The 72,089-nt window shown below is 44.6% G+C and overlaps 1 protein-coding gene, 1 long non-coding RNA gene and 1 pseudogene across 3 annotated transcripts; 1 reads left to right on the top strand and 2 right to left on the bottom strand.

The window, feature by feature from the left end:
* The first annotated feature begins 12,269 nt into the window (after positions 1-12,269).
* LOC307066411 lies at positions 12,270-35,066 on the top strand. Its single transcript, XR_013811374.1, has 3 exons — positions 12,270-12,355; positions 14,979-15,098; positions 34,817-35,066. It is a non-coding gene; the product is annotated as an uncharacterized lncRNA (long non-coding RNA).
* Positions 20,963-21,208, bottom strand: LOC307066524 (mitochondrial import inner membrane translocase subunit Tim8 A-like; the record flags this gene model as incomplete). Its single annotated transcript, XM_079723703.1, has 1 exon — positions 20,963-21,208. One exon carries the CDS (start codon positions 21,206-21,208, stop codon positions 20,963-20,965), a length of 246 nt encoding a protein of 81 aa, XP_079579829.1.
* Positions 35,067-67,946: 32,880 nt separating the features above from the next.
* Positions 67,947-69,152, bottom strand: LOC307066523 (atlastin-2-like; annotated as a pseudogene). The gene has a single exon. The product of its transcript is annotated as an atlastin-2-like (transcript).
* Between the last annotated feature and the right edge of the window lie 2,937 nt (positions 69,153-72,089).

The following is a 72,089-nucleotide window of genomic DNA, read 5'->3' as shown; positions in this document are numbered from 1 at the left end:
TCAGGATAGATAGGTCTGGATTTGGATTCCTGTCTTGTGTCACTAGTTCTACAGAAACACATTGTTCAGAAGCAGCCTCCTCAGTACCTACTGCACAGCAACACCCTGAAAGCACAAAAATGTTGATAAATGGTATGGAGACTTTGGTGGTACAGGAGTCCACTAGAAATCTGTGCATGACACATGTAGGTATAAGCCTACATGGGTTTGTTATTAAAACAAGGGAGAAAGGGTCAAGTGGTAGAAGGGGATACTGTGCAATACTAGGCCTCTGATGGTCACAGAACAAGACATGTCTCAAACCAGCAAGAACACAGGATACCAGGATGTCACGCCGTGCTGGGAGGAGAGGCTAGAACAACCCACTGCTCAGCCAATGGCTTTCAGCAGGATTTTCTGGTGGTGACAAGTGTCAGCTCTGTAGAATGTGTTTCTCAATCCAGGAAAATGCAATTACACCTGACTATCAGTGTTCAAAGACAATATAAGTAAACATGTACCTCTCATGATACATTAAGGATATGCATATACAATATACAAAATACATAAAATTGGACAACAGTGCAGAGAGGGGGAAAGGAGAGGTGTGGAGGACACTAAGGTAGAAAACAGGGGTCAGAAATCACAGTAGAAATGAAAAGTGGGCAAAGTGTCAAAATGGGAGGAAGTGGAAGGAAGAAATGAAGTATGAGCATGATGAGTCTTGACGTTGAAAGAGGAGAGAGCAAAGGACATTTCCCTGTAGGATTAGAACTCATCAATGATACCCTGCCTTCCTACAGCTCCTACTCACCAGGCTTAGGATGCAATTAACCCTCCTCCTATGACTAGAGAGGGGCCTACCTCGTCAGGGACCCAGGGTTGCCTCCACCCCTCAGCTCAGGCTGGGTGACTATGAACCCTACCAGATCAAACTCCTCAGAGGAAAGTAGGCCATTAGGAGAAAGACACTGGCCCAGAGGGAACCAAACAATGACAGACTTCAGGAAAAAAATGTATCACTAGAAGAACCTTAAGGAGTCTCGCAAAAATAATCTAGGGTTGACCACAAATGCTGACCATGTAAGTGTCTGTAATTCCTGACACAGGCAGTGCAAAAAAAAGGGTTAGAATATGTGACACGGATCTTGCACACATCTGAACAGTCAACACACCAAGCAGTGGCAAAGCTAAGTGGCATCAGTTGGGCAGGCTTCAAGCCTCTGAGACCAAAGGCTTCTGTGAAAGGCTTCAGGGCCTATGGTACAGGGCTGAACACACACAGGGTGGGGGAACACAGCTCAAGTGCCAGGAAATCGGGGAAGTAAGCAGTGTCCAAGGTCCAGGCTGGGAAGGATGGAGTGAGCCATGCAAAAAGAAGGGCAGAGTCCCGTACAGGGCAATGGTGTGGGAACAGGGGTCCTTACCCAGGGAGGCTATAAGTGACAGGTTCTCCAGCATCACGTCACAGTACAGGAGTCTCTGAGCATGGTTAAGGAGACCCCACTCCTCCTGGGAGAAGGACACAGCCACATCCTCAAAGATCACATGGCCCTGTCATGAAGGGGACAAGTGAGTTCACAGCAGCCTCTGCAATCAGGACCCCCAGTTCATGGTCGTCCACCCCAGTGACCTAGCTCAGAGGACACACCAGGTCCTGATGCCACAGGAACCTGCTAGTGTTACGTCATTCAGTTAAAACACAAGAGGGAGACAAGCAGTCTCACAAGACGCTCTGGGGCTGCCACACAGACCCCCAGCCACTCTCTTCAGAGTCGACTCTCCTGAGATCACACAGATCACGTCACATACAATGACACTTGTGCTCAGCCCCCTGGAGTAAAGCCTGGGGACAAGGGCCCTGAGTCCATGCTCACACTCCCTCCCTCTCCACTGCCCAGCCCTGCAGGGTCACAGCTCCCTCACGTGCCCGACCGTGACCCCCACGCCACCTCGGCCCCAGGCTTTCGGCAGCTCATCGTGTTCCCCATGTGCCACCCAGCACGCAGAGTTCCCCCAGGCCTCTGCGGGACCTGCTGCTACAGGCAGTCCCAGCACTGCTTTCCGTACCCCCACCTGGCCCTGATCCCTGTTCCCACGTCAGCACCCAGACATCGTGAGGGGTCAGATGCCTGGAGCCCTCGTCCTCCACAGTTTCCCACGTGCTGACCCCACACCACTCACCCCTTCCTCTCTCTGCTCCTCTCATTCCAAGCCCAGCCCCCCAGCCCCCAGCCCAGCCCAAGACCCTGTCCCAGCTGCGCTCATCTGTCCTCAGCTGGTCTGTCATCCAGTCTCACATTCTTCAGGCTCCAACCGCAGTCATCACAAGACTCTGAGCCTGTGGAGGGGAAACAATGCCCCAGGCCTTACCTCCCTGTCATCTGACCTCCATTCCTGCTTTGCCTCTCAATCTATACCTTATCCACCCCTTCAAATCCTGTGCCACGACCAGGACCTCCCCCAAGGCCACTCCCACCCCCCACACACTCATGGTCACTGCACTGCCTCATCCATCTTAGTGATGACAGCCACCCCTGTCCCCATGCCCAGGGAGGTGAGTCAGTCCACGGAGAACACCCTCCCCACCCTACAACTTTCATGGCACCCAAACATGACCTGAGGGCCTGGAATCTGACCTGGTCCACATGCCATCCACCTGCTCAGGGGTATCTTCAATCCTGAACCCCACCTTCCCTGAACTCCAGGTGTGTTTCCAGTGGCCCACCTGACACCTCCTGTGAGACACCCCGGCAATATCTCAGACTCAGCCTGGGGACACGGAACTCTGGACAGTCCTTCTGTCCATTACTCCTACTTCTGACTTCCCGTCTCAGACATGGTGTCCCCACCGTCACCTAGAGGCAAACATCCTGGGGTCATGTCAGACTACTCTCTCTCATCCTGTACAGCAGAAAATCAGCTCTACCACAAACGAGATTCAGAGACTCACCTCCTCTCCTGCTAGAGCCATTGCCAGGATCCAGTCACAGTCGACATTCACCAGGACTGTGCCTTCCACTGGGCCCCCGGCTCCACCCTCACCCCACCCCCCCACCGTCTTCCTCCTCTGGGCAGGCAGAGCAGCCTCTTCAGACCCAGCGTCAGATCACTTCCCTCCTCTGTGGCCAACGTGGCATGGACCCGCCCCTCAGGAGAGGCCCAGCTCCTCAGGCTGCCATCCCAGAAATGACTCATGCCCCGAGTCTTTATCAGCCCACATCATGGGTCCTGCAGTTCCCTGAACACTCCCCTCTCAGTCTCATCTCCAGGCTGTGCCCAAGGACATGTCACCACTTGACCTTCTCCACTGGACACATGGGAACACGTCCGTACAACTGCTGGCTTTGATAAATGATCCTGTGCCTGAGATAATGCCAGGGCCCATACCTAAGGACCCATAATCCCAGGACAACACTGTCTCCTATATCTGTGTGTCAGGACCAGGGGTAGGGATGACGTCTGGGTAGGTACTGGGGCTTCTTCCACTTACCTGTCCAGGGACCATAAATGCTCCTGCCACCATGGGAACCTGGGAAAAGAGGGAGGATCTGAGGTAAAGGTGATTATGGTGAGGATGTAAAGGCTGAGCTGTTTCTTCCCTTCCTTTTCCTGGGCATGAGTCATCTGAGGCTGACCTCTGACCTCAGATCCTCACTCTTCAGAGCTATATCTTGACAACTCGATAGCCTTAGAGAAAGACTCAACGTCCTTGGGACTTCCCTGGCAGTCAAGTGGTTAAGACTTCAAGCTTCCAGTGCAGGGAGACCAGGTGCCATCCCTGGTTGGGGAACTAAGATCCCACATGCCGCGGGGCTTGGCAAAAAAAAAAAAAAAAGACTCACCCTCTTTGATTCTCAGTGTCTTCATGTAAACGGCAACACTTAGGATGTCTATCTCATAATGTGTATATACCAAATGCATTATTACCTCTCCCATGCTAAGATTCAGCTATTACAGAACACAGGATTAATATTTCTATAAATGTTTTTGAAAATCAGGTTTTTCTTACATGTCTTTCAAGGCTTTCTGAGACAAAGTATATCTTTTTTCAGCCACCAGTTATCTAATTTTATGACACCACCCTGGTGCCCTACAATTCATTCCTATTATTACACTACCTGAACTTAGTGACAGAATCCACAGGTTTAAGGCATCAGGCCCATAAACTGCCCTCTCTTGAGAAGCCAGTTCCGATCCCTGGTCCCCAGCCTACCAGGACTTCTGTCCCCCTTGGCTACAAATTCAGGGTTTCCCATGAACCCCTTCTCAGTTTTGATAATTTGCTTAAATGACCCATGAAGTTAGGAAAACACTTTTCTTACTTTTTCTGGTTTACTATAATGTATACAACTTAGGAACAGTCAAATGGAAGTGACATCTAGGTCAGGGTGGGGGGATAGAGGGCAGCAGGGGGTTTCCAGGCCCTTTCAGTACAGGCCACCCTCCCAGCACTTCCACTATTTTAATGTGTTCACCAATCTGAAGGAACGTTGAACTTCATTGTTCAGCAGTTTTTATACCTAATCTCCAGCTCCCCCCCGATCCTTGGGAGGTCCCATGTGGGGATGAAAGTTTAACCTTCTATTCACCTTATTTTCCTGGTGACTAGTCCAATCCTGAGGTTATCTAGGGGACCCATGCTAAGTCAAACTCCTGTGTGATTAAAGAGGCTATTTGTGAATAACAAAAAACAATCCTCAATCCAGGAAATTCAAGGGGTTCAGAGCTCTAGGTGAAGAGCCCAAAGCAAAACCTAAACATATGTATATTATTATAGCACAGATATATATTCTCATTTTAAGCAGTTATTACCTGTTTACACAAGATTAACTTGCTAAATCTATACATTTTTAACCTTGTAGCTTCCTGTGAGAGCTGAGGCACGTGTGCCCTTCGCTGGGCGTGAGCTGCTCCACCACCCTGGCTGACCGTTTTCTGGCTCCACAAGGAATAGACAGTCGGCTGCGTGTTCAGAGCACTGAAGCTACACGCCACACCTTCTTCTCCATCTCCATCCCAGGCAAGGCTCCTTACTCCTTATACCCTTGCTTCCCCAGAAAGCCCTGGAACCACAGGACCCTCCCATCTTCAGGCAGCCTCAGAAAGCCCCACCCACTCTGCCCTGCCCTCCAGCCCCAGGTCTGTCTACTTTCATCTGAGGTCCCCTTGCACAGAAAAGTGACAAGACTTTCCCTCCTAAATTTGAGTCCAGACATGGCCAGAGTCCAGGACTTAGGCTGTCACCACATGGACATTGCTGAGCCAGCGACCTCCTCCTCCAATTCCAGATTAGGGATTCCAGCAGCCCCTATGTCACCAATTGGCCCCGACTGTTAACTCCTTCCTTTTTTTTTTTTTTTGCTGCCCCATACGACTTGCAGGATCTTACTTAGTTCCCCCACCAGGGGTTGAACCCAGGGACACAGCAGTGAAAGAGCCAAGCGCTAACCACTGGACCACCAGGGAACTCCCTCCAAAATCCAATTTTAATCTCTCCCTGACATGTCTTCCAGATGCTCAGCCAAAAGAAAAACTTTATTGTCCTTTACTCTGTCCTTTTGCTTAGAACAACATTCATTGCCAATTATCTTGCAGGTTTATTATGAACCTTATTATTTGTATTCCTTTGTAAAAAAGTAAAACAGAAACCTCAGTTAGAGTTGGCACACCAGAAGGGGGAGCCCTCACTGACCTGAGACAATAACTGTATCCAAAAGGAAGAAGACGACTCCCTTCTCTCCTGGAAAGGACTCAGGCAGTGAAAAGCCATGGACTCTTTGGTGACTATAGCCCTTCTAACTTCCCTCTTCAATCTCTATAAAAGTGTTAGTTCATCATGGCCGCACATCTTAATTGCAATTCCCTGATGATCCCGAAAGAAACCTCATCTTTGCAGAAGAAATAGCCGGGAGGCTATTTGTTTCAGGTCAACAACTTCCATAGGCACCTCTCTGGTCCAGAAGCCACCTTACTCTCTGGAGTGGAATGCACTGGGCTCTCCCAGGTCTCCCTGCCTCCACCCTCAGCTCCCCCTTCCCAGTCTGTTCTCCCCTGGGCAGCCTCTGAAATACTTTAAAACTCTAACTCAGAGTGTCTTCCTGATTTATTCACAACCCTCCATGACTTCCACAATGCCCAGACTGTTGACTCCTCCATAATGCCACGTCTCTGCAGAAGGGACTCCAACCCCAGGTTTCCAGAATGTTCCCTGCTCTTGTGACTCTCCAAGGATTTGCACGTGCCAAGCCCCCAGCCTTTAACACTCTCCACACGGCCTGTCAGAAATAGGGCCACCACACACGCACACCTAAAGTTCTGGAGACAGGGGCCTGAACCGCAGTGCCCTGAACAAGAGACCCTCATTGGAGGCTTGAGGATTCGGGTCACGATCTTGGCGGGGGGGGGGCAACAGTCACCTGGGGCGGGTCCTGTAGCGCGCTGGTTGCCATAGGACCCGTTGAGTGCGGCGGGATAATGGTGGTAACGTGGCCCGAATATTCCGGAAGCAGGTTCCGCATCCCGCTCACTCCCGCGGAGTGTGGACGGCGTCCCCTCGAGCTTTTTCCAGTTTCCATTACCTGGACTGCAGCCAGTGATCTAGAGCTTTGGGTCCTGCAAACGCAGCAAAGGCCCCCAAACCGCCGCCAACAGGAAAGACACCGGAAGTCCGCCCCCTCGTATTTCAAAATCCCGGAAGAACCTCTGTTTGGGGCCTTCATTGGTGCGGAGAACAAGCCGATCCGCGCACAGTCTTCTAGGTAATGTAGTTCCCCTCACGCCACCGAGTGCGGTGCGGACGAGACCCACCCCCAACCTGTTTGGGCACTAATGGGCCAAGTCGGTGCGGGAAGGACAAATTAAAAACGCGTCAAGGGATTTCCCTGGCGGTACAGTGGGTAAGACTCCGGGCTTCCACTGTAGGGGAGGCGGGTTCGATCCTTAGTCGGGGAAATAAGATCCCCCAAGGCGCATGGCGCGGCCAGGAAAAAAAATGTATTTACAGCACCTGAAACTAAGGGAACCTTGTAAATCAACTATATTTCAAATTAAAAAAAAATTAAATAAAAACATATAAAATTAGAACCAGCAAAGCCTGTATCCATAACCTTTATAAAATTCTGCTTTAGCTCGTATTTCTCAGCATAAAACTTGATATAGGATTAGAAAAATTGCATTCCAGTTGTGAAAAGACTGAGACAAGCTACAGTCCTTATTTGTTGTTTTTGCTACTTTATGAAAATCTTGGAAGAGTTTTCAAGTAAGAAAAATCAATTCAATAAGATTTTGGAATGAAAAAGGGAATTATATGCAACAAAAAATCTCGGTGTGCTTCATTATTGGCTAAAATAATAACTACATAAAGTTAGATAACATTAGTCTATCGTTGATACTGTCCACCTCAGTAAACCTGAGAGGCAGTAATCAAGCACAACACATTTACTTGGGATCACAGAATTGCAATTCAGGACACGCATTCAAGTAGCAACCCAAAAGGTATTCTGCTAGGGAGTAAAATTCAGGGGATTTTAAATGCAAAGAGAGTTTTGTATTACAGAATTTTAATTAGAATTGGAGGCAGAAGCTAGTCTTGGTTTGAACAGGATTGTGTACTAAGGCTATCCCTAGAGGGAAGTAATAGTCCATTAGTGTGACAAGTTGTAAGTGTTATTGCAGAGTCCTTGGAATATTTGCAGGTTGGCTTGGATCAAAAGTTCATGGTTTCACCAGGTGGGGAGGTGCAGGATGTCCACTAATTAATAGCCTCCCAGCTCCACGTTAAAACCCCTTGACATCAGTGATTCCATTTTATTTCACATTCTACAACACTATTAATTTGGCATGCCTTGCAGGAGTTCTCAAAGCAAATATAAAAATTTTCACAGCATATGCACAAACTATATGATAATAGCAGCCTTCTTTTATTTAAAAAAATTAAAATTGAAACAAGAAAAAACTCTTTAAGAAGATATTGAGCTGCCTATAATTTTTAAAGAGTTAATATATAAATAATAAATTCAATAAGCACTACTATTTTTTTAAGTACTACAAATTAAAAAGAGGAAGATTTAAAACCTGAGAAGGCAATTTTTTTTTTTTTTTTGGCCCCACTGCCCGGCTTGCATGATCTTAGTTCCCCGCATAGGGATTGAACCCAGGCCCACGGCCGAATCCTAACCACTGGACCACCAGGGAGCTACTGAAGGCAACATTGTTTTATTTATTTATTTATTTATTATTTTTGGCTGTTCTGGGTCTTCGTTGCTGTGTGCGGGCTATCTCTAGTTGCAGGGAGCGGGGCCTACTCTTTGTTGCGGTGCGCAGGCTTCTTGTTGCGGTGGCTTCTCTTGTTGCGGAGCACGGGCTCTGGGCACATGGGCTTTAGTAGTTGCATCATGTGGGCTCAGTAGTTGTGGCTCACGGGCTTCAGTAGTTGTGGCTCGTGGGCTCTAGGCATGCGGGGTCAGTAGTTGTGGCTCACGGGCTTAGTTGCGCCGCAGCATGTGGGATGTTCCCAGACCAGGGATTGAACCCGTGTCCCCTGTATTGGCAGGCAGATTCTTAACCACTGTACCACCAGGGAAGTCCCTAAATTTATTTATTTATTTATTTTTATTATTATTATTTTTTTTTTTTTTGCGGTATGCGGGCCTCTTACTGTTGTGGACTCTCCCGTTGCGGAGCACAGGCTCCAGACCCTCAGGCTCAGCAGCCATGGCTCACAGGCCCAGCCGCTCCGCAGCACGTGGGATCTTCCCGGACCGGGGCAAGAACCCGTGTCCTCTGCATCGGCAGGCGGACTCTCAACCACTGCATCACCAGGGAAGCCCCCTAAATTTATTTTTAACATAAGCCCCACCATATGATTTTTCTGGCAAATTTGTTCAATATATTATCCTTTCCCCCTTACATGCCTTTGGCAACTTTACTGGAAATAAATTGACATTATTAGGGACTTGAATGTCTCAAACACACCATGAACTCATCATGAATAACAGAAATTCATTCCCAATTTCAGTGAATAGTTTTGCCATCCAAACAAGTCTGAAATTCAGATTCATCCTTTGGCCATAATACTCCACACACAATGCTAAGAAATTGTGACCGTATCACATAAGCCTGTTCTGATGTCTGGGTGTCTCTCTTTTGTGTTTGGGTTCCAATGTTATTAGCGTTTCTCTCCAGGTACCAAGTTTCCATGCATCTTTTATCTATTGTATCAGCATGCACTGATGATAATTGGGTCATTGATTATTTTATAAGCTGTTGAAACATTTCACCTACTTCTACTTCTATTTCTGCATTTATTAGCTAGAAATCCTCTGTAAAGAAGAGTTTTTCCATAATCTTCCGTTCAGTTACCTCAAAATACAGTTTGTAAAGATCAGGGAGGCAAGAGCTTGATCCCTCAACTCTATTTAGCAATTTTTCAGGATAATTATTTGGGCCACTAACATCATGCTCAAACAGTAATGAAATGTTTATCTCAGGGATAAGGTGCACCTGTTGCACACATGCTACCACTGTGATCGTGGTAGCCACTCTCCTAGTAGGAAAAAACATTTAGTAAGTGGCTCTTCTTTTCAGATAAGTCTCTTTTATTTTATTATTAAAATTATTTATTTATTTATTTATTTATTTAGGCTGTGCCCTGTCTTAGTTGCAGTGCGTGGGGTCCTCGTTGTGGCATGTTTAGTTGTGGCATGTGGGATCTTTTTTAGTTGTGGCATGTGGGCTGTTAGTTGCGGCTTGTGGACTCTTAGTTGTGGCATGGGAACTCTTATTTGTGGCATGCATGGGGGATCTAGTTCCCCGACCAGGGTTCGAACCCAGGCCCCCTGCATTGGGAGCACAGAGTACCCACTGGACCACCAGGGAAGTCCATCTTATTTTATTTTATTATTTATTTATTTATTTGGCTGCGCCATGCAGCAAGCAGGATCTTAGTTTCCCGACCAGGGATCGAACCCATGCCCCCCGCATTGGGAGTGCTGAATCTTAAGCACTCGACTGCCAGGGAAGTCCCAGATAAGTCTTATATTTTAAAATTAATTTTATCTGTTTTAGTCCATTCGAACTGCTGTAAGAAAACATCATATATTGGGTGGCTTATAATCAACAGGCATTTATTTCTCACAGCTCTGGAGGATGGAAGCCCAAACTCAAGTTCCCCATGGATTCAGTGTCTGGTGAGAGCCCACTTCCTGTTTCATAGAAAGCCCCCTTTTTCTTGCCATGTCCTCACACTGTAAAAGCAGTGAACTTTCCGGGCCCTCTTTTATAAGGGCACTAGTTCCTTTCATGAGGGTAGAGCCCTTCTGACCTAACCACCTACCAAGGATCCTATGTCCTAATATCATGACATTAGGCATTAGGTTTTGAACATAAGAATTGAGGGGAAAACAAACATTGAGACCAAAGCAGTATCTATTTCAGGAAATTGAGTTAGAAATATATGGAAAAAATAGTTAGACTTGCTGGGGTTTCAACAGAAACACTGAGATGTACTCATGCAGGAAAGAATTATTTTGTGTGGGACACAAGCAGAATGCCACATCATCTCCTTCCTACTTGGCATCCTGACAGGTATCATCCATTTCCCCCGTCATGATCTTGGCTTAACTCTTCTTTAATTGTTCCTTGATTGAACATACTGAAGCCTACAAAATTACCTCTGAAGCTTTGAGCTACATAAAGTTGAAGAGCAGTGCAATTTATTGGGAATTCCCTGGCGGTCCAGTAGTTAGGACGTGGCACTTTCACTGCCATGGCCCCAGGTTCGATTCCTAGTCGGGGAACTAAGATCCCCGAAATCCATGCAGCCTGACCAGGAAAAAAAAAAAAAAAAGCATGCAGTTTGTGACTGAGTGACATTGCAGTGTGTGCATTCAGGTTTTCCTTTGTGCTCCTGTTTGCTGAATGCAGTCTACAAAACAATATCTCCCTTTAAAGGGAATACATCTTCAAAAAACAGAAGGGACAAAAGAAAGATACTTGGATAATAACATATGCTTAAAATTATAATTTATGTCAAAGCACCCTCATTAAAAAAAAATCTACCCTATATTTTCCCAACTTACTTTTGATGAACTTCATCAATTTATTTAAAACTTTATAGAAAAGGGGCTTTCCTGGTGGCGCAGTGGTTGAGAGTCCGCCTGCCGATGCAGGGGATACGGGTTCGTGCCCCGGTCCGGGAAGATCCCACATGCCGCGGAGCGGCTGGGCCCGTAAGCCATGGCCGCTGAGCCTGCGCGTCAGGAGCCTGTGCTCCGCAACGGGAGAGGCCATAACAGTGAGAGGTCCGTGTACCACAAAAAAAAAATAATAAAATAAAATAAAAAATATTTTATTCATTCATTCATTCATTCATTATGCGTTACGTCTTCGTTGCGGCCCTCGGGCTTCTCTGGTTGTGGCGCGCGTGGTAGCGTAGTTCTTGTTCTACAGCCGGCCGGGAGAGGGTGTCTCTGTTCCTTCTAGGAGCCTGGGGCCCAGAGGCCTGGAGAGGAACTGGCAAAGGAAATGCAGAGGCTCTAATGAAGGAGGCGAGGCATGGGATGTTCCTAAAGGGGACGATCCAGATTTCCCTGTTGTATTTTTTGCGTCTTGTCATTTAAGATGCTCGGAATATAACAAGTGGACATACTGTATTGTAAATTTTTTAATGTTCGTATTCTGCTGCCTCAACATCCCCACAGACTGGCTGTGAGCACATCCCCACTCCCCACCCCGGGTGACTGGGTACACCAGAGTGATGAGGCTGTGGCCCCAACTCAAGTTCCCCTTCTTGTCCTCCCATGACTTAGTGACATTCCAACCCACCAATGAAATCCCCTCATGACTTTTGCCTGGGTACTCCGCCCTGATCCCCAGTAATGGCACTTACCTAGGGGGCCCCACTCTTCTCCGCTCCGCGGCATGTGGGATACTCCCGGACCGGGGCACGAACCCATGTGCCCTGCATCGGCAGGCGGACTCTCAACCATTGCGCCACCAGGGAAGCCCCAATAAAATATTTTTTTAAAAAAGAACTGCACTACCCAGCAGGCTGTGCTTTGCGGGATGGCTGTGAGGGCCGGACTGATGGCGTCACAGAAAAGGGGGCGTTACTGGCTCTCGTTGTCAGGGGCGGGACTTCCTGCGCCGGAGAAGCGGGCTTTTCTTTGTGGTGAGGCTGGTGTGTCCCCACCCACTACAAGCTCTTCCCGGGACTTAGGGACGGAGCGGGGAGGACAGCCAGGAGGGCCCACCTGTGCCTTTGTACGACCTTGGGGAGGGTCAGCTAAGCCCTCTGGACCCGCCGGTCTCCGGCGCCCTCACGTGGCCCTACGCTCCCCGCGGTGCGATGGCGGCGCTGGTGACCCCGGCGCAGGTGAGTGGACGGTGCGCCAGGCCACGCCCGCTCGGACCCCACCCACGTGGCCGAGGCGCGCTGCTGTGCAGGATGGTGGTGTCCTGTGAGTCCTCACCTTGTCCTCCCCAGGGCATTGTTTGTCGGAGCCTCGGGATAAGGTCGCTGTGCTCCGGGTGAGAATCCAGGTTAGGGGCTTCACGCGGAGGGTCCCATTTCTGTCAGTGAGTGGGACGCTGTGTGGTAGGGAGAGATGTGGTTTCTCGAATCCCCCTGACCCCATACCGCTGGCGTGGAAGGACCCGCAGGAAGGAGCGCTGGCCGCACAGTCCGGAGACCTTTCTGTGTGTTGCGGCCCCGCCCCTTCCCGAGTCTCGGACCTTGAGCAGCCTTCCCTGTTGCCCTTGGTTTCTGTTTTCTCGGGCACAAAACAGGAATATTAAAGTTCCTCCAACTGGGTTTGAGGGAACTAGGAAAAGCACATGGGTGACGTGTATCCCCCCGCGTCTAGCATGGTGCAGGGAGCATCATTTTCGCTCTCTTTCCACGGAGGTGCCTCCTGAGCCTTTGTTGATGTTAGAGGCTCATCCCTGGGGGAATCTGACCCTTGGGCTTCCCAGCTGTGTAACCTCTACAAAGATAAGGGCTGGGGTGGGGAAGAGGCAGGAGTAGCCTGCAGCAGCTTGGGGATTGCAGCCCTGCTAGGACAGAAAAGGTGTCAGGACAGGCAGTGCGCCCAGAAGGCCAAGGAATTTGTGTTTCAGTTTACAGCCAGTGGAACTGGCTTCCCACTGAATCTGTTTTCCTGTTTGAGGTTCCGTTACATATGGTAAGTGGTGATAGTGTGCAGGAGTGTGGTGTCCCTTTGGACAGGAAAACACAAGAGGTCCTGGGTAACTCCATAGCCGTGGCCCTGAGTACCCTCATCATAGTCCTGATCGCTGTCGGGACTTGTCTTATTTGTTAACTTCCCATTCACTTGGCTCCTTCCTCACTTTTTTTTTTTTTTTTTTTTTTTTTTTTTTTGCGGTATGCGGGCCTCTCACTGTTGTGGCCTCTCCCGTTGCGGAGCACAGGCTCCGGACGCGCAGGCTCAGCGGCCATGGCTCACGGGCCTAGCTGCTCCACGGCATGTGGGAACTTCCCGGTCCGACCCGCGTCTCCTGCATTGGTAGGCGGACTCTCAACCACTGCGCCACCAGGGAAGCCCTCCTTCCTCACTTTATATCAGACTCACTCCAGTGTGCTGTCCTGAAGGAGGCTTTTCGTGGTGCCCTGTCGAAAGCAGACTGTAACCTCTTGTCATCTCGCGCTATTTTCTTGACTTTGGAATCTTTGGGTCCCTGTGACATTGTCTTCTTCATTTATTTAGTTGCTTGTTTAGGATCTCTTCCCAGCCCCCGAGCATGAGCACCTGTTGCTGCTCAAGACCTAGAACAACAGCCTGGGCTTATAAAAGGTACTCAACAAATGGTTCAGTGAATGAATGGGTCTCCCCCTCAGGTGTTTGACTCACACTTATAATAAATACAGTCTTTCTCCCAACTATGGCCCACAGGGCTCTCTCTACTTGAACTGCCCCTTGCTTACCCCCAAGCTTTTTTCTCTCCATTTTTCCCTCACTCACCGCACACGGCCAGGCAGTCCTGAACTTGTAAAACTCCTGCCCAGTTTGCAGCTTCAATTTGTACTTATCTTTGTCTGGGGCCCTGCACCCAGATCTCTGCAGGGCTATCTCACCGTTCCTGTGCATCAGTGTCACCTCTTAGGATAGTCTTTTCCTGGCTGTTTTATAATAATTCTGGCTAAGATACCCCTGCCCCCACCTGCCAATCTTCTGGCAACTCTGTTCCTGCTTTTACTAGATGTTCAATTCCCACTTCTGCTCCTTAAATTTGAGGTTGTGGCTGATTTTCTAGAGCTGCCTGGGGCTCAGACCTCTGGCTGTGACACGGAGGTGATGATGGCATTTACCTCATGGGCTGTGGGAGGATTAGTAAGAGTCACAAAATACATTGAACACGTAACTGTGCCAGGCAGTCCAGCATCTGCCATGTAAACATTTTCTCTTTAGTTCTCCAAACTGCCTGGTGAAGTGGGACTGATTGTTGTATTGATGCAGAATCGAGGCTTAGAGAAATGATGGGATGTCCTCCTTGTGGTCGCACTGGCAGGAAGTGTCAAATTCCAGAGTCTTGATTCAAACCCTGGAAGTCTGGATCCCGAGCAAGGGATCTTATTGTGTAAAGGTCTCAACTTGGGGCAGGTTCACTGTGAGGACCAGGGAGGCTTAGATGCTATCACTTTACTGTTACCATTGTTGGAATTATCATCACGATCATTTTCCCAGAGCATTTACCGTCTCTCCCCAGTCCTCATGGAACACCACTGTCTGTGTCACTGTGACACTGTCTGTGTCATCTCCAGTGACTTCCTTCATGGGAGGCTTTTCTCTCAGCCACAATTGCATTATGTCCCAAGGTTGCATCTGCTTCCCCCTTGAGCCCAACACAGAACTTGGCGATCCGGAGGCCTCGGTGATTCAAGCCTGGGTCTCTCTGCATCTTCACCAGCAACAGAGTGACAGGGTTGATCCCATCCAAGTGCACAAGGCCAACACCACTACCTGTGTTTGACTCTCCAGGTGGTGATGACCTTTAAGAATGTGGCTGTGACCAAGAAGAGTGGGGACAGCTTGACCTGGACCAGAGGACCCTGTACCAGGAGGTGATGCTGGAGATCTGTGGGCTCCTGGTCTCACTGGGTAAGTGCTCAGCTCTCACACCTGTGGGGGACCCCACCCGCCTTGTTTCTGGGCTGATCAGGAAGGTCACAGGAGTCACCTTTCCTCCTCCCCACAGGTCCTGCAGTTTTCCGGTCCCTTCTCCTGCCTGGTCTCCCTGTGTCTGTAGCAGTGATTGGTGGGAAAGAAACAATGTCCTTCTGAACACCAGCCCCCATCCCAGTGCCCAGCACCCTTGGGCCTCAGTCTGAGGTCCCTGTTCCAGATTCCACAGGAGGGAAGCTGACTGGCCCAGCCTGGTGACATCAGGTGTCCCCACAGCCCAGTTAGCAGGGCTATTCTCAGAAGAGAGGGTGAGTCAGGCAGACCGCTACATGGCATTTGTCATCAGTGCCACCCAGGGATCTTCCTAAACAGCACAATCTCGGTTCAAAGGTCCCTGGTGTCTACATAATCCTCACATGTTTCCTGTGGCCTGGGCAGATTGCTATGTGGCAATACTTGGAGGACCAGGGAAAGATTCTCCAGGAAGCTGTATAGGCTCTGAATCATCAAACAACAAATAGGACTATTTGTCCCATAGCCTGGATTGATGTGTCCAGGAATCAAGGGGTAGATACGTGAGTGGTACCACTGACAGTTATCCATAGAGAGGCACTAGGGAAAATTTTTGCTTCCTGTCTTCATGAAGCACTGATTGTATACAGGTCTTAGTAGCAAAGGGAAGAGTGCTTTCACTACTGCAGTAGAATGATTCCGTTGTCCTGGAGAGTAACACTTCCAGTCTGCCACTTTGCGCTACACATGCTTCTGAATCAACAGGCAAAGTAAGAGTTACTGTGCTGGCTCTGGTGATTGAATGTGATTATCAGGTGCAAATTGGACTATACTTCCCTCTGCTACTTGCACAAAGGAAGTGTGTGTCTGGAATGCAGAGATCCCTTAAGATGTCTTGTCATGATCTATGGTAAAGTCAATGGAAAACTATCCACAACCTACTTCAGGCAGGACAACTCATGGCCCAGACCCTTCAGGAAAGAATGCTTTGGTCACCCCACCAGGGAATAAAAAATGACCATTCGAGGGCTTCCCTAGCGGCGTAGCGGTTGAGAGTCCGCCTGCCGATGCAGGGGACACGGGTTCGTGCCCCGGTCCGGGAGGATCCCACATGCCGCGGAGCAGCTAGGCCCGTGAGCCATGGCCGCTGAGCCTGCGCGTCCGGAGCCTGTGCTCCGCAGCGGGAGAGGCCACAGCAGTGAGAGGCCCACGTACCGCAAAAAAAAAAAAGAAAGAAAAAAAAATGACCATTCGAGGTGCTGCGGAGGACAAAAGGAACATGGAATGGATTGTGGAAGAGCTACATATTAGCTCATGTGACCATTAACAGAAGTGAGGATAGTAATCAGTAATGTTGTATTTCTAATTTTTGTCATGAATGTGTGTGTACAGCCAATATCTTTTTTGTTTTGGTTTGTTTTTTTTTGCGGTACGCGGGCCTCTCACTGTTGTGGCCTCTTCCATTGCGGAGCACAGGCTTCAGACGTGCAGGCTTAGTGGCCATGGCTCACAGGCCCAGCCGCTCCACGGCATGTGGGATCCTCCCGGACCGGGGCACAAACCCGTGTCCCCTGCATCGGCAGGTGGACTCTCAACCACTGCGCCACCAGGGAAGCCCCAGCCAATATCTTTTTCTTCCTTATTTCACCCCCTTGTCATTTAACAGAAGATGTGTTGACTTCACATCACAGTATTTAAGTATTGTTAAATTTATATCATAGTATTTGGTTATAGGATATCAGGGAGGAGAGTGAATGTTACCCAGGGAATCTGTCTCCTTTCTGAAGAAAGAGTTATTGTATTTTTGGTTGTACACAGGATAGTTGTATCATGACCTTGTTGTCTTTATTTGGAGATAAGGAGTGGTTTAAGTTTGTATGGTGCCAAGTTGACAAGAGGTAGACTTGTGATGATTAATTTTATATATCAACTTGACTCGGCTGTGATACCTGAATATTGTTCAAATACCAGTCTAGATTTCACTGTGAAGCTTTTTTTTAATGGAGTAAATACCTATATTTTTTTTGTAATTTTTAAATTTATAGACCAAACACATGTGCAAAAAGAATGGCCTCAACTTAATGGCATGTTGTCCCTTAAAAAAGTAGAAAAATAAGGGCTTCCCTGGTGGCGCAGTGGTTGAGAGTCCGCCTGCTGATGCAGGGGACAGGGGTTCGTGCCCCGGTCCGGGAAGATCCCAAATGCCGTGGAGCGGCTGGGCCCGTGAGCCATGGCCGCTGAGCCTGCGCGTCCGGAGCCTGTGCTCCGCAACGGGAGAGGCCACAACAGTGAGAGGCCCGCATATCGCAAAAAAAAAAAAAAAAAAAAAAAAGTAGAAAAATAAGACAAAGCCAAATTAAGCAAGACTTTGGTTCAATATTATACTGGAAATTTTAATAAAACTAGACTTCTATTCAGTATTGAGATGGAGGTTATAGTCACAATAATGAGGCAATAAAAAGTAAAATTACTCACATTGTTAAGGAAACATTAAAACTGATCTATGGAGAAAACTCTATGGGATCTCCAAACAAAGCATAACCCAGAATAAACATATACAATGGAATACTACTCAACCATAAAAAAGAATGAAATTTTGCCATTTGCAACAACATGGATGGACTTGGAGGGTATTATGCTAAGTGAAATAAGTCAGACAGAGAAAGACAAATACTGTATAATATCACTTACGTGTGGAATCTTAAAAATACAACAAACTAGTGAATATAACAAAAAAGAAGCTGACTCACAGATACAGAGAACAAACTAGTGGTTACCTGTGAGGAGAGGGAAGTGGGGAGGGGCCATACAAGGGTAGGGGAATCAGAGGTACAAACTGTGATGTACAACGTAAGCTACAAGGATGTATTGTACAACACAGGGAATATAGCCAATATTCTATAACTATAAAATGGAGTACAACCTTTAAAAATTGTGAATCACTATATTGTACTCCTGTAATTTATATAACATTGTACATCAGCTATACGTCAATAAAAAACAAAACATAACATTAACCAAATAAACCCTGCTAGAACGACTGAGTATCTGAAGCTTGAAGAATTCAAGATCCATATAAAAGAAGCCATTCTATTTGCAATAGCAGTAAACAGTTGAGAACTCCAGATCCCCCCTCCCCGCCCCAAATGTCTGTGTTGAAATGTACCAGGGACGTGTTTTCATCATGCACTGTGAGACATGCAGACATGGAAGTTATTACGAAGGAGGACATTTACATGGTTCCCTAGAAACAGGAGGCACGGCATGTCATACTGGGCTGCATATGCTGGGCCTCCACCTTCTGCTCAGGAGGCAGGTCAAAAGAGCATGGCTCACAGCCTTGAAAAATTCTGGCAGACTCTGGGCTTCAGGGGTCATCCCTAGTTGCCACCCAGAAGAGGACCTTCACCCAATCATGAGGCACCTTTATGGCATCGGAGGACTTCCAGTCACCAGAATTGGGATAAATGAATGTCTGTTCTTCATAAATCACCCAGTCTATGGTGTTCTGTTATAGCAGACCTATAAGACTAAGACAGACAGTTTGAAATTTTTCAGCGGGCTCCGTTTTGGAAGGGTGGACCCTAGTTGTCCCATACCTAGCTCTGGTATAGGTACCAGAGCTAGGTACTTATACCAGAACTAGGTATGGTATAGGGCAGAGAGGATTATTGGTTTGGTGTGTAAGTTTGATAAGGTTATGGTTGGGAGTGCGGGCTCCAGATTGGTCGGTTTTTGTATAACAAGCATGCTTATAGGGGAGGGATTTGTTACCTGCCGGAATTAGCTAGCTCTGAGAGGGATAGCCTCGCTAGGAATAAGGCCCCAAAGGCCAGAGTAGGAAAAATACAAAAAAATAAGAAAATATAGTCAATACAATTAAAATTTAGCATACCATCAGATGTAGAAAATACATGCAAGATGGGTAAACAGAATTTTAAAAATTAGAGAAAAAAAAATTAAGACCCAAGTAAAAGGAGAGATATCTCACATTTATGGATTGTAACACTCAATATTTCCTTCTAAATTGATCTATGTGTTAAGTGAAATCCAAGTCGGAATCTCGGTAAGCTCTTTTTTTTTTTTAATAGAAATTGCGAAGTGGAGTCTACAATGAAAATGCAAGTGCAAAGGACCAAGAATAGCCAAACAACCTGGAAACAAGATTAAGTACTAGTGTAAATACAAATAGATAAATGTAAGGGAATAGGAGGTCTAGAAATAAACATACACACAACTGATCAGTTGTTTTTCAGTGAAGGAACAAAAGCAATTTGGTATAGAAAGAATGATTTGTTAGATCAGTGTGCGGTAGCAGTTGGGTATGCAATTGGGTATGCAAAGAGAACTTATAAAAATTAAATAACTATGGATCATAGACATATACAGAAAAACCTAAAACTGCAAGAGTTACAAAATACTGGGTTGGCCAAAAAAGTTGGTTCGGGTTTTTCGGTAGCATCTTACAGGGAAACCTGAACGAACTTTTTGGCCAACCCGATAAAACAGGAACACAGGTTTTGACCTTGTGTGGAAGTCACATGCCCTACGTCCTCTCCAGTATTGCATGTGCTGACACTACACCAGTCACACCTTTTTTCTATCTGCCTCCTCTCATCCAAAGCCCAACCCCACCTCTCCCACCACAACCCAAGAGACTCCCAGCTGACCTCATTTACTCTTGTCTTTTCCATTATGGTTTATTACAAGATATTGAATATAGTTCCCTGTGCTCTACAGTAGGACCTTGTTGTTTATCTGTATATAGTAGTTTGTATCTGTTTATCCTAAGCTCCTAATTTATCCCTCCCTCCACTCCCTTTCCCTTTTGGTAACCTTAAGTTTGTTTTCTGTATCTGTGAGTCTGTTTCTGTTTTTTTTTTTTTTTTTCTTGTAGAATCTTTTATTTCAGTGATTAAAAGAACACACTAAATGGAAACTATGCTGATTTACATTAGGCATGCACCTCTACCTGAAACTGCTGTTAGTTTTTGAGTGGCCTAAATCTTTATAACTTATTTTTTCATTTAGGCACATCTTTAAATTTTTTTGGACCCCAATATACAGGGTAAGTTAACTTCTTCCTTGTGGCAGTTTAGTATGAGAATTATGTTCACTGGCTAGATTCCTTTAACCACAGGGCCCTAGACTCTCAGGCTACCTGTACTAGCTCAAGACTGTACTTTATATAGATATATAAGTGAATCACAGTATAAGGGAGAGAGAGAATCTAGAAAGGTGAAATGTACTTTATGAATATTCCATACATCTGTTTTTCCAGCACTGATAGTCAAACACTAGATAAGGAGGGCTACAGTCAAGTACCAGATTACTCTTCCCCTGCTGCTGCCTTTCTGAGAGACACAAAGATGTATGTCGATCTCTCTAGAAATCTGAAACAAATCCACACAAATAACAGATTATTACCTATGTGGTCCCACTATCAAATTATAGAGCAGTTCCACTATTAAAATTGTAGGGAAGTTAATGGGACTCTGAGAAAAGCTTCATCCCACATACAGTAATATACATCTAGTAGAATTTTTCATTCATCTGTCATTTGTTTTCCCAAATTAGCATTAAAAAACACAACCCCAAACACATTTGACCCTCAAACACCCCCACACACAAAAATTGGTCTTTGTTCATTCTCAGATGACAGGATGTCCCAAGAGTGACAAAGGTGGGAGCCGATCCCCCCATAGCCTTTTCTTCAACCATCCCATCAACTGCTCTTCATTTCTTGAACTACCTTCCTTTTCCAAAGAGGTAATGCTGAGGTCAGTCAGAACGGCTTTTTAGAAGACTGGCTTGGACTTCTGGGTCTGTTACAGTCGATTCAAGTTGAATTGGCTTGTATCAATGAAGCGCCCAATGCAGTTCACAAAACAGGCCTCAGCCGGACTGTCCAACTTTGGCCCAGGCTTGTCTATGCACTTTTCCCAACAAAGTTTCGTCATCTGATGCACCAGCTGCTGAAAGCGCTGCTTCTGAGTCTCTACCTCCATGAAATGCTGCAGCTGCCAGTCAACCGAGCCCAAACCCACTGCGGAGGAAGATGAGGAGGAATCCATCCCAGTGCGGCCACGCGTGCTGAGACGAACTCCGCACCGACTCACCAACCTTCACGTCTGCTTCTGTTTTGTTTTGTTTTTTTAAGATTTTTTAATATTTATTACCATTTATTTTTGGCTGCATTGGGTTTTCGTTGCTGTGTACGGGCTTTCTCTAGTTGTGGTGAACGGGGGCTACTCTTTGTTGAGGTGCGCAGGCTTCTCATTGTGGTGGCTTCTCTTGTTGCGGAGCACGGGCTCTAGGCGCGCAGGCTTCAGTAGCTGTGGTTCGCATGCTCAGTAGCTGTGGTTCGAGGGCTCTAGAGCGCAGGCTCAGTAGTTGTGGCGCATGGGCTTAGTTGCTCCGTGGCATGTGGGATCTTCCCAGACCAGGGCTCGAACCCATGTCCCCTGCATTGGCAGGCGGCTTCTTAACCATGGTGCCACCAGGGAAGCCCCTGTTTCTGTTCTGTAATAAGTTCGTTTGTATCATATTTTAGATTCCACGTATAAGAGATATCATATGGTATTTGTCTTTCTCTTTCTGGCTTACTTTGCTTAGTATGATAACCTCTAGGTCCATCCATGTAGCTGCGAATAGCATTATTTCATTCTTTTTTATGGCTGAGTAGTATTCCATTGTGTGTGTGTGTGTGTGTGTGTGTGTATACACACATCACATCTTTATCCTTCCATCTGTTGGACATTTATGTAGTTTCCATGTCTTGGCTATTGTAAATAGTGCTGCTGTGAACATAGGGGTGCACGTATCTTTTTGAATTAGCGTTTTCTCCAGATGTATGCCCAGGAGTGGGATTGCTGGATCATATGGTAACTCTATTTTTAGTTTTTTAAGGAACCTCCATACTGTTCTCCATAGTGGCTTTACCAGCTTACATACCCACCAACAGCACAGGAGGGTTTTCTTTTCACTACACCCTCTCCAGCATTTATTTGTTGACTTTTTCATGATGGCCATTCTGACCCGTGTGTGGTGATACCACATTATATTTCTGATTTGCATTTCTCTACCAATTAGTGATGTTGAGCATCTTTTTATGTGCCTATTGGCCATCTGTATGTTCTTTGGAGAAAAGTCTATTTAGGTCTCTGTCCATTTTTTTGTTGGGTTATTTGTTTTTTGTTGTTGTTGTTATTGAGTTGTATGAGCTGTTTGTATATTTTGGAAATTAAGCCCTTGTCAATCACATTGTTTGCAAATATTTTTTCCCAGTCCGTAGGTTGTCTTTTCGTTTTGTTCATGGTTTTCTTTGTTGTGCAAGAGCTTATAAGTTTGGTTATGTCCCATTTGTTTATTTTTGCTTTTATTTCTTTTGCCTTGGAAGACTGACCTAAGAAAACATTGCAATGGTTTATGTCAAAGAATGTTTTGCATATGTTCTCTTCTAAAAGTTTTATGGTATCATGTCTCATGTTTAAGTCTTTAAGCCATTTTGAGTTTATTTTTGGGTATGGTATGAGGGAGTGTTCTAACTTCATTGATTTACATGTGGCTGTCCAGCTTTCCCACCACCACTTCCTGAAGAGATTGTCTTTTTTCATTGTATATTCTTGCCTCCTTTGTTGAAAATTAATTGACCATAGGTGTGTGGGTTTATTTCTGGGCTCTCTCTTCTGTTCCGTTGATCCATGTGTCTGTTTTTATGCCAGTACCATGCTGTTTTGATGACTATAACTTTATAGTATTGTCTGTGGTGTGGGAGGGTTATGCTTCCAGCTTTTTTCTTTTTCCTCAGGATTGCTTTGGCAATCCTGGCGCAGTGTTTAAAAATCTGCCTGCCAATGCAGGGGACACGGGTTCAAGCCCGTGTCTTTTATGGGTCCATATAAATTTTAGAATTTTTTGGTTCTAGTTCTGTGAAAAATGTCATGGGTAATTTGATAGAGATTTCATTGAATCTGTAGATCGCTTTGGGTAGTATGGCCATTTTAGCACTATTAATTCTTCTAACCCAAGAGCATGGGATAGCTTTCCATTTCTTTGAATCATCTTCAGTTTCTTTTATCAGTGTTTTATAGCTCTCAGCATATAAGTCTTTCACCTCCTTGATCAGGTTCATTTCTAAGTATTTTAATTTTTTTTTAACCCCACATTTTTTAATTTATTTATTTTTGGCTGTGTTGGGTCTTCGTTTCTGTGTGAGGGCTTTCTCTAGTGGTAAGCGGGGGCCACTCTTCATCGCTGTGCGTGGGCCTCTCACTATCGCAGCCTCTCTTGTTGTGGAGCACAGGCTCCACACGCGCAGGCTCAGTAGTTGTGGCTCACGGGCCTAGTTGCTCCGCGGCATGTGGGATCTTCCCAGACCAGGGCTCAAACCCATGTCCCCTGTATTAGCAGGCCGATTCTCAACCACTGCACCACCAGGGAAGCCCAAAGTATTTTAATTTTTTTAATGTAATTTTAAAAGAGATTGTTTTCTTACTTTCCCTTTCTGATATTTCATTGTTAGTGTAAAGAAGTGCAGCTGATTTCTGTGTGTTAATCTTGTATCCTGCTACCTTGCTGAATTCATTTATCAGTTCTAGTAGTTTTTGTGTGGAGTCTTTAGGGTTTTCAATATATAGTATCATGTCATCTGCATATAATGAGAATTTTACATCTTTCCTTTCAATTTGGATACTTTTTATTTCTTTTTCTTGTTTGATTGCTCTGGCTAGGACTTCCAATACTATGTTGAATAGAAGTGGTGAGGGTGGGCATCCTTGTCTTGTTTCAGATTTTAGAAGGAAGGCTTTCACCTTTTCACCATTGAGTATTATGTTGGCTGTGGGTTTGTCATAAGCAGCTTTTTTTTTTGGCTGCGTTGGGTCTTTGTTGCTGCCCGCGGGCTTTCTCTAGTTGCAGTGAGTGGGGGGTACTCTTTGTTGCAGTGTGTGGGCTTTTCATTGTGGTGGCTTCTCTTGTTGCAGAGCATGGGCTCTAGGCACATGGGCTTCAGTAGTTGTGGCACGTGGGCTCAGTAGTTCTGGCTTGCAGGCTCTAGAGCACAGGCTCAGTAGTTGTGGCATACAGGCTTACTTGCTCCGCGGCATGTGGGACCTTCCTGGACCAGGGCTTGAACCTGTGTCCCCTGCATTGGCAGGCAGATTTTTAAACACTGCACCACCAGGGAAGTCTCATAAATAGCTTTTATTATGTTGAGATATGTTCCCTTTATACCCACTTTGGTGAGAGTTTTTATCATGAATGGATGTTGAATTTTATCAAATGCTTTTTCTGCATCTATTGAGATGTTCACGTGGTTTTTGTCTTTTTTTTTGTTGATGTGGTATATTACATTGATTGATTTACATATGTTGAACCATCCTTGTGACCCTGGGATGAATCCAACTTGATCCTGCTGTATGAACTTTTTTATGTGTTGTTGGATTTGGTTTGCTAATATTTTGTGCAGAATTTTTGCATCTATATTCATCAACGATATTGGCCTGTAATTTTCTTTTTTGGTGGTGTTTTTGTCAGGTTTTTTTGTATCAGGGTGGTGGTGGCTTCATAGAATGACTTTGGGAGTGTTCCGTCCTCTTCAGTCTTTTGGAAGACTTTGAGATGGATTGGTGTAAGTTCTTCTTTGTATGTTTGGTAGAAATTGACCTTATTTACTCTTTAGCTAATCTGTCATCCAGTCTGACACTCTTTAGGCTTCACCAGGAGTTATCACAAAACTCTGAGCCTGTAAAGAGGAAAACAGCACCAGGTCTTATCTCAGTGTCATTTGATTCCATTTACTGCTTTGCCTCTCAGTAAATCTCTTATTCACCTCCTTGGAATTTCGTGTCACTCCTGGATCTTCATCTGAGGCCAGCTCCCACACCACACACACACACGCACATGCACACACACACACGCACACACTCTCTCTCTCTCTCTCTCTCTCTCTCTCTCTCTCTCTCTCTCTCTCTCTCTCTCTCTCATGGTCACTGTACTTCCTAACCTGTCTTAGTGATGATGACAGCCACCACCCCTGTCCAGGGGTCCAGGCAAGTGAGCCAGGCCATGCAGAATACCCTCCCTTCAGCCGTAATGGCATTGCCACATAACCTATGGGGTGTTCCTCTTAAGTCTGACATAGTCCACGTGCCAATCTCCTGCTTATGGGTATCTTTACATGAACCCTCTCCTTCCAGGTGTATATTTCACATGCCCACTTAATACCTCCACTTAGAGGTGCCTGCAATACCTCAGACTCAGCATGGTGACACCTAACTCCTGATAGTACTGCTGTTAATTACTCCTGCTATTGACTTTGCATCTTTCGCCTAAAGCCAAACTTCTTGGATTTATGTGAGACTTCTCTCACCCTTATAGCAGTGATCATTCCTACTAAAAAACTCAACCTAATACTACAAGCAACTTCTTAGAAAATATTTGGACATAAAGGTAAAAGTCTTTAGGGACTTCCCTGGTAGTCCAGTGGCTAAGACTCCGTGCTCCCAATGCAGGAGGCCCGGGTACGATCCCTGGTCAGCAACTAAGAGTTAGCATGCCGCAGCTAAAGATCCCACACTCAGCAGCTAAAGATCCTGCACGCTGTAATGAAGATCCCGTGTGCCGCAACTAAGAGGTGACACAGCCAAGTAAAATATAAGTAAGTAAGTAAATAAATAAATAAATAAATAAATATTTAACAAACAAAAAGGTAAAAGTCGTTACCTCATGCTGGGAATGAAGCTATAATAAAAATTTTATGGCTATAATACTAAAATGATTATGGTGCCCTCCCAAATAATTCAAAATAAAAACAATATTCCGTTGGAAAATAAATTTTTTTTTCATTTTAATTTTTATTTTCCTAATTTTTTTTTATTAGTTTCTGCTTTATAACAAAGTGAATCAGTCATACATATACATCTGTTCCCATATCCCTTCCCTCTTGCGTCTCCCTCCCTCCCACCCTCCCTATCCCACCCCTCCAGGCGGTCACAAAGCACCGAGCTGATCTCCCTGTGCTCTGCGGCTGCTTCCCACTATCTATCTACCTTACGTTTGGTAGTGTATATATGTCCATGCCTCTCTTTCACTTTGTCACAGCTTACCCTTCCCCCTTCCCATATCCTCAAGTCCATTCTCAAGTAGGTCTGTGTCTTTATTCCCGTTTTACCCCTAGGTTCTTCATGACATTTTTTTTTTTAATTCCATATATATGTGTTAGCATACGGTATTTGTCTTTCTCTTTCTGACTTACTTCACTCTGTATGACAGACTCTAGGTCTATCCACCTCATTACAAATAGCTCAGTTTGGAAAATAAATTTTTAATTAATGCAAAAATGTAATTTCCACGAGGGAGAGAAAGATTGCTGTTTATCCAGTGATAGGGGCCGTGCCTGGCAATAGCAAGCACTCCATAAATAAAATGATGGGTACAGATTTCCTGATTTTTTTTTTTTTTTAGCCACGCCACATGGCTTGTGGGATCTTAGTTCCCCCAACAGGGATCAAGCCCGTGCCCCCTGCAGTGGAAGTGGGGAGTCTTAACCCCTGGACCACCAGGGAAGTCCCTTCCTGATTCTTTCTTGAAGGCCCCATTCCCCTGTCCCTGCTTCCACCCCCGCAAATGCTTGCCTGGCTTTGTGGGCAATCCAGCCATGGTTGGCCGGAGCCAGGTCAGTATTTGTTCATTGGATTGCACAGAACTGACGAGGGGGAGTACCCCATACCACAAGATCACCTGAGGTGGGGATGCAGTGCCTACGTCAGCCCCATCTGGGCTGGAGCTGATCTCCATGGTTACAAAGAGAGCACAACATGTGTTCCTGTCCGTTTTAGTATTGTGGCCACAACATTTTTATTATAGCTTCATTCCCAACGCTTTTGAACAAAAAAAATTTGTTGGACTTTTACCTTTATGTCCAAATATTTTTTAAGAAGTTGCTTGTAGTATTAGGTTTGTGGGAAAGAGAAGATCTGGGGTGTAACCTACCCGAGACCAAATTTCTCATTGTGCTGATCACTGTTTCTGAATGCTTCTCCCCTTGTGTCCAGACATTTAAAATGAATAAGTTAGAGGGCAGTGGCGGTACAGTTATGTGCATTGATGTCTGGGCCATGGCTGTCTTTCTCACAGGGCTAAATTACAAGGGTAAGTTTGATCATTCATCATGAATCACTGCGGGGGGGGGTGTTCATTATACACAGAGGCTGCACCCACTGAAAACAGCCTAAACATGTTGCTATTTTCTCTTTCCCAAATTTGCCACTTCATACCCACAAATAAAAGACTCAGCCTGTTAGCCTTTACAAAGATTTAAAGAACATTATATAATTTCTAAGTACCCATAAAATATAATAATATATATTCACCTTGCTTGGATGAGGGCATTCATTCATTCATTCATTCAGTAGATATTTATTGAACACCTAGTATGGGCCAGGCATTGTGCTAGGTGCTCCGTGAATATTGATACATGAAAAAGAGACCAGAAGTGTATAGATCTTCAACAAGTGTAAGAAGGGTTTCCCCAGAGTCCTTGAAGGATTTGACTTTGCTATACATGTCTTCCTGACTTCTGTCTTCTGCTCTGAGCACAACCCTTCACCACTCGACCCACTTCCACAAAAAAACGACTACTTCTGCATGTTGTCAATGGGTTGTGCATGGCAATGGGCAGTATTTATGTAGGCAGCACAGACAGTAGCTTTTCACTTAATGTAGCAATAACACAATATTAATCAATGGGCACTGCCTTCCATAGCGATTGAACAGATGCTTGACGTGGGTCAGGTCTCTTAATCCAAAAGCCACAGAGAGAGTGCAAAATGGGAAAAGTCTGCATCTGAGAAGGAACACTGCTAAGGAAAAATGAATTTGTTTTCAATTTGGTTTAAATCAGGTGTGGGATTCTACCCTCCTTTTGGATCCCCAAATAGGAGAATCTCAGCACATAGATAATCACAAACTGTGTGAGTGTTGAAATCCCTGCCCTGCTGAAAGGCAGCGCCAGGCTCACAGAGGTACACATCTGTCTCAAAGTCACCCTGCCCTTTGCAAATGGCAAAGATAACTTCACATGTTCTGATTTCCCCTTATTTCAAGGCTACATCATGTGAACTCCATTTAAAACAATGTGATTTTGCACTCCTGTAATGGATACCATGAGCACATTGAGATGTGAGAGTATGGGACAGGGTGGGGGCACCTTTCTACCAGTGTGCAGAAACTAGGGAACAGTTCTGAGGCTCAGGATAGGAGAAATAGGTACATGGCCCCAGTGGCTTAAACCTCAGTCCTTGAAGGATGTGCCCCCACCATCATTCATAGAAGTCCTAGCCACAGCAGCTAGGCAAGAAAAATAAAAGGCATCCAAGTTGCAAAGTGAGGAAACATTGGAATCATAATGGAGTAATTATAGTTCAGGTGTACAAAATGGATTGGGAATACTATTGAGGTTCTGGTCTCAGACACATCCCTGTACCACTGAGAACTTGAACTTTTTGTGAAGTACCAAACCCCAGGACACCTACAGCTATATTTAGAACAACATCTGCCGGGTGTAACCTTATGGTCTCAAGGTTCCCCTTTGTCAGTGCAAGAATTTCAGACCCCAACCAATGCTTGTTTAGCAAGCACCCTTCTTGCCATCTCTAAATAATTCCTTACAAACAACATATGTAACTAACTGTGCTCTTGCAGTTTTTTGCCTGTATAAGCTTCCTCCATTTTGTAATCCAGAGGAACATAGTTCAGGTGCTTCTTGAACCTGTGTCTCCCAGGCTGTAGTCTAATAAACCACAAATAAACGCCTCTTTATTTCAATAAGGTCTCCATTTCTGAAATTTAGGTTAACATTGCTTGGTGTAGTTGGTATTACCCAGTGTGACCTCCAGCACTTCTTCAGACTTGGTGTTGGCATTCAGTACCTACATGGACCCATTGCGTTTAGCCATCTTTTCACTCACATAAAGACTGCAGAGAGTCCTCCTGAACCCAAAACTCTCATTTGGTCAAGGTTTAGATCATAAATAAAACTGGGTGTCTCTCAGTGTTGACTTTAGTCCTCCCTTTTGGGAGTGGAGTTTTTATGTTTCTTTGTTTTATTTTGTTTTATTTTAATCTGTGCCACTTGGTAGGAGATTCGGGTTTCAGGTTTCTTTTGATTTTGATGAGTACTCAGAATAATGCCAAGTTCTCATTCAAAACAAAACAAAACCCTGTCAGCTTTTTGTTTAACACCTATGGGCCCTCATCCTGTAACAACCTATCTAAATGGGTCCATTTAACCTGGTATGATTTAAAATTGCCCTGGCCAAAATGGGGAGCTTTTGAAATTCCCAAATTTGTCAATCTTCATGCATGCCTAGAAAAAAATACCAGAAACAAAAATTAATGGAAAGCATATTTTTAAAAATTTATTATTTATAGCTGCATTTGGTCTTCATTGCTGCGCACAGGCTTTCTCTAGTTGTGATGAGTGGGGGCTACTCTTCGTTGCGGTGCACGGGCTTCTCATTGCGGTGGCTTCTCGTTGCAGAGCGTGGGCTTCAGTAGTTGCAGCACGCTGGCTCAGTAGTTGTGGCGCATGGGCTTACTTGCTCCGTGGCATGTGGGGTCTTCCCGGACCAGGGATCAAACCCATGTCCCCTGCATTGGCAGGCAGATTCTTAAGCACTGTGCCACGAGGGAGGTCCCGGAAAGCATGTTTTAATTGATATTTAGAGGCCTCTAAACATAATGCTGGGCTTCCCTGGTGGCGCAGTGGTTGAGAGTCCGCCTGCCGATGCAGGGGACACGGGTTCGTGCCCCAGTCTGGGAAGATCCCACATGCCGCGGAGCGGCTGGGCCCGTGAGCCATGGCCGCTGGGCCTGTGCGTCCGGAGCCTGTGCTCCGCAACGGGAGAGGCCACAACAGTGAGAGGCCCACATAACGCAAAAAAAAAAAAAAAAAAAAAAAAAAAAAAAAAAAAAAAATAAACATAATGCTGAGGAAATTGCTTCCCTTCAAGCTGTGATTAAAAATTGACTCAGACTGTTTCTAAACTTAAGAAATCATGAAATTCTTTACCCCACTCCTATTCCCCTCCCAATTCTGCACCTTCTCCTCCATTCCTTTACCCACCTCTTTCCAAACTCCCTTTTTATTTAACTTACCCCCTCTCTTTCTCCACCAGATACCCTCCTCCTCCTCCTCCATCAGTTAACACCCCTGAGACTAAACCCCACTCAACCCCCTTGTCCTGGCAGCCCCTATTAAAACGAAGTCCACCTGAACCCTTTATTGTCTTTGTCCCATGGAGTAAACGTGAACTTAGGGCTATAGCTAAAGAATTCTGTGATCCTTTTTGGACCTCATTTCCTTTGCCAAACAATTTAATCTTGTTATACAAACCTATGAACCAAGCTATTCTGATCCTTATCAACGTATACACATGCTGGTAGTGGAAGGCAGAGCAAAAGAATGGCTTAATAAGGTGGATTGGAAAAAAACTATAGAAGACTTCCAAAAGAAAACAACTGAATATCAAGATAGGGCCAAAGGCTTAGCCAAAACCGTTTACTGGATATTCCAGAAGTTTCCCCAAATATTACTGATTGAAACATATCCAACTGTGTACTCAAAACCTAAGGAGCCTGAATTCTTTGAAAGATTTCAAAAAACTTTCAAACAGTATTCAGGGATGGAAGATGTTAATACCAACTCATGAACGGTTTAGATTAAGAATTTGCCACTTTAGTTAAAAGGCATCAGTGAAATTGGGCAGCCATGGTTGCCCATGATTTATGCAGTTTGGCACAGCAGCTGTCCAAGACCATACAAAAATAGCCAAGAAGAAGGCTACTCAAATAATGAGTTTACAGCTTCAGCAATTGACTGGCCAAAAAAGGCCAACACGCCTCCAATCTTACAATGAAAGACCCTCCAACACAGAAGACCTTCAAAGGTACCTTTGCTATTGCAAAAAAAAAAGCCTGGGAATTTTAAAAGAGCTTGCTATAAATTCAGAAAGTCACTCAGAGAGAAAACAAAATCCTGCTAGCCCTTCTCCAAACAAAGGTCCTATGCAACTTCCTTTCTGTCTCGCCTAGGGCTGCTCCAAGGAAATACCTGGGGTTTCTCCCTTTCTTCTCACTAACATTCTGGAGAAATTGAATTCACCATTGTTTGAGAGCAGACAGAGCTTTAATTCATACGGGGTACCACTCTTTCTGTTCTGAATCCCACCACTTGGAAACATTCTCTTCTGTGGAGTACTAAAACAATTTCAACGGTGGGAGTTTCTAAGCACCCTATGACTGTTTTTAAATCTCAACCCACTCCATTCCAACTTGGCCCTGTCACAGAGACACATTCCTTTCTCCTTCTTCCTTCCACTCCTGTACACATCCTCAGAAGAGACTTCTTAGAGGCCCATAATGCACATGTTTCCATCTCACAAAAGGGGGAAATGTTTTAAATCTGGAAGAACATTCCAATCAACAAGGCCCTAATGACACAAATTTAGGCCCTGCATGTGAAGCTGCCATCATTTTTCTCACATCAGTCATAACCCCAAGAAAGGATGAACTTGTACAAACACTACAGTCCCAAATCTCTATGGATAGAGGGAAAATTCATTCAGCAACCCCAATCAAAATAGATGTAGACTCATCTTAACCCCTCCCCAACATCAAGTAATATCTCCTCAAACAGGAACCTATAAAAGGAATTCAACATATCATAAAAGACTATATTAAACAAGGTCTAGTGATTCCTTGCACCAGTCCTTGCAATACCCCCTTCCTCCCAGTTAGAAAACCTAATGGAAGAGGCATTTTGTTCAGTATTAAAGAGCCATCAATAATATAGTCATTATCCCGCCATCCAGTAGTCCTTAATTCCCATATCCCTTTATTTGCAGTTCCCACAGACAGCAAGGTTTTCACATGGCTGATTTATGTGGTGCTTTCTTTGTTATGCCAGTGGATCCAGACAGCCAATCCTTGTTTGCCTTTACTTGGAATGATCATCAGTACACTTGGACAGTATTGCCCCAGGGATATATGGAGAGTCCTATTTACTTTTCTCAGACCTTAAAATCATACCTTGCAGATGTTACTTTCCCAAATGACTTCACTTTACTCCAATATGTGGATAACTAACTTCTTTGCTCTTCAGGCATGCAGGCTTCTCAAAAAGACAGCCTCTAACTACTTGAGCCTGCATTATAGCAAAAGATCAAACTGTTAATATTTATACTGATAGCCAGTATGCTTTTTTTTAAAAAACAAGAGGCATCAGCCACCATGTTCCCCTTTTTTTTAATTTTTATTTATTTATTTATGTCTGCGTTGGGTCTTCGTTGCTGCGCGGGGGCTTTTTCTCTAGTTGTGGCAAGTGGGGGCTACTCTTCATTGCGGTGCGCGGGCTTCTCATTGCGGTGGCTTCTCTTCTTGTGGAGCATGGGCTCTAGGCGCACAGGCTTCAGTAGTTGTGGCACACAGGCTCAGTAGTTGTGGCTCATGGGCTCTAGAGCACAGGCTCAGTAATTGTAGTGCACAGGCTTAGTTGCTCCACGGCATGTGGGATCTTCCTGGACAAGGGCTCGAACCCACGTCCCCTGCATTGGCAGGCGGATTCTTAACAACTGTGCCACCAGGGAAGTCCCAGTCAATATGCTTTTGATGTTACCCATGATTTCGGTATTATATGGAAGCAAAGGGTTTTGTTTGTTTGTTTTAACTTTCACAGGACAAACTATTAAGAATAGCCAATATGTATTGGACCGTCTGGAAGCTATTAAAATACTAAAACTTCTGGCCATTATAAATATCTCAGGTTATTCAAGGCTTGGTTCAAAGGAAAGGAAATAATTTAGCCGATACTGTAGCAATGACTGCTGCTCTCTGACCCACTTCAAAAAAGCTTTAATTATTACCTAACCTTATGTTAGCTTACGAGATTTACTGGCAGAAACCTAAAACAATGTTTCTCCAGAGGAACAAGACAAATCTTATGCCAGGGATGTAAATTTTGGGAAGATCATAATTTATGGTACAGGTCTAATAATACTCCAGTTTTGACTCATAGCCTCCAGGAATATATTATTGAACATACATGGTGGCCCAGATAAAATGATACGTGCAAAACAATGCTACTGAAAACCATCCCACAAAATATTCATATTTTGAATATTCACTTCAAATATACTTCATCCCACTGAAGTATATTTGAAGTGTAACCTTTGTCCAAAACGTAATCCAGGTAAACCCATCCATTTCTCTAAAGATTGTTTTCCTTTGCCTTCAGGACCCTTTGAGGTATGGTTAATGGAATTTATCCAACTGCCACCATCTCAGGCATATAAATATGTAGTTGTACTAGTATGCATGTTTTCTCACTGGATTGAAACATTTCCATGTTGCAGGACTATAGCACTTTTGGTAGGCAAAATTCTTTTGGAAAAAATAATTTCTACATGGAGTATTTCATCTGAGCTTCATAGTAATCGAGAAACTCATTTTACAGGGCAAATTATTCAGTCAATCTGTAAAACTTGGCCTTTTATTCCCCCCCCCCCCCAGTATTTCCACTGCCTCTATCATTCACAGTCCTCCGGGCTAGTGGAACTAACATATAGAACCATTAAGGCTCAATTGGCTAACAAGACATGGAAACAACCTAAATGTCCATTGACAGAAGAATAGATAAAAAAGATGTACATATATACAATGGAATACTAGTTGGCCATAAAAAAGAATGAAATAATGCCATTTGCAGCAACATGGATGGAACTGGAGATTATCATACTAAGAGAAGTAAGTCAGAAAGAGAAAGACAAATACCATATGATATCACTTTTATGTGGAATCTAAAATACGACACAAATGAACTTATGTATAAAAACAGAAACAGACTCACAGACATAGAGAACAGACTTGTGGTTGTCAAGAGGGAGAAGGGGTTAGGGAGGGATGGATTCGGGATTTGGATTAGCAGATGCAAACTATTATACAATATATATTGAATAGAATGGATATACAACAAGGTCCTACTGTGTAGCACAGGGAACTACATCCTGTGATAAACCATAATGGAAAACAATGTGAAAAAGAATATATATATATGTATAACTGAATCACTTTGCTGTTCAGCAGAAATTAACACAACATTGTAAATAAGTATATTTCAATAATAATAATTTTAAAAAGACTTAATTGGCTAAACTAGTTGAATCTTTTAATCTACCATGGCCGCAAGCCCTGCCCCTAGTATTGCTCAGCCTAAGGTCTACCCTCTTTGGTAAGCAGTGACTTTCTTCCTTTGAAATAATTACGGGAAGAACAATGAGAATATATAATGCACTACATGAGCCCAATGTGGTTAAAGGAGACCTCTTAACATATTGCCAAGAATTAACTAAAAACATTAAAGCTTCATGCTTACTAGTACTAGAATCTTCTAAAAGTGAGTAACCTTTAAGAAAAAAAAAGTGAGTTCCCAGGAGACAAAGACATTAAAGAAAACAATTTACAACCAAGTGACTATATTTATTGGAAAAGACACCTCCCTGGAGATGCTTTGCAACCTCAATGGAAAGAGGTTGTTAATCAGGTATTAACAGGTTGTTCACTAAGCCATGTGCAGCAAAACCTTTGGTGTTCAATCATGGAGTCACGTTTCTCATTTTTAAAAGGCTACCAATCCTGAATGGACCTCCCAACCCATTGATGACCTTCGTCAGAACAAGAAAAACTTCCCTGGGTCAGAAGCAGATGACATCTGAGTAGACAGCTCATCGCAAGAGTCGAGACCAGGCCTGTAACCCCAACTTTGTTGATAGTTTCAGACTGTTTTTCTTTTTGTTAACTGAGGTACCTATACACTTGACTTTGTCACTGTGAGGGTCAATAAGCCTTTTTACCCCTTCCTCATGTTTTCTTTAATCCTGGTAATACTAATATTGGAATTATTCATCTGTCATAAAATCTTTACCTTGAGGAATGACAAATTGAAATTGTAATGGTGTAATCATACTCAGGCATACAAAATGGAGCTGAGCAGCCATTGAGGATCAGATCTCAGACTCATCCCTGCATCACTGAGAATTTGAACTTTCTTTGAACCGTACCAAACCCAAGGACACCATCAGCCATATTTAGAACACCCAGCAGCTGCACCCTTTTGGTCTAAAGTTTCCCCTTGTAACTCTGCAACCATTTTGGACCCCAAGCAATCCTTGCTTAACAAGCACCCTTATTTCTTGCTTGCTCCAATTATAATTCCTGACAGACAACTATGTAACTCACTATGGCCTTGCAGTTTTTGCCTTCCATTTTAACCTTTCTCCATTTTGTAGTATAGTAGAATACAATTCACATGCTCCTTGACTCTGTGTGTCCTGGACTAAATATTTTTTTGGGGCAGGGGGCGGCTTGTGGGATCTTGGTTCCCTGACCAAGGATTGAACCCACGCCCTTGGCAGTGAAAGAGCAGAGTCCTAAACACTGGACTGCCAGAGAATTCCCTCCTGGACTACATTCTTAATAAACCCCAAATAAATGCCTTTTTATTTCAATCAGGTCTGTTTCTGAAATTTCGGTTTACAGAAGGAAGAAGTAAAACTCACTATTTGCAGATGGCATGACACTGTATATATAGAAACCCCAAAAACTCCACCAAAGAACTGTTAGAGTGGGCCTCCCTGGTGGCGCAGTGGTTGAGAGTCCGCCTGCCGATGCAGGGGATACGGGTTCGTGCCCCGGTCTGGGAGGATCCCATATGCCGCGGAGCGGCTGGGCCCGTGAGCCATGGCTGCTGAGCCTGCGCATCCGGAGCCTGTGCTCCGCAACGGGAGAGGCCACAACAGTGAGAGGCCCGCATACCACAAAAAAAAAAAAAAAAAAAAAAAAAAAAAAAAAAAAAAAGAACTGTTAGAGCTAAGTGAATTGACTAAAATTGCAGAATACAAAATTAGTACACAGAAATCCGTTGTATTTCTGTGCACTAATAATGAACTGTCATAGAAATGAAGAAAATAATCCCATTTACAGTTGCATGAAAAAGAATAAACTATCTAGTAATAAATTTAACCAAGGAGGTGAAAGACTTGTAGTGTAAAAACTATAAGACACTGAGGAAATAAATTGAAGATGACACAAATGGGAAGATATACCATGCTCATGGATTGGAATAATATCATGAAAATATACATACTACCCAAAGCAATCTACAGACTCAGTGCAATTCCTATCAAAATACCAATGACATTTTTCACCAGAACTAGAACAAATATTTCTAAAATTTGTATGGAACTACAGAAGACCCCAAATAGCCAAATAGCAGTCTTGAGACAGAAGAGCAAAGCTGGAGGTATCATGCGCCCAGACTTGAAACCATACTACAAAGCTATCATAATTAAAACAGTATGGTCCTGTCACAAAACCAGACACATAGATCAATGGAACAGAGTAAAAAGTCCAGAAGTAAACCCACAGTCATATGGTCAATTTATCTTGACAAAGGAGGCAAGAGTGTGCAATTAGGAAAGGACAGTTGCCTCAATAAATGGTGTTGGGAAAACTAGGTAGCTACACGTGAAAGAATAAAACTAGGGGGCTTCCCTGGTGGTACACTGGTTAAGAATCTGCCTGCCAATGCAGGGGACACAGGTTCGAGCCCTGGTCCAGGAAGATCCCACATGCCACGGAGCAACTAAGCCCGTGTGCCACAACTACAGAGTCTACGCTCTAGAGCCTGCGAGCCACAACTACTGAGCCCGCATGCCACAACTACTGAAGCCCGTGTGCCTAGAGCCTGTGCTCTGCAACAAGAGAAGTCACCACAGTGAGAAGCCTGCGCACCGCAACGAAGAGTAGCCCCCACTTGACGCAACTAAAGAAAGCCCACATGCAGCAATGAAGACCCAACACAGCCAAAAATAAATAAATAAATAAAATTATTTATTAAAAAAAAAAAGAATAAAACTAGACCACTTACACCATATACAAAAATAAACTCAAAATGGATTAAGGACTTAAATTTTTTTTTTTTTTTTTTGTGGCATGCAGGCCTCTCACTGTTGTGGCCTCTCCCATTGCGGAGCACAGGCTCCGGACGCGCAGGCTCAGTGGCCATGGCTCACGGGCCCAGCCGCTCCGTGGCATGCGGGATCCTCCCAGACTGGGGCACGAACCTGTGTCCCCTGCATCGGCAGGCAGACTCTCAACCACTGCACCACCAAGGAAGCCCCAAGGACTTAAATTTAAGATCCCAAAACCAAAAACTCTTTAGAAGAAAACATAGGCAGTAACCTCTTTGACATCAGTCTTAGCAATATTCTTTTGGATGTGTCTCCTCAGGCAATGGCAACAGAAGCAAAAATAAATAAGTGGGATCACATTAAACTAAATAGCTTTTGCATAGCAAAGGAAACCACCAACAAAATGAAAAGGCAGCCTACTGAATGGGGGAAGATATTTGCAAATGATATATCCAATAAGGGGTTGATAATCCAAAATATATACAGAACTCATACAACTCTATATTTAAAAAAAATTTTTTTTAATGGGCTAAGGAGCAGAATAGACATTTTGCAGAAGAAGACATACAGATGGCCAGCAGGCACATGAAAATGTGCTCAACTTCATTACATGACAAAAATGCAAATCAAAACCACAATGAGATACCACTTCATGCATGTTAGAATGGCTTATCAAAAAGAAACAACAGGACTTCCTAGTGGCGCAGTGGTTAAGAATCTGCCTGCCAATTCAGGGGACATGGGTTCAAGCCCTGGTCCGGGAAGATCCTACATGCCGCGGAGCAACTAAGCCCATGCACCACAACTACTGAGCCTGTGCTCTAGAGCCTGTGAGCCACAACTGCTGAAGCCCATGTGCCTAGAGCCCGCGCTCCACAACAAGAGAAGCCACTGCAATGAGAAGCCCACACACGGCAACAAAGTAGCCCCCGCTCACCACAACTAGAGAAAGCCCGCATGCAGCAATAAACGCAGCCAAAAATAAATAAAATAAATTTTTTAAAAAGGAAACAAGTGTTGACCAGAATGTGGAGAAAAGGGAACCCTCAAACACTGTAAGTTGGCCCAGCCACTGTGGGAAACAGTATGGTGGTTCCTCAAAAATCTAAAAATAGAACTATCAATGGTTGAACAATTACACTTCAGGGTATTTGAAGAAAACAAAAACACTAATTTTAAAAGACATATGTACCCCTATGTTCATTGCAGCATTGTTTACAATAGCCAAAATATGGACGGAACCTAAGTTTATCAGTAGATGAATGGATAAAATGTGGTATGTATATGTGTTTATCTATGTATAACACACACAATGGAATATCACTCAGCCATAAAAAATAAGAAATCGTGCCATTTGCAACAACATGGATGGACCTGGAGGGTGTTACGTTAAGTGAAATAAGTCAGAGAAAGAAATACTATATGATTTTACCGCTATGTTGTATCTAAAAAACAAAACAAATGAACAAACAAAACAGAAACAGACTCATAGTTACAGAGAACAAACTTGTGGTTACCAGAGGGGAGGGGGCTGAGGGGGTGGACAAAATAGGTGAAGCAGTTTACAAGGTAGAAACTTCCAGATACAAAATGAATGTCATGAGGATGTAATTTGCACATAGGAAATATAGTCAATAATATTGTAACCAGTGCTCAAACATAGTAAGTGGTCTTACTGAGGTGATCATTTCATAATGCACAAAAATAATGAATCAATGTTATACACCTGAACCTAATATAAACATAAAAAAATAATGAATGAATGCAACAAAAAAGAAACCTCTCACAAATTTTCTTCTGTTGAGTGTTTTTTTCTATTCAGTTCAAAATACTTTTTCCAGCGTGTTTTTTGTTTTATTTTTTTAATTGGTGTATGTGTGAGGAGAGAGAGATGGAGAGGAGAGGGAAATCAAAGTAATACAGAAGGGATCTTCTTTTATCTTATAAAATGCTTCTACAAAAGTGCTACTGCAAATGTCATGCCTTTTTGTGCCTTATAAAATACTTCCCCGCACATTGTGAACTGCTCCATGCACTTTTATTCATTGTTACATTGGTGTTTCTCTCTAGTGAAATAAATCAAGAAAATAAATATATAACGTTTGGGAAGGAATAAAGACTTTATCACTAACCACCTTAATTATTTCCTCAAATTTCATCTACACCTGACTCCTACTATGGAGACCCAGTTTACTATTGCAATGCTTCCCTACTCCCTATACTTTTCTTCACTCTATGTGGTTCTTCTTTTCTCTTTCCCTAAGACCTATTATTACCGTCTAAGATACTATGTAATTTAACAACTTAGCACATTGCTTGTTGTGTGTTTCCCTTAACCAGAATGCAATTTCCATGAGGAAGCATCTTTTTACTTATTATGTTCTGTGCACTCATATATATCTAGGAATGTGCCTGACGAGGTACACAATGAATATATGTTGAAGCACTGAACAAACATGAAACCGGAAGTTCCTGTTCATTTGTAACATCGTTTGCTATGTTTTCCAACACTGCTCATTCCTGTCTCACCCAGTCAGTTTCAATACCTTCAAGGGTTCTCAGGAATGGAAAGAAGTCATACTTTGGATTCAAACGCTGAATTGACTAAGAACGATGGATAGGATGTGCTCGGTTTTTTCTTTCTTGTCTCAGCTATTAGATTTCAGCGTCTTCTCCTCCTTTTCCATTAGGATTTTTATTTCCAAAGTAATTTCTTCCCTATCTGTTCTGCTCTCCTGTTAAGATATCTTTATTAATCACTTTTCATAGCTTTCAGTGGTTGCATAACTCACAAATGTTTTCCAGAAATGATCTCAAATCCCTTTGCAGACATGATTACTACAATTACAGATGAAGTGATTAACCACCTTGCAGCAAAAAGATGAGATCATGGCATTTCAAAAGCTTTACCCAGGGTTCAGAATCCCCCCTTTCCACACCTGCAGCCACTGTTCTCACAGCAAACAACAATTGGGTTAGTAGCTTTTTCTTTTTCCCTCCAGATAGGTTTCACATTCTCTTAAGGAATGTATTTCAGGAAATCTATGAAAATTATAGATTCATAGATTTAGAAATAATTAGGCGGGACTTCCCTTTATGGCACAGTGGTCGAGAATCCGCCTGTCAATGCAGGGGACATGGGTTTAATCCCTGGTCTGGGAAGATCCCACGTGCCGTGGAGCAGCTAAGCCCGTGTGCCACAACTACTGAGCCTGCACTCTAGAGCCCTTGAGCCACAACTACTGAGCCCGCATGCCTAGAGCCCATGCTCTGCAACAAGAGAAGCCACCACAATGAGTAGATCCCACGTACCATGGAGCAACTAAGCCCATGCGCCACGACTATTGAGCCTGTGCTCTAGAGCCTATGAGCCACAACTACTGAAGCCTGCGTGCCTAGAGCCCGTGTTGGCAACAAGAGAAGCCACCGCAATGAGAAGCCTGTGCACCGCAACAAAGAGTAGCCCCTGCTCGCCAACTAGAGAAAGCCTATGCACAGCAACAAAGACCTGACACAGCCAAAAATAAATAAATAAGCATTTAAAAAAATAATTAGGCTTTCTGAGGTTGAAATATAAAAAAATTTAGAGAGACAGATAGCAGACAAACAGACAAAAACAGGAGAGGAAAGACATTTGTTAAGGGAACCAGAGGCTATCACCACACTTGTCCACCTGCTTCAGGGCTGCTGGAGATTTTCCTTTCTCCTTCTGTTACCAACCCTCTATGAAAACATCTCTCACTTACCCCTAGTAAGCACACTGAACCTCACAGGTTTCACTGTAAAGACCTTGCTACAAGCATGTGATGAGCAGTAAGACAGGGAAGATGGGTTTCCAGATGCTGAGTTTGAGAATGATAGCTGCTGCTATGCGTACGTGCTTTTGGTGGTGTTCCTATATATTTTGCAAAGGGGGGGAGGGGCATGTATTGTTAGCCAAAGGCTAGTATGTTTCTAAATTTCTCTCAGTTGTAAAAGTTAACATTCATTCTCATTCAGAGAAAATAAAGTCTCGTTTATTTTGCATTTATAGAAACAAATTTTATGTGAAGAAAAACATGTTACCAAACCAGGTTCGTTTGCCCAATGTGCAGCAAGCCAAATACTGAGATGTGGAGGTTTGCAGCAGAGAAAGGGCTTATTTTTATTTGTACAAGGTAGCCAAGTGAGGAGACTGGAGAACAAATACCAAATACACCTTTCGGGAGATGGGGAACTTGGACCATTTTTGGGTGAAGAGTGTAGTGTGGTCAGTGGTATAGGGAAGGTGATTGGAGGCAGCAAAAAGGTGAAATAATCATCCTTCTGTGCAGGCACAGTGGAGCTACATGCTTTCAGGGACACGTGCAAATTCAGGAGGAGTTGGTATGAAACGTTTGGGGGAATTTGGGGCTATAAAATTGAAGGTCATGTATCAGACAACCAAGTCTATTCTGTGCATACTTGGTTTGGCCACATTGGTTTCATCTATTTTCAGCCACTTTTGTTGTGTTACAAGCCAAGGTGTTTTTAACTAGCTGCTCTATTATCTCCTGTTCTGTCAGACAAGTTCAAGAATTTCTGTTAGTCACCAATTTCTGTTAACCCTATGGGGCACGGTTTCAGGATGTGTTTTTTAACCCTATAAGGCACAGTTTCAATCCCCCGCCTTTTTTTTTGAATTTTATTTATTTTTTTATACAGCAGGTTCTTTTTTTTTTTTTTTGCGATACGCGGGCCTCTCACTGTTGTGTCCTCTCCCGTTGCGGAGAACAGGCTCTGGACGCGCAGGCTCAGCGGCCATGGCTCACGGGCCCAGTTGTTCTGTGGCATGTGGGATCCTCCCGGACCGGGGCACGAACCTGTGTCCCCTGCATTGGCAGGCGGACTCTCAACCACTGCGCCACCAGGGAAGCCCCAGCAGGTTCTTATTAGTCATCAATTTTATACACATCAGTGTATACATGTCAATCCCAATTGCCCAATTCATTACACCACCCCACCCCCCATCTTTTGATCATTCCTCAGTCTTAAGGGAAGAGGGGCAATGACCACTCTGGCTACTTCCTGCAGAAGAGAGGCATAGGCCTGATATGGGCTTGAGGAATGAAACTTTCTTATTTGATTGCAAATACTCATGATTCCCTAGATGAGGCCAAGGCTTTGGTTCTGGGCCATTATGTTCATATGGGTTGGGGTTTTGGGTTTAAACATGTGAGACAAACAGCAAGTAGAGTTCTGACAAGAAGGAATATAAATCCTAGCAAGCATAAAACAACACCACCTAGTTAAGTAATCCCTCTAATATAGACCTTATTCCTGATGGGATCCATGAGCATATATTTCCTAAGAGATTGGATCCAGGAAAATAGTCCTGGAAACCAGTTTGGACCCAGTACTTCTGGGATATTTGCTGTAGCCAGTAGTCTGTTGCCTGATTTTGTCTATATGAGTTTCCACTTCAGCTGAGGCATTAATGTATACATGACAAGAGGTATTAGCAATAGCACAAACTTCACCCTGTTCAGTTAGTATATAATCTAGAGCTATACGATTATCTAGGACTACTTTGGCTAACGAGTCAATTTTTTCCCAGAGTACATCTGAAGTTTTTTTTTTAAATCATAATCATAGTGAAGTTCAGGATGGCCAAAAAACTCATGACAGACACAACCAAGGGGTCAGCATGATTACATACAGAAAAAGGTTTTAGATTACTTAGCCAACATCTAGAAAGATTGCCTGTTTTTCCCAATGTTTGAGAAATCCTAATTATTCTTCTAAACCTGGAAGGCTAAAATCACAGAGGAAACATAGCAAAAGAAAAGAACACTCATTCTGGTGATCTAGTGAGCTAATTATTTGTTGCTTGGCCTTGGGGCATTACCTTCTGAAGAATTTTACTTTGCCAAAGTCACCACTGTAGCCATCCCACTAGGAGCACAGATACCCCAAAAAGATTAGAGTTCCTCAGTCATAAATGTCAGGCATGCAGTTAGGTTAACAGTACTATAAAGCCAGCAGACAATCCTATTGACTGAACAAGAGCTTTGGTACCATTCACCTTAATTTCTTTTTTAAAAATATTTTATTTATTTATTTTATTTATTTGGCTGTGTTGGGTCTTAGTTGCAGCACATGGGATCTTTCATTGTGGTGCGTGGGCTCAGCAGTTGCAGCACACAGGCTCTCTAGTTGTGGTGAACAGGCTCTAGAGAGCGCGGGCTTAGTTGGCCCATGGCATGTGGGATCTTAGTTCCCCGACCAGGGATCGAACCCACGTCCCTTGCATTGGAAGGCAGATTCTTAACCTCTGGGCCACCAGGGAAGTCCCTCACCTTAGTTTCTTTCTCGTAACTTCCTTCTGAAAGCAACTTAAGATCTATTGGGGTTCACTGCCCATTCAGAGAAGTCAGTATCGGGCATCTGGAACCAGCCAGGATTTGGATATTGGTCATGGTTTTCTTCAACAGCGTGGTTTCTGTTCCATGTGTTGTTCCTTATGAGGTCTGGCCCAGCAAATATGGACTGGCCTTCTGGATGCTTAGTTTTCCAGTATTTCAGTAGGACCCAGTCTCCAGTACGAGTTGCAGGGGAACATTTGTGGGAAATATTAACTTGCTGGAGGCAAACTTATATATAGCAGTTAGAGTGGTGGCCATTAATTGTACAGACCTGGAAGTGTCTAGTTTCTTAATTCGAGTTCCTTCCAGGTTTCCTAAACATTTCTGGAACATAGAAAGGGTCTCCCACGCAATATTTAAGGCCCTTTCAGCCTTGCCAAAAAAAGATTTCACTTTTTGCGGTACAGGGAATAGGAGGTGCAGGGCCGACTGAAGGGCATTACCCGACTCCTCTGCTGAGGATGGAACCCCCGGACAGCAGCTGTAAGTCTGGCTGAGGATGGAACCCCTGGACAACAGCTGTAAGTCTGAAAACCAAGACAGCACAGAAATTCTTGCTGTGGCCATGTACACCAGAATATGGAGATACCTGAGGGTAGTTAATTTCAAAGTTTGAAGTGACATATTTATGGTTAGGATAGAATATGCCCCATAAAATGTTACAGGGAAGACAGAGACTGAGTAAACAGAAATGATGGGGACTATTTAAATAAATTATTACAGGGCCCAGTGTTTGTAATTACACGTGTGCCAATGATAGAACGATGGTCAAGGACCATATTTGTTACGGTATTTTTTTTTGTTTCTCAAACTTTTAACGTGTCAAACTGTGCTACCACATATATTAGGCTTCCATTTTATTTTTTATGTTTTACTGAAGGTATTTCAAGGGTCTCAATAGGCCTTGTGAATTTCTGTTGGATTTTGCATAACTTGGTGGTTTTCAGGAACACATACAATGCATTGCTGTAGAACTGACTCTGTGAAGTTTTCTCCAGGATATATATATATATATATATATATATATATATATATATATATATATAGAGAGAGAGAGAGAGAGAGAGAGAGAGAGAATGTACAATGTTGTATGTTTTAGGTGTACAACATAGTGATTCACAATTTTTAAAGGTTATACTCCATTTATAGTTATTATAAAATGTTGGCTATATTCTCTCTTGTACAATATATCCTGGTAGCTTATTTATTTTATACATAGTAGTTTGTACCTCTTAATCCCCTGTCCCTATTTTGCCCCTCCCTCTTCCTTCCGGTAACCACTAGTTTGTTCTCTTTACCTATAAGACTGTTTTTTGTCTTATTCACTATAGTTTATTTTTTATATTCTATACATGAGTGATATCATACAGAATTTGTCTTTCTCTGACTTATTTCACTTAGCATAATGCCCTCCAAGTCCATCTGTGTTGCTGCAAATGGTAAGTTTTCATTCTTTTTTATGGCTGAGTAGTATTCCATTGTGTGTCTGTGTGTGTGTGTACACACACAGACACACACACACACATCTTTACCCATTCATCTTTTTTTTTTTTTTTTTTGCAGTACGCAGGCCTCTCACTGTTGTGGCCTCTCCCGTTGCGGAGCACAGGCTCCGGACGCTCAAGCTCAGCGGCCATAGCTCACGGGCCTAGCTGCTCCGTGGCATGTGGCATCTTCCTGGACCGGGGCACAAACCCGTGTCCCCTGCATCGGCAGGCAGACTCTCAACCACTGCGCCACCAGGGAAGCCCACCCATTCTTCTCTTGATGGACAGTTAGATGGCTTCCATATCTTGGTAATTGTAAATAATGCTGCTATGAGTATTGGGGTGCATGTATCTTTCTGAATTAGTGTTTTTGGTTTTTTTCAGATATATACCCAGGAGTGGAATTGCTGGATCATATGGTAGTTCTGTGTTTAGTTTGAGAAACCATCATACTATTTCCCAAAGTGGCTGCAACAATTTACATTCTCACCAACAGTGTCAAGAGTTCCCTTACCAGGATGTATTCTTAAGTGAAAAACTATGGTCCAGAACAGTGTACAAAATATACCATGTTTTCTGAGTCAAGTAGAAGAGTATAAATATAGGGACAGAGATTTAACAGATTGGAAGGACAGGAATGAAAGTGATGAAATTTTCTTGTCTTGTAGTTTTGAGTTTGTACAAATTTAAGTATTTTCCATAAAGTTTAAACAAACAATGCTCAATCAAAATGGAATTTTAAAATCCATAACATCAAAAGTAAAATGGAAGAAAAATTGAGAGAGATTGTTTGTTGCCTTGATGGTATATCCAGGATAAAGAAAGTGGCTTAACCCAGAGGGATAGCAACTATATCCCAATATAAAATAAAACTTAAAAAAAAAAGAGGGATAAAACCACACACCTGAGTACAACTAGAGGAATCTGAATAAGATCAGGTGATAGTATCAATGTCAGTATCATTGTTGTGATATAATATAGTCTTACTATTGGGGAAACTGGGTAAAGTACACACAGGATCTCTCTGATTCCTTACCTTCCCTTTCCCTTTGCTTCCCTTTCCCTTCCTTTCCTTTGTCCTCTCCTTTCTGTGCCACAAGGTGTGCAGGATCTCAGTTCCCCAACCCAGGATTGAACCTGGGTCACGGCAGTGAAAGCACCAAATCCTAACCACTAGACCACCAGGGAACTCCCTCTCTGCATTCTTACCCTTGCATGTGAATCACTGATTTTCACAATAAATACTTCAATTTAAAAATCCAAAGGAGGGAATTCCCTGGTGGTCCAGTGGTTAGGGGGTGTTCTCCAAGATCTTATCGAATATTTGTATGAAGTTGTCACTTCTGTCTGGAGAGATCCTCACCAACTGTGAAGTGTTGCTTCTCTGGGATGCGGACTTTGTAAGGGAGGAGGAGTGTAGTGTATCAATGTCATTATTCAGCTTAACTTTATACACCAGTGGGTTCATTCAAAATATTCATAGTGAACATTATTTTTATAATACTGTTTAAGGTTGAAGTAAAAAATATCACCAGTGTGATGAAAATAGGTTACAAAACTAGAAAATGAAGCAAAATAAGGGACAAAGGAAAGAACCAGAAATCTTGATAAGAATCACAAGATGAAGTTAAATAACAAAAACATATGCCAGTAGAATTTCCCTGGGAATTTGGGAGTGTGCATAAATCTGAGTGTCTAACAACCATGACATTGCTTAGGTTGTGGATCAGTCCACTCTTAATGACCTCCAGTGAGTCACAGGTAGTAATGATTGACCACTTCCCCTGATCATAGAGGTTCTGCAGAGACACAGGAAGGGTCTAAATTAAATGCCCTGTTCTCACTGAGTGCAGGGTTACTCCATTCTTCTAAGAGGATGTCTGGTCCAAATTTTTATTTTCTGTTTAAGAAAATTATCTTATAAATGGGACATGTCATTGAGATGAAATCACAATAAGGCAAAGATGATAAGAGATATATATATATAGATGATAGACATACAGATGACAGGAGAATGGATCCACTTCTATAGGTGAGGAATGGAAGCCAAGGCCCTAGGAGGGTAGAGAGTGTCGGTTACTATGATAAAGAGGACATCCAAGTACTTGAGATGCAATGAACAGCCTTCCGCCAAGGATAAAAATTTAGACACATCATTGAAGTCTCCATGACACAACATGCCCCTCATCAGCAGATACCACAGACACTAGGCCTCTACTCAGAGTAGGAACTCATCTTCATCTTATTACTCACAACCTACCTTATCTTGAAGCCTCTACAGTGAACCCTGTTTATGATCAGTGTGTTTAGTGAGAAGCCAGTGAGACAAGTTGCAAAACAATGCAACTGAGGAGAGAGGGGAAGTGTCAGGCACTCCTAATGCACGTTGATGAGGGGCAACATGCCTCTGGTTTCCTCAGCAAATGCCTTTCCTGTTTTTATGGCTTTGTTCTTATGTCTGTCTATATCTATATATATATAACCTACATAAGGTGGTTCCTTTTTTATTGTCCTGACCTCAGGAAGTGAAATTTATTTTAAGAATAGTTAATTTCCGGTTTCCTGACAAAAATGTTTTCTAAGAATCAGATACCTGAAGAGATACTTACCAGATGTGTATTTGCTCCCGTAACAAGGATGCCATGGCAGCATCTGAGTGTGCAATGGGGACACGTAAGCCTGAGATAAAGGTTTAGAACCCCACGATGTCATCTGTTCCTTGGAAGTGATTCCACCACCTGTAAGCGCACTGACAGTGTCTGCATATGGAGAGGAGACAAACTCTGAAAAACATTTGAGACTGTGTAACTACCCAGAGCTATTAAAAGTACTTAGGGTTTCCCTGGTGGTGCAGTGGTTAAGAATCCGCCTGCCAATGCAGGGGACATGGGTTCGAGCCCTGGTCCGGGAAGATCCCACATGCTGCGGAGCAACTAAGCCCGTGCACCTAGAGCCCTTGCTCCACAACAAGAGAAGCCATCCCAAAGAGAAGCCTGCACACCGCAACAAACAGTAGCTCCCACTGGCTGCAACTAGAGAAAGCCCGCGCACAGCAACAAAGACCCAAAGCAGCCAAAAAGAAATAAACTAAAAAAAATAATAAAAGTGCTTAATGAGATAGATATCCATGAGGAGTGGCAGAAATTGATGGTGGAAAACTGGTTTTTGAAATAATCAAAATCCCACTGGAATGTGAGGAAAAAAAAAAAAAAAACACCTGACATCTAATAAGTGAGAGAAGAAAACCACTAAAATGCCTACTGGGGATTTTTTAGTAGATTTAAAGGCTTTTCACAAAACATAATTTCTTCCTATAACTCAGAGCATTCATGGTAGTAAAACTGAAGGAAAAGGCAGGGTGAGGAGAGTTAGAAAGTATACCCACAGTTGTGCAAATGAATGTTAAATGTGCATTATCATTTTGTTCCGTATTTTAAGATGTCAGTAGGTACCACATGGGGGACTTGCCCGCCGTTCTAGTGGTTAAGACTCTGCACTTCCATTTCGGGGGGCAAGGATTTGATCCTTGGTCTGGAAGCTAAGACCCCACATGCCACGCAGTGAGGCCAAAAATAAAAAAGTACCGTATGTGTTTCAGACATGTTTCTAGGAATACAGAGTATCAGTGCACAACATGTAAATACATATTTTCCTACTGGAACTTACTCTGTATTTGACAGAAAAATAAAATAAGCAGTTCATCTATGATATTAAGTTGCATAGTATAATAGAAGGTGATGGGTCCTAAGGAAGTAAGAAGGTCAGCGAATGGGTGATGAAAAAATTATGAGTTTATGATGGGTTGAGGCACTAAAATTAGTTTCCACATTTGGATTCATAGTGAAGATGAAAACTGAGGACATATTTTAGGTGGTTTCTTTCTTCCTTTCCAATTGCTACATATTCATTATTTTGCCGTTTTTGGTTTTTTTTTTTTTTCTCGTATTGAATGAAATTGGAACTCCAGGATGATACTGAATAAGAGAACAGTGAGCAGCTGCCCTCCTTTTATTCTAATGGCAATAGTTTAATAATGGTTCAAAGGTATAGTATTTTTAATAGCTCTTTGTAGATGTTGTAGGATTAAGAAGGCTCACTTCTGTCCATAGTTTGATATCTCTCTTAGTGTACTAGCACTGAACATTTCACAAAGAACAAAATTTTTTTAATTCCAATTCACAATATTATCAGATTTAGAAAATACATATGCAAGACCTATAAAAAGAAATCTAAAAACATTTCCATCCAAAATTAAATAAGATCTACATAAAAGGAGATGTATCATGTTTATGGATTGGGACACTCAGTATTTCTTTCTAAATTAAAGATCAGGAGAATTCCCTGGAGGTCCAGTAGTTAGGACTCGGCGCTTTCACTGCCCTGGCCTGGGTTCAATTGCTGATCAGGGAACTAAGATCCCATAAGCTGCGTGGAACAGCCAAAAAATAAAAATAAACTTAAGACTAAATGCAATACCAGTGAAACTCCTAGTAGGATTTTTTGTGCTGTATAAGCTGAAAAGTGGATTCTAAACTTCATATGGAAAGGCAAAGAACCAAGAAAGGCTATAATGACTGAAAAAAAGAAAGTCAAAGGAGTATACAACCTTGATTTCAAGACATACTATAAAAACAAATTAGCTAATACATGAAAATACTGGCATAAATAAAGTAGATAAATGCAACAGAATAGAAATTCCAGAAATAAACATATACATAAATGATTGACCTTTGATGAAGATACTAAAGCAATTCAGGGGAAAAGGTATAATCTTTTAAATCAGTATCACTGCAGCAATTGGGTATCTATATTTTAAAAAATAACTCCCACAATTAATTGAAAATGATTCCTTTACATCAATAAAAACCCTAAACCATAAAAGTTACAGGAGGAAACAGGGGAAAAAGTATAAGAATGGACAAATTAGACTACACTAAAATTAAGAACTTTTTCTCTGGAAAAGTAATTGAAAAGACAACACCAATGCTGGAAGAATGTATTGCTAAGTATTTCCATTAGAGAACCTTAATAATTCATGAAGAAATGTCAAAACTCAGTAATTAGAACAGCAAATCAAATGAATAGAAATTTCAATAACAATATATGGAAGATCACTCAGCATCATGTCATTAGGGAAATGCAAATGAAAATCACTTGATACCACTATACACCTATGATGTCACAAAAATTAGAAACCCTGCACATACCAAGTGTTGGTAAGAATGGAAAGAATGGGAACTGGGGTTCTGGTGTTTCTGGCAAGACTATAAAAGGATACTACCACTTTAAAAAGTTTGACCCCACATAAGTTAAACATTCACCTACTCTACAACACAGGAGTTGTAGTGCTAGATATTAACTCAAGTGAAGAAACACATAAGTCCAGAAGGCATTTCTCCAGTGTGAACTTTCCTCTTTTTTATGAGCTTGGAGCTACATACAAAGAACTACACTCATAAGGCCTTTCTCCAGTGTGGATTCTCTGGTGGACAATAAGACTTGTTCTGTAACTGTAAGGCTTCCCACATTCATTGCACTGAAAAGGCTTTACTCCAGTGTGGATTCTCTGGTGGACAATAAGACTTGTTTTGTTACTGTAGGGCTTCCCACATTCACTGCACTGAAAAGGCTTTGCTCTAGTGTGGACATTTCGGTGGCTAACAAGTGTATTCTTTAGCTTGAAGGCTTTCCCACATTCATTACACTCATAGGGTCTTTCTCCAGTGTGGATTCTCTGGTGCTCAGCAAGTCTGATTTTCCTCTTGAAAGCTTTCCCACATTCGCTGCACTCATAACGCCTTTGTGCAGTGTGAACATTCTGGTGTTTATTGAGGGCAAAGCTGCTTATAAAGAAGTTCCCACATTTCTTACACCCATACACTTTTTCTCCATTGTGAATTCTCTGGTGTACAATAAGACTTTTTTTGTTGACATAGGCTTTCCCACACTCACTGCACATATGAGGCCTTTCTCCAGTGTGGGTTCTCTGGTGGATAATAAGACTGGTTTTATAACTGAAGGACTTCCCACATTCGGTACACTTAAAAGGCTTTTCTCCAGTATGGATCCTCTGGTGCACAAGAAGTTTATTTCTGTAAAGGAAGAGCTTCCCACATTCACTGCATTTATGAGGTTTCTCTCCAGTGTGGACCTTTTGGTGCTGGACAAGTGAATCCTTGCGGGCATAGGCTTTCCCACATTCATTACACTCATAGGGTCTTTCTCCAGTGTGGACTCTTTGGTGCTGAACAAGTTTACATTTGTAGATGAAGACTTTCCCACATTTACTGCAATCAAAAGGCTTTTCTCCTGTGTGAACTCTCCGATGATGAGAAAGACCCCCCCTGAGTCTGAAGAACTTCCCGCAGTCGCTGCACCCATAAGGTTTTTCTCCAGTGTGAACTCTCAGGTGCTCCGTGAATTTATACTTCTTACTGAAGGCTTTGCCACATTCGCTGCACTCGTAATGCCCTTGCCCAGGGTGAGAGACCTCCCTGCTCTGTCTGCTTCTACATGGATGCTGTCCATCGTGGGAGGGCTGCTGCTGGGGAAAGCCCAAGCTGCCTAGGAAAGCCTTCTCAACCTCTCCACATGTGAACATATTGTCAGGTAAAAAGACTTCACAGCTCGTCAAAAGCAAGGCCCCATTGTCCTCGCTTCTGAGGTGTTTCTCTCCACTAGGCTGCTTCTGGTGCTGTTGTAGGTGAGAAGTGAACATTTTCCCACAAGCCCCAGAAGAGGATGGTTTCAGCCCAGGATGCACTCCTTGGTGCTCAGCCAGGTACAAAACGTCTTTCTCTACCAGGGCACCCGTATCCGAAGTAAGAGTCTTCAGGATAGATAGGTCTGGATTTGGATTCCTGTCTTGTGTCACTTGTTCTACAGAAACACATTGTTCAGAAGTAGCCTCCTCAGTACTTACTGCACGCCAACACCCTGAAAGCACAAAAATGCTGATAAACTGTATGGAGACGTTAGAGGGACAGGACCCCACTACAAATCTGTGCATGACACATGTAGGAATAAGCCCATGGGTTTGTTATTAAAACAAGGGAGAAAGGGTCAAGTGGTAGAAGGGGATACTGTGCAATGCTAGGCCTCTGATGGTCGCAGAACAGGAAATGTCTCAAACCAGCAAGAACACAGGATACCAGGATGTGGCGCCGTGCAGGGAGGAGAGGCTAGAACAACCCACTCCTCGGCCAATGGCTTTCAGCAGGACTTTCTGGTGGTGACAAGTGTCAGCTCTGTAGAATGTGTGTCTCAATCCAGGAAAATGCAATTACACCTGACTATCAGTGTTCAAAGACAATATAAGTAAACATGTACCTCTCATGATACATTAAGGATATGCATATACAATATACAAAATACATAAAATTGGAGAACAGTGCAGAGAGGGGGAAAGGAGAGGTGTGGAGGACACTAAGGTGGAAAACAGGAGTCAGAAATCACAGTAGAAATGAACAGTGGGCAAAGTGTTGAAATGGGGAGAAGTGGAAGAAAGAAATGAAGTAAGAGCACGGTGAGTCTTGACGTTGAAAGAGGAGAGAGCAAAGGACATTTCCCTGTAGGATTAGAACTCATCAATGATACCCTGCCTTCCTACAGCTCCTACTCACCAGGCTTAGGATGCAATTAACCCTCCTCCTATGACTAGAGAGGGGCCTACCTCGTCAGGGACCCAGGGTTGCCTCCACCCCTCAGCTCAGGCTGGGTGACTATGAACCCTACCAGATCAAACTCCTCAGAGGAAAGTAGGCCATTAGGAGAAAGACACTGGCCCAGAGGGAACCAACCAATGACAGACTTCAGGAAAAAAATGTATCACTAGAAGAACCTTAAGGAGTCTCGCAAAAATAATCTAGGGTTGACCACAAATGCTGACCATGTAAGTGTCTGTAATTCCTGACACAGGCAGTGCAAAAAAAAGGGTTAGAATATGTGACACGGATCTTGCACACATCTGAACAGTCAACACACCAAGCAGTGGCAAAGCTAAGTGGCATCAGTTGGGCAGGCTTCAAGCCTCTGAGACCAAAGGCTTCTGTGAAAGGCTTCAGGGCCTATGGTACAGGGCTGAACACACACAGGGTGGGGGAACACAGCTCAAGTGCCAGGAAATCGGGGAAGTAAGCAGTGTCCAAGGTCCAGGCTGGGAAGGATGGAGTGAGCCATGCAAAAAGGGCAGAGTCCCAAACGGGCCAATGGTGTGGGAACAGGGGTCCTTACCCAGGGAGGCTATAAGTGACAGGTTCTCCAGCATCACGTCACAGTACAGGAGTCTCTGAGCATGGTTAAGGAGACCCCACTCCTCCTGGGAGAAGGACACAGCCACATCCTCAAAGATCACATGGCCCTGTCATGAAGGGGACAAGTGAGTTCACAGCAGCCTCTGCAATCAGGACCCCCAGTTCATGGTCGTCCACCCCAGTGACCTAGCTCAGAGGACACACCAGGTCCTGATGCCACAGGAACCTGCTAGTGTTACGTCATTCAGTTAAAACACAAGAGGGAGACAAGCAGTCTCACAAGACGCTCTGGGGCTGCCACACAGACCCCCAGCCACTCTCTTCAGAGTCGACTCTCCTGAGATCACACAGATCACGTCACATACAATGACACTTGTGCTCAGCCCCCTGGAGTAAAGCCTGGGGACAAGGGCCCTGAGTCCATGCTCACACTCCCTCCCTCTCCACTGCCCAGCCCTGCAGGGTCACAGCTCCCTCACGTGCCCGACCGTGACCCCCACGCCACCACCTCGGCCCCAGGCCTTTGGCACCTCATCGTGTTCCCCACGTGCCACCCAGCACGCAGTGCTTCCCCAGGCATCTGCGGGACCTGCTGCTACAGGCGGTCCCAGCACTGCTTTCCGTCCCCCGACCTGGCCCTGATCCCTGTTCCCACGTCAGCACCCAGACCTTGTGCAGGATCAGATGCCCAGAGCCCTCGTCCTCCAGTGTCCCACGTGCTGACCCCACACCACTCACCCCTTCCTCTCTCTGCTCCTCTCATTCCAAGCCCAGCCCCCCAGCCCCCAGCCCAGCCCAAGACCCTGTCCCAGCTGCGCTCATCTGCCCTCTGCTGGTCTGTCGTCCAGTCTCACACTCTTCAGGCTCCAACTGCAGTCATCACAAGACTTTGAGCCTGTGGAGGGGAAACAATGCCCCAGGCCTTACCTCCCTGTCATCTGACCTCCATTCCTGCTTTGCCTCTCAATCCATACGTTATCCACCCCTTCAAATCCCGTGCCACGACCAGGACCTCCCCCAAGGCCACTCCCACCCCCCACACACTCATGGTCACTGCACTGCCTCATCCATCTTAGTGATGACAGCCACCCCTGTCCCCATGCCCAGGGAGGTGAGCCAGTCCACGGAGAACACCCTCTCCACCCTACAACTTTCATGGCACCCAAACATGACCTGAGGGCCTGGAATCTGACCTGGTTCACATGCCATCCACCTGTCAGGGGTATCTTCAATCCTGAACCCGACCTTCCCTGAACTCCAGGTGTGTGTTTCCAGTGGCCCACCTGACACCTCCTGTGAGACACCCCGGCAATATCTCAGACTCAGCCTGGGGACATGGAACTCTGGACAGTCCTTCTGTCCATTACTCCTACTTCTGACTTCCCGTCTCAGACATGGCATCCCCACCGTCACCTAGAGGCAAACATCCTGGGGTCATGTCAGACTACTCTCTCTCATCCTGTACAGCAGAAAATCAGCTCTACCACAAACGAGATTCAGAGACTCACCTCCTCTCCTGCTAGAGCCATTGCCAGGATCCAGTCACAGTCGACATTTACCAGGACTGTGCCTTCCACTGGGCCCCCGGCTCCACCCTCACCCCACCCCCCCACCGTCTTCCTCCTCTGGGCAGGCAGAGCAGCCTCTTCAGACCCAGCGTCAGATCACTTCCCTCCTCTGTGGCCAACGTGGCATGGACCCGCCCCTCAGGAGAGGCCCAGCTCCTCAGGCTGCCATCCCAGAAATGACTCATGCCCCGAGTCTTTATCAGCCCACATCATGGGTCCTGCAGTTCCCTGAACACTCCCCTCTCAGTCTCATCTCCAGGCTGTGCCCAAGGACATGTCACCACTTGACCTTCTCCACTGGATACATGGGAACACCTCTGTACAACTTCTGGCTTTGATTAATGGTCCTGTGCCTCAGATGACGCCAGGGCCCGACCTAAGGACCCACAATTCCAGGACAACACTGTCTCCTATATCTGTGTGTCAGGACCAGGGGTAGCGATGATGTCTGCGTTGGTACTGGGGCTTCTTCCACTTACCTGTCCAGGGATCATAAATGCTGCTGCCACCATGGGAACCTGTGAAAAGAGGGAGTATCTGCGGTAAAGGTGATTATGGTGAGGATGTAAAGGCTGACCTGTTTCTTCCCTTCCTTTTCCTGGACATGAGTCATCTGAGGCTGACCTCTGACCTCAGATCCTCACTCTTCAGAGCTATATCTTGACAACTCGATAGCCTTAGAGAAAGACTCAACGTCCCTGGGACTTCCCTGGCGGTCCAGTTGTTAAGACTTCAAGCTTCCACTGCAGGGAGCCCGGGTGCCATCCCTGGTTGGGGAACTAAGATCCCACATGCCGCGGGGCGTGGCAAAAAAAAAAACAAAAACCTCACCCTCTGTGAGTCTCAGTGTCTTCATGTAAATGGCAACACTTAGGATGTCTAACTCATAATGCATTATTACCTCTCCCATGCTGAGATTCAGCTATCACAGAACACAGGATTAAGATTTCTATAAATGTTTTTGAAAATTAGGTTTTTCTTACATGTCTTTCAAGGCTTTCTGAGACAAAGTATCTTTTTTTAAACCACCAGTTATCTAATTTTATGACACCACCCTGGTGCCCTACAATTCATTCCTATTATTACACTGCCTGAACTTAGTGACAGAATCCACAGGTTTAAGGCATCAGGCCCATAAACTGCCCTCTCTTGAGAAGCCAGTTCCGATCCCTGGTCCCCAGCCTACCAGGACTTCTGTCCCCCTTGGCTACAAATTCAGGGTTTCCTATGAACCCCTCCTCGGTTTTGATAATTTGCTGAAATGACCCATGAAGTTAGGAAAACACTTTTCTTACTTTTTCTGGTTTACTATAATGTATACAACTTAGGAACAGTCAAATGGAAGTGACATCTAGGTCAGGGTGGGGGGATAGAGGGCAGCAGGGGGTTTCCAGGCCCTTTCAGTACAGGCCACCCTCCCAGCACTTCCACTATTTTAATGTGTTCACCAATCTGAAGGAATGTTGAACTTCATTGTTCAGCAGTTTTTATACCTAATCTCCAGCTCCCCCCAATCCTTGGGAGGTCCCATGTGGGGATGAAAGTTTAACCTTCTATTCACCTTATTTTCCTGGTGACCAGTCCAATCCTGAGGTTATCTAGGGGACCCATGCTAAGTCAAACTCCTGTGTGATTAAAGAGGCTATTTGTGAATAACAAAAAACAATCCTCAATCCAGGAAATTCAAGGGGTTCAGAACTCTAGGTGAAGAGCCCAAAGCAAAACCTAAACATATGTATATTATTATAGCACAGATATATATTCTCATTTTAAGCAGTTATTACCTGTTTACACAAGATTAACTTGCTAAATCTATACATTTTTAACCTTGTAGCTTCCTGTGAGAGCTGAGGCACGTGTGCCCTTCGCTGGGCGTGAGCTGCTCCACCACCCTGGCTGACCGTTTTCTGGCTCCACAAGGAATAGACAGTCGGCTGCGTGTTCAGAGCACTGAAGCTACACGTCACACCTTCTTCTCCATCTCCATCCCAGGCAAGGCTCCTTACTCCTTATACCCTTGCTTCCCCAGAAAGCCCTGGAACCACAGGACCCTCCCATCTTCAGGCAGCCTCAGAAAGCCCCATCCACTCTGCCCTGCCCTCCAGCCCCAGGTCTGTCTACTTTCATCTGAGGTCCCCTTGCACAGAAAAGTGACAAGACTTTCCCTCCTAAATTTGAGATCCTGGCTTGGCTGGAGTCCAGGACTTAGGCTGTTACCACATGGACATCAGTCGGCCAGTGTCCTCCTCCCCCAATTCCAGATTACAGATTCCAGCAGCTCCTATTGTTACCTCAATTTTGGGATCTCAGAAACAGCATGTCCCGAATCCAGCTTTTAATCTCTCCCTAAAACTGACTTCTCACATCAGTCTGGTCTCAAGTCTTCCCAGATGCTCTGCCAAAAGAAAACCTTTATTGTACTGTAGTCTGTCCTTTAGCTCGGAGCCACATTCACAGCACCAGGAAATCCTACCAATTATCTTTAAAGTTTACTGGGAATCTTATTACTTAAATTCCTTTGTAAAACAAATTAATAAACAGAAACCTCAATTAAAGTTGGCACACCAGAAGGGGAAGCCCTCACTGACCTGAGACAATAACAGTATCCAAAAGGAAGAAGAAAGACTCTCTTCTTTCCTGGAAAGGACTTGGCCAATGAAAAGCCATGGACTCTTTGGTGACTATAGCCCTTCTAACTTCCTTCTTTAATCTCTATAAAAGTCTTAGCTCACCTTGGTTGCACACCCCAATTGCAATTCCCTGATGATTCTGGAAAAAAACCCAAAAAAACAAACAAAAAACCCCATCTTTGCAAGTGAAATAGCGTGCAGACTGTTTGTTTCAGGTCAGCAACTTCCATAGGCACCACTCTGGTCCAGAAGCCACCTTACTCTTTGGAGTGGAATGCACTGGGCTCTCCCAGGTCTCCCTGCCTTCACCCTCAGCTCCCCATCTCCAGTCTGTTCTCCCGTGAAAAGCCTTTGAAATACTTTAAAACTCAGAGGGTCGTCCTGATTTATTCACAACCCTCCATGGTTCCCAGAATGCTGACTGTTGGCTCAGTTGACGCAGTCTGTTGGCTCCTCCTTAAATGCCCTGTCCCTGCAGAAAGAACCTCCTGCCCTGGGGTGGGGAGGTCACTGGCGGACTGATGTCCATGTGGTGACAGCCTAAGTCCTGGACTCCCGAATGCTCCCGGCTCTTGAGCACCTCCAAGGCTTTGCACGGGCGAAGCCCACAGCCTTTAACACGCTCCACACTGCGTCACACAGCCTGTCAGAAATGGGACCACCACATACGCACACCCAAAGTTCTGGAAACAGGGGACTGAACCCCACTGCCCTGAGCAGGAGACCCTCCCTGGGGGCTTGAGGATTTGGGTCGGGGGGGCAGAACAGTCACCTGGGCCGGGTCCTGCACCGCGTTGGTTGACATAGGACCCTGTGGGCGCGGTGGTGCCAGGAGACGCGCGGGATAATGGCGGAGACCTAGGCCGAAAATCCCGGAAGCGGGTTCCGCAACCCGCTCACTCCTGGGCAGTGTGGACGGCGCCCCCTCGGGCTCCTTCCAGTTTCTCTAAGCTCCGCTCCACCGAGTGACCTAGAGCCTCGGGTCCTGCAGACAGCAGCAAAAGCCGCCAAACGACCGCCATCAGAAAGACACCGGAACTCCCGCCCCTGATTATTTCACAATCCGGAAGAGCCCTAATTTGGTGCCTTCTTTGGAGAGGAGAACAAGGCCGGTCCGCACCGTCTTCTGGGTAATGTAGTTCCCCTCGCTGCCGGTTTGTGATGTGAAAAGCCCCAGGGCATTAATGCACCTTGTCCTTGAGGGAAGTACAAATTAAGAACACATCAAAGTAGACCCAGCAAAGCCTTTATGTATAACCTTTACAAAATTCTGATTTAACTCTCATTTCTCAACATAAAAGTTGATACAGGATTAGCAAAAAAGCACTCCAGTTGTGAAAAGGCTGAAAGTAGCCACACTCCTACTTGTTGTTGTTGTTGTTGTTGTTGTTTTATAAAAATCTTGGAAGAATTTTCAAGTCAGAAAAATCAAGTCAATAAGATTTTGGAATAAAAAATTAAAAAGGGAATTATATGCAACTAAATATCCCTGTGTTCTTCATCATTGGCTAAGTGAATAAGTATATAAAATTAGATAATGAAGTCTGTCGTTGATACTGTGGGCCTAAGTAAACCTGAGCGGCACTAATCAAGCATGACACATTTGCTTGGGATCAAAGATTTGCAATTGCGGACACACATTCAAGTGACAACCCAAAAGGTGTCCAGCTGGGGAATAAAAGTCAGGAGATTTTAAAGGCAAAGAGGGGCTTGCGTTACAAAGAATTTTAATTGGAGTTGGCTGCAGAAGCTAGTCTTTGCTGAACAGGGTTGAGTGCTAAGCCTATCACTAGAGGGAGGTATAAGCCCATTATTGTGGCAAGTTGCAGGTGTTTTTGCAGTGTCCTTGGAATATTTGCAGGTTGGCCCAGATCAAAAGTTCATGGTTTCTAAAAAGAAACGAAACTGAGTTATTTGTAGTGAGGTGGGTGGACCTAGAGCCTGTCGTACAGGGTGAAGTAAGTCAGAAAGAGAAAAACAGGTACCGTATGCTGACACATATATATGGAATCTAAGAAAAAAAAATGGTTCTGAAGAACCTAGGGGCAGGGCAGGAATAAAGACACAGACGTAGAGAATGGACTTGAGGACACGGGGAGGGGGTAGGGTAAGATGGGACGAAGTGAGAGAGTGGCATGGACATATATACATTACCAAATGTAAAAGAGATAGCTAGTGGGAAGCAGCTGCATAGCACAGGGAGATCTCCTGGTGCTTTGTGACCACCTAGAGGGGTGGGATAGGGAGGGTGGGTGGGAGATGCAAGAGAGAGGGGATATGGGGATGTATGTATATGTATAGCTGATTCACTTTGTTACACAGCAGCAACTAACACAACAATGTAAAGCAATTATACTTCAATAAAGATGTTAGAAAAATAAAACTTCATGGTTTCACATGATGGGAAAGTGCAGGAGGTCCACTAATTAATAGCCTCCCAGCTCCATGTTAAAATCCCTTGACATAAGTGACGCCTTTTTATTTCACATTTCACAACACTATTAATTTGGCATGCCTTGCAGGACTTCTCAACCCATATGTAAAAATGATCACAGCATATACACAAACTATATCATAATAGCAGGTTTCTTTTATTTTAAAAAAATCATAAAAATTGAAATAAGAAGAAAACACATAAGATATTGAACCACCTATACTTTTTAAGCGTTAATATGTAAATAATAAGTAAATTCAATAAATACTACAAATTAATGAGAGGAATATTTAAAACCCGTAAAGGCAAAATTCTTGTTTGCCACTTGAAATTAGAATTACCAGAAAGAAACTAAATTTTCTAAAAATAAAAGAACCGTATTTTCCAAGAGGAACAAATGCAAATGCAAATGAAGCCAATCAGATTGATGAGACTCAGGAAGTCTGACGTTAGTAACTAAATGTTGGTAACACTGAAGATATTAGTAAATATCATAAACTAGCATTGGGTATCTATTAAAATTATTTTGCAGTAGTGTTTAGTATTATACATTTACTTTAAACCTGTGTCCCTTCATGCAAAAAGTACTTTCTATTGATATATGCACTACATAAACCAGTATATCAATCAGGGAACATGTCAGATAGCTCTAAGTAGCATTGCTATACCTGCCAAAAACAAGAAAGGAAGCAAAGAAATTAAAAATTCAAGAGTAGAATATAAAATTGAATCTAAAATATTTGGACCATAGAAATCTATCTTTTTTTAAAAAGGAAAAAAGTCTTGACATATGTGTTAAGGGAAAATTTCAGAGACATTAATTTTGGAATCTAGTTGGCTTTTATGTACTGCTTCACAAACTGGGAATCATCCAGTGTAGCAAACAGGAAGGAGCTCCAAAGAGCTATTCAGAATGCACAGATTACTTCAGATTACTTACACAAAATTCCTGTCCTTGAGGACAAGGAATTCATACTAGGCAATTGCTGATTGGTCATAGCTGGGTTAAGTTTTCTTAAATGGGGTACAGGGAAGTTTTGGAGCTAGGGTGTGAAAAACTAAAGCTGAGCAGGCGTATTCTGATTGGGTGGCCTTAGGTTTCCACTTCTGACTGAGCCAGATACTTACAAAAAATAGAAATTGAGGTAGGTTCCAGCATGGGGACTTGAGATGTAGCATGAGCCACTCTATCTTGGGATTAGTTTAGATATTTTAACACATGATGGGGGAAAAATAAAAGTAAAATCACAAATATTATATTGTTTTTTGGCTTTTATGAATAAAGCTGCTATTTTTGTGACTATTTCCACATAAGTGTTTCTGAGTTATATGATTTAATTTTTCTTAAGGATATACCTGCAAGTGAAATTACTGTGTATATCATATGATATGTATATGTATACCATCTCAAAAGAGTACAGCTGTATTTTCTAAAGTTAATTACCGATTTCTATTTATTATTATTGTTATATTTATTTATTTATTTTGGGGGGCTGCATTGGGTCTTCGTTGCTGCGCACGGGCTTTCTCTAGTTGCGGCGAGAGGGGGCTACCCTTTGTTGCGGTGACTGGGCTTCTCATTGCGGTGGCTTCTCTTGTTCCGGAGCACGGGCTCTAGGCACGCAGGCTTCAGGAGTTGTGGCACACGGGCTCAGCAGTTGTGGCTTGCAGGCTCTAGAGTGCAGGCTCAGTAGTTGTGGCACATGGGCTTAGTTGCTCCACGGCATGTGGGATCTTCCCGGACCAGGGCTCGAACCTGTGTCCCCTGCATTGGCAGGCAGATTCTTAACTACTGCGCCACCAGGGCAGCCCTATTATTATTACTATTATTGGCCGCACAGCATGTGGGATCTAGGTTCCTGGACCAGGGACTGAACCCTCACCCCCTGCACTGGAAACATGGAGTCTTAACCACTGGACCTCCGGGGAAGTCACCCAATTTCTATTCCCTCAAGAAATATATGAGAGTGGTAACTGTTTCACATCTTTAACAATTTGGTATTATCTGTTCTTGAATTCCAGTCATTCAAATGAGTGTGTAGTACTACCTCACCATGGCTTTAAATTGTGTTTACAATGGTGATTAATGACAAGGAACATATTTTCATTTTCTTCTTTACCATTTATACTTCTTTGGTGATGTATACCTTCAAAACTTTTGCAAATACTTTAAATTGTGTTTTTTTTTATTATTGGTATAAGGACTATTTACAAATTGAGAATCAGTCATTTATCACGTATATTTCTTACAAATATATTTCCCCAGGTTGTGACTTGAGTTTTCACTTTCTTAACCGTCTCTTGAACAGCAAAGTTTTATTTTTGATTAAGCTTCAAATAATAAATTTATTTTCTTTGGTTGATGATATTTCTATCTTTTTAAATAGAGATCACCATCGTGCCAGGACTTGGCCCATTCTGGAGCAGTGCTGCATAGCTTTGTGGTTATACATTACAGACACCAGATGCAGCCAACCTGGTGGACAACTTTGTTCAGTTGCTCATCATATCCCTGCCTTTCAGCAAGTACATTTATCTCCCTGAGAGTTGATTTCATCCTATGGAAAATGATGCCTGTGAGGCACCTGCTTCATGGGGAGGCTGTGAGGAAAAGCCAAAATAGAACCATTTAGGGCGAGGCCCACAGGAAGAGATGCCTAAAACTTGCAGATGAAGATACAAACCATGTTCCTGAAAAGGAGACCAAAGTATGTGTACACAAGGACAACCATGAGCTGACTGGATGTGTGCCACAGCTGGCTTCAGACTGCAAGGGAACTCCTGCCTCTGGATGTCTGTGGGAAACTCCTCAGTGTGGCCTCGTTGGGGGCCTGGTTGTTTCTTGCTCACGTCAAGGTCCAGTGTGGGTCAGAACGGAGCTCTGGGGAGCACAATTGTTCAGGGGCCCAGGTGCCTTCTCCTGTCACCATCTGGCTTTAAGTTTGCTCTGGCATCATCCTGTTTGCATAGGAGAAATGAGAGAGGAGGGCAGAAGTCATAACCACTTGCACACAGACATCCCTTCCACTCTCATGCCATCGACAGGAGGCCACACCTGGGTGCCAGTACTGGGACGTGTGGTTTGCTGTGTTCCTGAGGAGATAGGAAAATGAGCTTGGTTTACAATCCCATGGGATGCTGAGAACGTGAAGCTCACCTTGCTGGAGTCGTTTTCTAATTAACCTAATTAATTGGATCTGAAATATTCTGTTCATCAGTCTACTACTCTTTATTTATTTATCTATCTATCTATTTATTATTTATTTTTTGCGGTACGCGGGCCTCTCACTGTTGTGGCCTCTCCCGCTGCGGAGCACAGGCTCCGGATGCGCAGGCTCAGCGGCCATGGCTCACAGGCCCAGCCGCTCCGCGGCATGTGGGATCTTCCCGGACCGGGGCACGAACCCGCGTCCCCTGCATCGCCAGGTGGACTCCCAACCACTGCGCCACCAGGGGAGCCCCCCAAACATACTTTTGAAGAACTTCATGAATTTATTTAAACATTTATAGAAAGCAAAGTTTTTCTATTGTCCACCTGTTTAAGGGACACCCAACCTCTTCTGCAACATCCTAGTAATGGCCATGTGTGAAGTCGGTTCTCTCTAGACCCTGAGCAAACACGCTGAAACGCACAGAACTGTGAAACTTCAGTCTGCATGTATTTGAACAGTAGCAAGATAAAGTTTATTAGTTCACATCTATGACTGTAGGTACTTTGTATCTGAGTGATATCATGATATCCTCGGAGCAGGCTCAACCAATCAGGAGGAGAGCCCAGAGAGAGAGAGGGAGGCCCCCAAGACAAGGTCGGGCGGCGGGGGGCGGGGAGTACACAGGCAGATGTCAGGAGGGAATTTCATTGGTACCTTGTAATGTCACTAGGTCACAAGGGAGGACAAGGGGAGCTTGTGTCAGGGGCCACAGCCTCATCACTCTGGTGTACTCAGTCATCTGGGCGGGGTGCTCACAGACTGTGGGGATGGTGAGGCATCAGAATACGAAGTTTAAAAAATTTACCATACAGTATGTCCACTTGCTCAGTTAGGAGCATCTTAAATGACAAGATACAGGAAACACAACAGGGAAACTCGGTGTGTCCCCTTTAGAAACATCCAATGCCTTGCCTCCTTTGTTTTAGCCTCTGTAGGCCCTTTGCCAGCTCCAGTCTCCCGCGTCTGGCACCTTGGCTCCATAGAGCAGACTCCCTCTCCCGGGCGGATGCTGGACAAGAACTACATTACCCTGAAGGCTATGCTCCGCGGAATGGCTGTGAGCGCCGCTCTGATGACGTCACAGAAAAAGGGCGTTTGTGGCTCGCGTTGTCAGGGGCGGGACTTCCTGTGTCGCCGGGGAGGCCGTTTGTTCGTGATGGGGCGGTTGTGTCTCTATCTTAGGTGACTTCTACCCGGGTCTTCGGGACGGAGCGGGGAGGACAGGCTGGAGGGCCCACTTGCGCCTTTGTACGACCTGGGGGAGGGTCAGCTAAGCCCGCTGGAGCCGCTGGTCTCCGGCGCCCTCACGTGGCCCTACGCTTCCCGCGGTGCGATGGCGGCGCTGGTGTCCCCGGCGCAGGTGAGTGGACGGTGCGCCAGGCCACGCCCGCTCGGACCCCACCCACGTGGCTGAGGCGCGCTGCTGTGCAGGATGGTGGTGTCCTGTGAGTCCTCACCTTATCCTCCCCAGGGCATTGTTTGTCGGAGCCTCGGGATGGGGTCGCTTGTGCTCCGGGTGGGAATCCAGGTTAGGGGCTTCACGCGGAGGGTCCCATTACTGTCAGTCAGTGAGTGGGACGCTGTGTTGTAGGGAGAGATGTGGTTTCTCGAATCCCCCTGAACCCATACCGCTGGCGTGGAAGGACCCGAAGGGAGGAGCGCAGGCCGCACAGTCCGGAGACCTTTCTGTGTGTTGCGGCCCCGCCCCTTCCCGAGTCTAGGACCTTGAGCAGCTTTCCCTGCTGTTCTTCGTTACGTTTTGTTTTGTTTTTCTTGGCTGCGTGGTGAGGCATGCGGTATCCTAGTTCCCCGACCAGGGATGGAACCCGTGCCCCCTGCATTGGGAGAGCGGAGTCTTAACCATTGGACCGCCAGGGAAGTCCCTGTCCTTGGCTTTTATGCTAAAGTTCCTCCAACTGGGTTGAGGGAACTAGAAAAACCACATAGGTGACGTGTATCCCCCCGAGTCCAGCACGGTGCAGGGAGCATCATTTTCGCTCTCTTTCCACGGAGGTGCCTCCTGAGCCTTTGTTGATGTTAGAGGCTCATCCCTGGGGGAATCTGACCCTTGGGCTTCCCAGCTGTGTAACCTCTACAAAGATAAGGGCTGGGGTGGGGAAGAGGCAGGAGTAGCCTGCAGCAGCTTGGGGATTGCAGCCCTGCTAGGACAGAAAAGGTGTCAGGACAGGCAGTGCGCCCAGAAGGCCAAGGAATTTGTGTTTCAGTTTACAGCCAGTGGAACTGGCTTCCCACTGAATCTGTTTTCCTGTTTGAGGTTCCGTTACATATGGTAAGTGGTGATAGTGTGCAGGAGTGTGGTGTCCCTTTGGACAGGAAAACACAAGAGGTCCTGGGTAACTCCATAGCCGTGGCCCTGAGTACCCTCATCATAGTCCTGATCGCTGTCGGGACTTGTCTTATTTGTTAACTTCCCATTCACTTGGCTCCTTCCTCACTTTATTTCAGACTCACTCCAGTGTGATGTCCTGAAACAGGCTTTCCCTGGTGCTCTGTCGAAAGCAGACCGTGACCTTTTGTCTTCTCGCTCTATTTTCTTTCTTTTTTTCTTTCTTTTTAAAATTTATTTTATTTCAAACTGTGTTGGGTCTTCGTTGCTGCATGCAGGCTCTCTCTAGTTGTGACCAGCAGAGGCTACTCTTCCTTGGGTTGTGCAGGCTTCTCATTGCGGTGGCTTCTCTTGTTGTGGAGCACAGGCTGTAGGTGCGCGGGCTTCAGTAGTTGTGGCTCACAGGCTCAGTAGTTGTGGCACACGGGCTCTAGAGTGCAGGCTCAGTAGTTGTGGTGCACGGGCTTAGTTGCTCCGCGGCACGTGGGATCTTCCCGGACCAGGGCTCAAACCCCTGTCCCTTGCATTGGCAGGCGGATTTTTAACCACTGCACCACCAGGGAAACTCTATTTTCTTGACTTTGGAATCTTTGGGTCCCTCTGACATTGTCTTGCTCATTTGTATCGTTGCTTGTTTAGCATCTCTTTCCAGCCCTAGACCGTGAGCGCCTGTTGCTGCTCTCTGCCAAGACCTAGAACAGCCTGGGCTTGTAAAGGGTACTCAATATATGGTTAAACGAATGGGTCGCCCACTCAGGTGCTCCCATCACACGTATAATAAGTACAGCCTCCTGCACTGTGGCCCACAGGCCGGCACTGGAACTACCCCGTGACTCCCTCCACGCTTCTTCCTCTCCCCTTCTTCCCGGACTCACCGCACTCTGCCAGGAGGTCCTGAAATTGCAAAGTTCCTGCCCAATTTGCAGCTTTTCCCCTTGCATTTTCCTTTGTCTGGGGCTCTGTTCCCAGATCTCTGTAGGGCTGTCACTCCCTACTCTTCCTGTGCATCACTGTCACCTCTTAGGACAGTCTTTTCCTGGCTGTTTTCATTCTAGCTAAGATACCCCTGGCTCCCACCTGCCCATCTTCTGGCAACTCTGTGCCATCTTCTGCTAGCTGGATGTTCAATTCCCACTTCTGTTCCTTTATATATATATAACAAAATTTTAATTATGTACTAAAAATAAATTACAGGAAAGAACTTTAAAATGCTACAGAAGACAAAGTCACTATAAACATTCCCATTGAATTCCCTTGGGGGGGGTGAGCTTGCAGTGCTCAAGAAGATAAATAACACAAATATATCAAAAACTTCAAATTGTCTCTGCATTCACACACCGACATGAGCCACAAACATTCCTTCACAGAGACTGTACTCATTAGCCTACCACAGAACCAGATTTTGTCATAAACTACAAAACTTTTAATACAAAATCGTGTTTATATATTTATAAGTCATACACATGCCCTGTCTGCAATTTTAGAAAATAAAAGCTGCACACTGTATAGACACTCTTAACTCATAGCTGTAGGCAACGTTTTTGGTTGGAATTTCTCCCTCAATAAAATTAATGGCATATTTTATGTACATGAAGGCTAAACTGCATAAAGACAGTTCAGTTTCCCAGATATGCATCTCCTTTAAGGACAGGTTTATAAATTTTAAAAGGCAAAACAAATGTACACCTCAGAGTCATTTTCTTAGCTACAAGAGTTATCATGTAATTTCTGTGAAGTTTCTGATACATGCATTTATGTAATACTGGTATTGAAGGTAGTAAAGCAATATGTACTTTTTGTGTGTGTGTGTGTGTGTGGTACGCGGGCCTCTCACTGTTGTGGCCTCTCCCGTTGTGGAGCACAGGCTCCGGACGCGCAGGCTCAGTGGCCATGGCTCACAGGCCCAGCCGCTCCGCGGCATGTGGGATCTTCCCGGACCGGGGCACAAACCCGTGTCCCCTGCATCGGCAGGCGGACTCTCAACAACTGCACCACCAGGGAAGCCCAGCAATATGTACTTTTAATGTTTTGGCTCAATAAAGGCTTCATTGTCATTCCAATCAGATTCTTGATACAGTGATTCATAACTTCTCTAAAAATTAAAATTTCAATGGGACACTGTGTTAAAGAGGCTCTAAATAGATTTCTTAAAATATTTCCCTGAAATATCCTTTACATAAGACAGATTTCACTAACATTAGATTAAGTAAAAAGGGGAAAAAAAGAATTAAACATGGCACAAGTGTGCATGAAAACTAATGCTCCTCAGCCAGTCTTCATGTCTTAGGAGCCATAAATAGAATGCTTAAAACCAACAAACAGTTTCACACTCTGTGGCAGCCATCTGTGAAGCCAGTTATACTAAACTACTTCTACAGTTGATTGTAAACTTTGGTTTATTTTTACTTGAGTTCTCATTGTACAGCAAGCATGAAAAGAAGAAAGAGTGGAGTCCATGAGGAGATGAACTGTCAGTCTGTCTTTAATCTGGCATGATGAGACACTTGTCAGTCAGGCCTGCTTTGATAGAGTTTGTTACAGACTGCCTTATGTTTTCCTCTGTCAAATTATCACCCAGGGGCTTCAATACCTGTTCCCGTAGTGTTTCAGCAATCTGATCAATCATTGTTCCAATTTCTCTGAACTCCCCAGAGTATGTAACATATGCCCAAGTACAAAGAGACCTCAGTGCTAACCTCATGACAAGGTCACACAGGAGGCTATAGAGTTTAGGCCAACGAAGCCAGTCAGTCCTGAGATTATATACATAGCAAACATGACTGCAAACAGTGTGGCAGGCGTACGAGCAGCATAGAAGATATTTTTGCCATCATTGTGCTTTATAAAATTTGCATAGGTTTCTTCTATTTCAGCCTCAAGCTCGTCCTGTTAACGACGGTAGAATTCATCTCCACCCATTTTTTTTTACTGAACGAAACTGCTTAATCGCCACTTCCTTGAGGTCCAGATGTTTTTGCTTCCAGATCTGAAGGTGCAATGTAAGGCTTGTCCCCACTGCCTACCTACTCCATACTTTCTCTCTTGCTCCTGCTACTGCAGCAGAATTATTAGCTTCAGCTGTTGCCTGAAGCATGGACTTCTTACATAAATTTTAATGTAAGCCTTAAAGTATTCTACAAGATCTCTACAAGTGACTTTTGTATCTTATCTCTTTTGCTACCAAATTTTCTGGGGCAAGTAGCACTGGAACCAGATTTCTAAGCTCGTTTAAACTCTTCATCAATATCTTTCAATCTCCCATCAAAACTAGGATTAGTTGCAACTTTAAGACTAGGATGTGGCAAAAGGAAGCAACCAAGATTTGAGAAACAATTGTGAATGTGCTTCCTTATATTCTGTAGCTCTTCAGGTTGATTTTGTTTTACCTGCAATCTCTTTTCAAGGAATTGTTTTCCATCTTCCAAACCATATGAATGTTCATAAGGATAACTCCAGTTTCGAATCAAAAACATTAATGTCTGAAATGGTTTCTGGTAGATTTCTTTCATTGCAAGTCTGCCATATTCTGTAAATAATTGCAAGCGTTGGAGATCATCTTCTTGAATATTTTGAGACAAATTATATACCTGGAGAGAGCTAGTCACAGTGCTCAGAGCAAACACTGTTGCACAATCTCTGATAGTTGACTGGCTATCAAAGGCACCCTGGGTATCCATTAGCAGCACAGCCACTTTTGTTCATTCCAGACATATGCCTGTTGTTTCTCTTTCGCAACCAACTCGCCATGTAAAGCCAGTCAGTGGTTCATTGTTTCCACCAATCCAACTTTGAGAATCCTTGTTATACATATATCTAAGCATGAAGTCCAGTAGAAATGATTTCCCTTTACGAAAAGCTCCTGCCACTGATACCACTACTATGTGAAGATCTCATGTGCTCCTGTAGCAATATCTGCTCCAAAGCTGCTTCATCAAGCTCAAAATTACGGTCATCTTCATGTGCAAGAACAATCTGTACTGGACATGGTTTCTTCATAACCTCATCAGAGTTTACTAGGTCGTCATCTTCATAATTCTCACCTAGGAGGGTCGTGGACGAGACGTGGTTAACCCAGGTGTTTGGGTTGCTGGTTCGCCTCTGGCGCCGCAGCCCCTCGTGCAGCTGCTGCCTCCGCACTGCCTCGCCACCCCCCCCCTTTTTTTTTGCCACGCAACATGGCTTGTAGGATCTTAGTTCCCTGACCAACTATTTAGCCTGGGGCCTCAGCAGTGAAAGTGTGGAGTCCTAACCACTGAACCACCAGGGAATTCCCCCACTTCTTTTCCTTAAATTTGAGGTTGTGGTTGATTTTCTAGAGCTGCCTGGGCCTCAGGCCTCTGGATGTGACATGGAGGTGACGATGGCATTTACCTTGTGGGCTGTGGATTAGTGAAAGTCACAAAATACACTGAACACTTAACTGGGCCAGGCACTCCACAGCATCTGGTGTGGGAACATTTTCTCTTTAGTTCTAAGAATTGGCATAGTGGGAATGATTGTTGTATTAATGTGGAAATTGATGCTTGGAGAAATGATGGGATGTCGTCCTCCCCATGATCACACTGCCAGCAAGTGTCAGATTTTATATATATATATAAATTTATTTATTTATTTATGGCTGTGTTGGGTCTTCGTTGCTGCGCGCGGGCTTTCTCTAATTGTGGCAAGCAGGAGCTACTCTTCATTGCAGTGCGTGGGCTTCTCATTGCGGTGGCTTCTCTTTGTTGCGGAGCACGGGCCCTAGAGCACATGGGCTTCAGTAGTTGTGGCATGCGGGATCAGTAATTGTGGCTCACGGGCTCTAGAGCACAGGCTCAGTAGTTATGGCACTCGGGCTTAGTTGCTCCATGGCATGTGGGATCTTTCCTGACCAGGGCTCGAACCCGTGTCTGCTGCATTGGCAGGTGGATTCTTAACCACTGCACCACCAGGGAAGTCCCAAGTGTCAGATTTAAGAGTCTTAATGCAAACCCCAGAAATCTGGCTCCAGAGCGAGGGATCTTTAGTCACTTTACCGCAGCGTGTGAAGACCTCAGCCTGGGGCAGGTGCACCGTGAGGACCAGGGAGGCTCAGCACCTGTGACTTTGTTGTTACCATTGTTGGAATTATCATCATGAAAATTTTTCCCAGAGCACGCACCCTCTGCCCCCAGTCCTTATGGAACACCATTGTCTGTGTCATCTCCAGTGGCTTCCTTCACGGGAGGCTTTTCTCTCAGCCACAGTTGCGTTATATCCAGAGGCTGCTTCCACCTCGCCCTTGAGCCCAACACAGAACTCGGCGATCAGCAGGCCTCGGTGGTTCAGGCCTGGGTCTCTCTGCATCTTCACCAGCAACAGAATGACAGGGTTGATCCTATCCAAGTGCAAAAGCCCAACACCACTACCTGTGTTTGACTGTCCAGGTGTTGGTGACCTTCAAGGATGTGGCCGTGACCTTTACCCGGGAGGAGTGGGGACAGCTTGACCTGGATCAGAGGACCCTGTACCAAGAGGTGATGCTGGAGATCTGTGGGCTCCTAGTCTCACTGGGTAAGTGCTTAGCTCTCACACCTGTGGAGGACCCCACCGCCTTGTTTCCAGGCTGATCAGGAAGGTCACAGGAGTCACCTTTCCTCCTCCCCACAGGCCCTGCATTTTTCTGGTCGCTTCTCCTCCTGCCTGGTCTCCCTGTGTCTGTAGCAGTGATCGGTGGGAAAGAAACAATGTCCTTTTGAACACCAGCCCCCATGCCAGTGCCCAGCACCCTGGGGCCTCAGTTTGAGGTCCTTGTTGCAGATTCCACAGGAGCGAAGCTGACTGGCCCAGCCTGGTGAGGTCAGGTATCCCCACAGCCCAGTTAGCAGGGCTGTTCTCAGACGAGTGGGTGAGTCAGGGAGACCCCTACATGGCATTTGTCATCAGTGCCATCCAGGGATCTTCCTAAACAGCACAATCTTGGTTCAAAGGCCCCTGGTGTCTACGTCATCATCACATGCTTTCTGAGGCCTGGGCCGTGATCCTCCCCTGGGCAGGAAATCATTTAGAAGGTGCACAGGAATGTCATGGAATGCCACAGGTGGACACCCTGCAAAAGCCAGTCCTTTTACCTTCTCTGTCTGGCACGCTGATTGTTGTCAAGAGAAAGTCTCAGATCACTGTGAGTAAGTATTCCATGGCTCCCTTTGTGGCTAATTTTTCAGTTCAACAGAGGGACCAGCCTCTAGCTCACAGCCCTGAGCCTTCTACGTGAACTTGCTAGGACCTTAATGCCATTATTTTGACTTCAGCGTTGTGGGGGGTTTTGTTTTTTTTGGAGTATTCCCAGGGTCCCGTGGCTGTGTGTGAAAGTGGCATGCCCCTTCATGGGGCTGGCTTCCACTGATGAAGTTCAAGGGAAGTGGTGTTGTGTAGACAGACAGCACCACCCTCTACAGCAGTTGCAGCCCAGGAGTGGTGTTTGTGCTGTTGGATTCCCAGTCACAAATCAACATTTTCTTTACTTTGGGAGCCGCTACATTCATGGTCTTGTTCCTGTCATGAAGTCCCAGATAGGATGGAAGAGTTTCATTCTTCTCATCAAAACACCTGCATCCTGTTTTTTTTTCCATCCACAGGGCATCCAGTTCCCAAAC

Source organism: Hyperoodon ampullatus (genome assembly GCF_949752795.1).
Source record: "Hyperoodon ampullatus genome assembly, chromosome: 18".
NCBI lineage: Eukaryota > Metazoa > Chordata > Mammalia > Artiodactyla > Ziphiidae > Hyperoodon > Hyperoodon ampullatus.
This window is presented reverse-complemented; position numbering and strand designations above follow the sequence as displayed.